This window comes from Miniopterus schreibersii (assembly GCF_964146895.1).
Source record: "Miniopterus schreibersii genome assembly, chromosome: 4".
Lineage (NCBI taxonomy): Eukaryota > Metazoa > Chordata > Mammalia > Chiroptera > Miniopteridae > Miniopterus > Miniopterus schreibersii.
The window spans coordinates 36,818,278-36,890,366 of record NC_138105.1 but is presented as its reverse complement, the minus strand read 5'-3'; the positions used below and the strand labels follow the sequence as shown (position 1 = coordinate 36,890,366).

Sequence of the window (72,089 nt, the reverse complement as noted above, 5' to 3'; positions counted from 1 at the left end):
TTCCTGTCTCTGAAATCAATAAAGATATATTTAAAAATATATACATATATGCGTTTCCATAACTAAACAGCATACAGACCTGCTTTTTCCTACCGTATCCTAATTCATAGGGAATCCTTTTCCAGGACAGGCTTCGGTCTTCAGTTAAACCTCTCCAAATTCTACCTATATTTCAAGGCCCAAATCAAAACTATTACTAACTTCAATATTTATTTAGACTGAGCTTCCACTTGGTAATTAGGATGAAGATTTTTCTATGTTAGTTTATTTTTTTTAGAAATTGTATTTATAGTTTGGTATGTTTGTAATTTTTTTTTGTATTTTTTGAAGCCACGGACTAAATCTTTGCATTGCATTTTCTTTATAGCTCCCAATACCCAGAAAGAGATAACTGGCTAAGTATCAGTTCTTTACTTAATAATTCTTAACCAACTAGGGCATTGTTTTAATTTGTATGTGTGAGGAACTCATGAAATGCATGTGGACAGTTTTTGCTAGTATGAAGAAAATGAGGACAGATATAAGATATTTCAGTTAAAAATAACACAATTATATGATGACTTGGATGAAGAAATGCAGGGGAGTTACCAGTTAGGGGAGTGTTTCTGGGTTAGAAGCCTGGAATAATAGTGATATTGCCAATTGAAATGATTTGTAGGTGACGTTTTTCTTTATTTTTGTCTTTTGAGTTTTTGATGTGTCCTAGGGATTGGAATTGATTTTAAGTTTAGTAATCATCAGCAAGAAGGATGTGCTAAAGTTCGTATTAGCTTACAGAAGAATGTGGGGGGAAATGAGGAACTAAGGCGATGGGCATGGTGGACATTCTTAGAGTATGAGGCCGGGTTCCAAACTCCTTGTCTGAGATCTCAGTCTTCTCATTAAAAAAAAAAAGATGTAAAATCTTCTACTGAGAATCAATAAGGACACTGGGAATAGGAAAGAGAGACTGTGGCAATCGTTCATGTTCTGCATACCGGACTTAAAGACCAGATATAAGACACCATCACCATCAAGAAAATGTTATTAAAATTAACCTTTATTGCCTGACATTTAGCTAAGATTTTATTTTATTTCATCCTCACAATAGAATCAGGTAGGAATTGTTGTTTTTCCCAATTTGTAGACGAGAAGACTAGGAATCAGACTACTTAGGGGAGTCGCCAAAGGTCTCACAAAAAGCAGAGAATACATTTTTTATACGAACTTTGGCTAAACCCATGCTTTTACATTTAACTCCCATAAAATACTGATGTACCGCAGTTTACAAATTTTATCAGTTTTGCCCTATTTTAACTGATTTTGCTCTTTACCCTAAATTATGAATGCTGAATATTTCCTACCACCAAGAACTAGATCAATTAAACAAATACAGCTGCTCTCGCTCTCTCACTTTCTCACACACACAGTCTCTCTCTCTCTAAATCCCTCTCTCATCTTCCATAAGAGGAAAGAAAGTTAGATGAAAGTGTTATAACTTTAAAGCTCAATGCACATGTCTCTTTGGGAAGACCTACAGGACAAAATGATTCCATTCGATTATTTACCTCGGCCATTCCTTTGGGTAAAAAATACTTTATGTGTATTTCATCTATTTCTGTGACATGTCTTCTGGACTAAAAAGTAAATATGTTGGAAGTAAAGGAATACTACTTTAATATTTATCTTCAAGGAGAGAGAAGTTTATATTTAATTGTTAAATGTAATATAGCCATTCTGTCAGAGAAACTAATGATGTAGAAAGGTTCTTCACCCCCCCCTTTCGGGTTACGTAAACTTGGAAAGGTGCTTCCTCTAGATGAAACAGCTGGTCAGTTCCATCTCTTCTCTCTTGTAATCTTCATTAGGGCATAGCTACTTGAGAAGTTGTACTTTGTAAAGGTTGAGTCCAGATTCTGAAGACAGCCTGTATGATTTGAATTCCAGCTACATCATTTTTTTACACAGCCTTAAGAAAATTTCTTAACCTTCCCTCCCTCAGTTTCCTTGCCTTTGAAGTGGACTTTTTAATAATACTACTTATACAATGGGTTGTTATAAGGATTGAATGAATTAGTATATGTTCTATTTGTAGTGTCTGGAACATACTAAACTTTAACTCTTACAAGCAAAGGGACATTTGGTCATAAATATTGAGTGTGATAAAAAAAAAAACAACACACAGAAATGAACTCTATAGTAAAGGTCTTGAATAGCATTTCCCATAAGATAGGCCTTTGCCACAGCCCTGCTAGTTCTTCCATGGACTGAGGTTCTTTTTATTACCACATCAAAATGTGCTGCTTGCTTCCTGCTGGCCTGCATGCCTAAGTGATAGATAGGCTCTGCTTTCAAGTCACACAAAGTGGTGCAATTGTCCCCATAAACCAGGTTTCCAGGGAGGAGGGGTGTCCATCCTCATATATGATAAACAGACTAAGCAAAGTGAAACTTAGGCCTGGAAGGTGAGTCTCTACTTTCTGTCCTCAGGATTTGAGCCACATTGGCAAATGCTAATTTATACTCAAGCCTTATAAGCTAATACTATAATGCCAGTTTTATTTTAGTAAGTTATGTGAAGATTGGTGAAAGACCTGATCATCTTCATGTTGCATTCTGGGCATTTTCTGTAGAACTATGGCATTTGTTTGCCTTTGCCATCCGAAAGCACTCAGTAGAACCAAACAATATCATTTGTTGACTTGAACTGGGCCTGTATACTGTATCTAATATTAAAAGAAACCATCAAATGCTATATGTGCTTTTGGAAATATTTACTGCAGCTTAAATGATTTCAGACTAGGGGCACTGACAGAATTACAGAAAGGAAAGATCTTCCTTGTGTAGATTAAAAAAAATAGGCAGAAATCAATTCTTCTTGAATATTTTTGCCTCTTCTTACATTCTTGTAATTTATTTCATACTATAAGATACGAGGATGAGGCAAGACACCTGAGTGAAGAATTTTTCTTGGTTCATTGGAGGCTCCTTTTAGGAAGGTTTTGTTCCCAGGATGGCAGTGAGTGAAAAAGTGATGTGCAGAGACCTCTAGAGACTGCACAGCTTAACTACACCTACACGCAGTGCTCTGCAGATACGGTTCAGTGCTGTACTGTAAATGAATTATTCTGGGAGCTGTAACAACGCAGCTATAAAGAGAAACAGGTACTATTCTATTCCCAGTGATGCTGTGAAAATCAGCGTTCTCAAAAGCCTTATGATTCTGGCTATTTTCCCCTTAATCAGTTAATTAAGGTAAAATATGCTTTACATTTGCTCTACTGCAAAAACAATGATTATACCAGATGTTCATACCCCAAAAATATATAAATTATCAATGTGTGCAGAAAATTTATTTTTAGAAAAAAATATAGTAAGCATTTACCTGCTGCCATGACATAAGGGTATTCTACTTTTCTCACCTTTTATTTGTTGGGGATGGGGGGAAGCTAATGTTTTTTACATTGATTTTCCTTTTCTGATATATGGGACTCTTTTTGATACCTTGAACTGTCACTGGAAAATTTCTTTAAATGCCCATTACTAGTCCTATAAAATTTATTAGAATGAAAATGATAGTTTACAATATTATAAACATATTTGATAATCACTTATGTCCTCACATTAGCTATTTTTTCCTCTCTATATTATGAATGTTGATTATTTCCTGCTACCAAGAAACAATTAAACAAGTATAGCTGCTCCATCTCTCTCCTTCTCTCCCTCTCTCTCTCTCTCTCTCTCTCTCTCTCTGAGACTGTATTAGTCATTGGTATATTAGGGTTCGCCAAAAAACAGAACCAATAGGAAATGTATCTGTGTGTGTATAACACAATAGTAAACAAAAATGTATGTATTATATGAACATTATTATCACACACACATTCACACAGAGAGAGACAGACTCACACATATTGTGTGTTTGTGTGTGTGTGAAAGAGATTTATTTTAAGGGATTGGCTCATGCAGTTATAGGGGTTGGCCCGTCCAAAACCTGCAGGGCTGGCTAACAGACTGAAGTCCCAGGGAAGAGCTCGTGATGTAATCTCTTCAAAAACATTCTGGAGGCAGAATTCATTTTCTTTAAAGAACCTGTCTTTTTTCTCTTAAGGCTTTCAGCTAATTAGATGAGGCTCACCCACATTATGGAATGTAACCTGCTTAACTCAAAGTCTAATGATTAGTTACATCTAAAAATATCTTTACAGCAACATAGAGACTGGTATTTTATCAAAACTAGGTATTACAACCTTGCCAAATTGACACATAAAATTGACCAACACACTGAGTAATTCTATAACTTTTTTCAGTTCAACTACCCTAGGTAAACCAAAACAAACCAAAGCTGTCAAAACATGAACACAGACACATACAGTTACATGGTGATTGGGGATTTTTTAGTTTACTTATAGTATAAATTCTATTTAACCACAGTAAAATGTTTTCCATCATGAAGTGAGAAATTAAGTACCTTTCAGTTAAAGTTTGCTACTCCATGATGCTGTCTACCATAGTGAAGATATTCCCTTACCATTGATTTCATGTTAAAAAAATTAGAATTTAGAATTCCGTTATTTTTGTAATTCACACCCAAGAGCTGGTTATTGAATCAAGACAGAAATTTCTTACTGATCAAAGTATTTTCTTATAGAAATGTTGATTGAGATATATTTCCTTTATATTTTAAATAAATATGGAAAGATACAGAATGTCAAAAATATCATTTATTATTGAGCAGGTAAAAGGAGGATAATACTGTTTTATTTTAAACTCTAAGGAATGTAATTAGTATTTTGTCCTATATTAATACTAAAGATTGTGTCCCCTTATTTAGAAATTAGGTTTTAATTAATATCACCTATGTAAAAATACTTGAAATACAGGGTGGGGCAAAAGTAGGTTTGCAGTTGTTGGTATGGAAAATAATATGATATTTAATAAATAATGATACAAGGAGACACTGTGTTTCACGTACTCACAACTCTAAACCTACTTTGCCCTGCCCACAATTTTAATCCTACTTTTGCCCTACCCTGTATATTGATAGAGTTGTCTCCAGCCACCAATATATATTTAAACATGGGTTTAGTAGAATATATTCATTGACTTTGACTTTTAAAATCTGTTTCTACTGTTCTGGACAGCTTGGCTCAGTGGTTAGAGTGTTGGCCCTAGGACTGAAGGGTCCTGGGTTCAGTTGCAGCCAAGGGCACGTACCTTGGTTGCAGGCTCTCTGGCCGGGGCTCATGCAGGAGGTAACCAATCAATGTGTCTCTCTCAAACTGATGTTTCTCCCCCCCCCCCAATAAGGATTAAAGGATAAATAAATAAATAATAATAAAATCTGTTTATATTATTAGTAAATATAAGTAGAGCATATTTCTGGAGTGCTTTCACTATCATTTTCTTTTGGAGGGACATTTGTATTTTCTTAATATGAAATGAATAGAATATGACTGTGAACTCAATGGACTAATTATAAAAAAATTGTTGACACACCTGAAGTAGCTTGTACAGGCCATGTGGCAATTTAGTGGCAGAGCTAGAGGTAAAATCTACTTTTAACTAGTTTCAAATATGAATATTATATAATCACTTGAGATGTATAAAATAGGGATAATGTAACTGGAAAAGAGTTTATGTACTTAATTCATTAAAGACTAAGGAAATGGTAATATAATTTCTTATCTATGTATTATCAATGGTACTATATTAGAATCTATAGAGATATATAGCTAATTTAATATAGCTAGTAAATTATATTGCTAATTAAGTATATATAGCTGATTTAATATATAGCTAATATAGCTAATTTAATATACATAGCTGATGTAATTTAATATATCTAGTAAAACCAATAGTAAGGTGAATGTCTGAACAACAGTTTTGTGTTTTATTTTGTTTAAAGCTAAAGTTAACAATTTAGTTTAAGGGTGGATTATATTCATGATATAAGGGTAATAGACTTTCTTTTCTTTCTGAAATTAACTGTAATAAAAATTGAATGAGAAATATTTAAATACAAAACAAGTAGAAGTAGAGCATTAGATGGACAGATGAAATTTGAATATATAGAAATATTGGATTTGAAATTACAACAATAACAACAACCACACCAAAACCAAGACAAAACAGAAAAACATAGGCATGAGCACAGTGATGATAAAAATACTAACAAGTATTAAGATACAGCAATTTGCCAAAGTGAAAAAAGGTCAAGAAATAGATCAGTTGTAAAGGATCAGGATCAAAAGTAATAATTACAGAGACAGTTTTCCCTTTCATCCACAATTAGGATGTATTTAAATTTGCCTATGCAGCGTATGTCTGGAGTAACTGATAACTGGAATAAAAAGTCATTAGGATAAACAGTTTGCAACAGTCCTATACTTAATGATAACTGAAGTCTCATTGGCTTTGCCCATGCAAAGAATACTGAATAGGAGAGAATTCATCTTGATGTAAATTTAGGCTAAAGTGTAACTAACTGATAGACTCATTTCTGAAATCTAATATGTGACAGAATGCAAGGAGGCCAGTAGAAATGGCCTTCTAAGGAGTGAAAGAAGTAGGTGGTTACTGAGTTTGAAGCTGGTGGAAAGAAGATATAACCTTCCCTTCCCACCATATTGCTTAAGCTTCCCCTTACTCAAAGTGACATGCCGTCCCCTTTCAGGGAAGGGCCTCAAACATCTTATTTGAATTAATAGCATTTATTTGATTTTTGTGTCTGGTTGAGATGAAAAAATGAAGAAGCAGGAAGAAATTTATTCTGAGAGACAGTAGTCAAATTCTGAGTACACACAGTCACCACTTTGGAGAAATGTATATCTATGGGTCTCGTAGGCTCACATCTTTGAGAAACATCATGCTGCTTGAGATATATAGAATAATTCTGCCACTCCAAACATTATTTTTACATGTTATCATTGATTAGTTTTGAATGTTCTTTAATTTCATATAAATTAATTTACATAATACGTGCACTTTTCTGTCTGGTCTCTCAGCATGTTTTTGACATTCTACAATGTTTATAGTTATCAGAAGTGTGTTCTTTTCATTGCTATACAGAATTCCATTGTTTCTTAAAAAAAAAAAAAAAAAAAATTAAAAAACCCAAAAACCTGTTTTTCCATTCACTTGAGGACGGAAATTTGATTTGTTTTTGTTTTGGAGTTATGAAAAGCTGTTATGAAGATTCTTGTATGTTTCATTGAACTCCTCTTGGATATACACCAAAGAGTGGAATACTTGGATGATGGGGTAGGCATGAATTCAACTTTATCAGAAACTGCAAGAGTGTAGGCTAGGCCAAGTGGTAGCCTTGGAAGTCGACTTCCCTGGCCCCAGTTGAGAGAATAATTTACAAACAACACCACATCTCATAGTAGGTGTCTGGTAGAAATTAAGGCCATCTTAAAGACATAAAGAATGCAAGGGCGATAAGCATTAGAGAATTATATACCTTTTGAAGTCAGCTGCTGTTTGTTTTTTGTTGTTTTCTGAGCCCCTTGAAATTCAGAGCACTTGATCATGAAATATAGATTTGCTCTGGTTCTGCAATTATCTATCATGAGATGTGTTCTGTCAGCCCACCAAGTCATAAGTGAATGAGGATCTGGGTCACACCATCAGCTGAACCAGCAGACATCCTAGCAAAGGGTGAGGAGATAGTAGAGAAGAAAAAAGGAGTTCCCTCTTGGCCCTGAAATGAACTGTTGACATGTGGACTGTAGTGGTGCCCCTAACGTTCCTTGTCTGTTTCATTCAAGAAGACAAGCTCAACCCAGTCTTAAAGAACTGCTTCCTGACTGTATATGTAAAATTGGATCTGAGTGTGGTGGGCCGAGAAGGACACACAGATAAGCACTACGCAAGATCCCCCATCAAGGAAGGGCTGGTTCCGTCTGCTGCAGGGAGTGCTGGGCCCAGAAAGCCTCAGCTCACTCCTTCAGGAGTTGCCGCAGTTGTAGAGAACCACTCTGCCCAAGTCATGATCTAGATGGTGGCCCACATCCAATGGCCAGTCAAGGTGGGAGTATAAAGTGTAGGTCAGCATGAACAATTCTGAGTGCCATTTTGGCTCTGCAGCCCCCTGTGGTATAGACTGATGTTGAAAGGCCTGAATCTAACTTGCCTTCTCTGTCCAATCCTGCTCTTTCTCCCTCCCTCCAAGGGCCTTTCTTTATAAATAGTCTGAACACTAAATTCTTTCAGAATCTGCTTCTCATTGAACATAACTTGCAGCAAATCTCATCATTTATATACACTTTTGCTTCTTCATCTGTTTTGAGGTTACATGATTTTACTAGTGCAGTTTTATGAAGAGCATGCACTTATTAGGTATTGTAAATTTTATTATCATCAAATAAACATCATAAAATCATCCATGGTAATTTTATCTTAAATTGTACTCTGCATGGGATTAATTTTATTACCGCTGCATTATTTTTGTTTATGCCTATTTATTTTTTAATATATATCTATTTTTATTTATTTTTATTGATTTTAGAGAAGGAGGAAGAGGGGGGGAGAGAGAGAGAGAGCAAGAGAAAGAGAGAGATTGAAACATCGATGTGAGAGAGATTCATTGATCACTTGCCTTTCCTATGCGCCTCAATCAGGGATTGAACTTGCAACCTAGGTATGTGCCCTGACCACAGCCTTCCAGTGCATGGGGTGAAGCTCCAACCAACTGAGTCACCCAGCCAGGGCTCTCCATTCTTTTAAGTGTGTATTTTCTAGGCAGCCTGGACCTCTTAAAAATCTAATTTAATACTTCCCTTTTAATAGAGGAGCTGAAATCCTTTATGTGTCTAGCTATAAATCCATGCTTGGCATTTTCGCCTTTGTGCTTGTTTCTCTTATTCCTTTTTTTCTATCTCTTGCTATGTGGTTTATGTTTAGTTTTTATTCATATTCTGCAGTGATTTGAAAGGCATATGCCACTATTATATTTAGCACTGGTTAACAAAGTTGAAAGTAGGGGCCTCTGCTTTTCAAAGCCTGGCAGACAGTATGTGGGGAAAATAACTTCATAATCAAAAGAGCATAAGCAGCATATCTCTGGTGTATTTTAATTTACACTTGATCCTAAGAAGCTCATTAAAGGATGTGAGTGTTTCAACAGTTCTTTCTTAGTAACATAAGGCAATGAGCAATTTAGATACACAAGAACATTTTACATTTTTTTGGATCCAAATTTAGTCATTTTAGAATTTTTTGTTTACATTTTAAAAATGACTAACACTAAATTAGCTCAAATGTAGTTTGATGTTGAAAGGAATTTAGCTCAGTGTGTGAGTATTTATACAGAATCCCTCTTGAAACCAAAATAATTTTACTGAAATCAACCATAGTTTACTTACCAACACATTTATAAAATACTGTGTATGTTTTCCCAGCAAACAAACCATTCAGAACCCACAAATTTGATGTTTCTGCTAACCTTTTCATCAGAAGCTGTTTCAAAGAAGATGTGAGAAGATTAGCAAATGATTAGTTTAAACTTTCTATTTTAGCGTAATCAAATAGTTCACATTTCTAGCTTGCATTTTTTTAATCGACCAGTATTATTTTCTTACTCAGCCCAGCTGTTTTTGACAGACAGAACAGTGCAATTTGGGGAGTAGTGGCAAGGGAAGTTTATAATTTAACTACAGAGATGGAAAATTACGTCTGGCTCCAAATCCGAGGGGAATCAACAAAGAATAAAATGAAATGCCGCATTTCCCAGCCATGGCATGAAAGAACTGGACGTGGGGAGCCCTTGAGTATTTCCTTTGTCTGTATCCAACTCATTGTTATATTAAGAAATCTGAAGTTCTCGGGAATATTCCAGAGTATAAAATGCATTTCTGACATTATCAGCAAACAACCTCTGTTTACCTATTTAATAATTAATTAGAAATATTATTTCAGTTTTTATTTCTTACTCTGAACATTGTGAAAATTATTTGATATGCTCGAATCTAAGTCATCAATAACAAAAAAGATTAGACATGAAAATAATTGATGTAAAACTATCATCACTGCCATCAGTTCTTATTTCTTTAAATTTTATAGTGTTTTACTAACATGTAGTTTGTTATATAGTTCTTCAGTTTAATTATTTTGAAGTGCAAGTCATGTATAAGTCATACATAAAATTATAATTATATTAAAATACTTTTTGCCATTCCATTAATAAGTAGAAATTTAAATGGTTGCTAGTAATAATGCTTACTTTTGAGTTGTCATTGACAATTCTGCACCCAAACCTTATCTCCTGCCAAAAAGTATTTCTTTTCAAAAGTTAGATATGGATTTTCATATTTATATATAGATCACTGTGTATTTCTTCAGTTGCTTTATTGTGACAAAATGTATATAACATAAAATTTATAATCTTAACAGTTTTTAACTGTATGGTTCAGTGGGATGAGATACATTCATATTGCTCTGCAACTATCATCACCATCTATCTCTGCAACCATTCTGTCTTACAAAACTGAAACTATATCCATTCGGCAATAACTTCCCATTGTCCCAGCCCATGGAACCACCATTCTACTTCCAGTCTATGATTTAACTACTCTAAGTTTTTGTCTTTCTGTGGCTGGCTTACTTAACCTAATGTTGTCAAGGTTCATCCATGTCAGAATTTTCTTCCTTTCCAAGGCTGAATAATATTCCACTATATGTATGAACCACATTTGCTTATCCATTCGTCCGTCTATAATACTTGGATTGCTTCCATGTTTTAGCTTTTGTAAATAATATTGCTATGAACATGAGTGTACAGATATCTCTTTTGAGACCCAGCTTTCAATTCTTTTGGGTGTATATCCAGAAGTAGAATTGCTGGATCATACAGTAATTCTATTTTTAATATTTTTTGAGGAAACACCATATTGTTATATTCCCATGAACAGAGCACAAAGAATCCAATTTCCCCACCTCATAATCAATGCATTATTTTTAGATTTTGATGAAAAGACTGTCTTTTGCCCAATGCTTGATCTTGGCACCCTTGTCAAAAATCATTTAACTGCGTAAGCAAGGGTATATTTCTGGGCTTTCTATTCTAGTCCATTGATCTACATGTCTTTCTTTATGTCAGTATTACGTTGTTTTGATTATTGTAGCTTTGTGCCTATTAGCCATTTGCATATCATCTTTAGAAAAATGTCTATTCAAGTCCTTTGCCTGTTTTTGAATCAGGTTATTTTGTTGTTGTGGAGTTTTAGGAGTTCTCTATATATTGTAGATACTAATCCCTTACCAGATATATGATGGCAAACATTCCCCCATTCTCTAGATTTCCTTTTCATGATGTTGGTAGTGTCTGTTGATGCAAAACATTTTTAATTATCATGAAACTCATTTTGTCTATTTTTTTTCTCTTGTTTTCCATGACTTTGATGTCATACCAAAGAAATCATTACCAAATCTAATGCTGTAAAAATTTGTCTTATGTTTTCTTGTAAGAATATTATTATGTCTAGAGGAAGGACCTTTTTGCCTTTGGCACAGAATGGAGGGAACTAGAATTATGCTAAGTGAAATAAGCCAGTCAGAGAAGGACAAGTACCACATGATCTCACTTATATGCGGAATATAATAAACAAAATAAACTGATGAACAAAGTGGATCCAGTAACATGGAAGCTTGGAACAGACTGAGGGATCTCAGAGGGAAGGAGGGGAGGGGGGTGTGGGTGGGGAGAGATTAATCAGGGAACTTGTATGTTTATGAGCATGGCCCATGGACGTGGACATTGGTGTGGGGAGGGACTGGGGGTGGGATGGATGTGGGGTGGAGGGGATCAGTGGGGTTAAAAGGAGGACATCTGTAATGGTCTCAACAATAAGGATAAAGAAACATTTTTTAAAAAAGAATGTTGTTATGTCTTATATTTAGGTCATAGACTAATTTTTAGTTAATTTTTGTGTATAGTGTTAGGTGAGAGTTCAACTTCATTCTCTTCCATGTGGATATTCTGTTCTCCCATTATCATTTGTTGAAAAGACTGCCTATCCCCAATGAATATTCTTGAAACCCTTGTAAAAATCATTTGACCATATATGCAAGGGTTTATTTCTGGGCTTTCTGTTCCATCCCATTGGTCTCTGTGTCTATATTTATGACAGTACTGCATTGTTTTGATTATTGTAGCTTTGTAGCAAGTTTGGAAATCAGAAAATCTGAGTCTTCCAGTTTTGTTATTCTTTTTCAGAATTGTCTTAGCTGTTCAGGTCTCTTGAGGTTCTATATGAATTATAGGATGGATTTTTCTATCTCTGCAAAAGAAGTCATTGAAATTTTGGTAGGACTTCCCTGAATTTGTAGATAGTTTTGGGTAATATTGATATCTTATATTAAATCTTACAATGCAAAGAAATGGATGTCTTTCCATTTATTATGTCTTTATTTTCTTTCAGTAATGTATTATGTTTTTAATTTTATATTTTTCACCTCCTTGGTTAATTCCTATTTTATTCTTTCTGATTTTTTGTAAATTAAGTTTTTAAAAAATTTTGTATTGCTCATTGTTTTGAATGACAATTTTCACATTGCTCATTGATACTGAATAGCAATGCAACATATTTTTGTGTTTTGACCTGTAGTATTGTACTTTACTGAATTTATTAGTTCTAAATTACATGTGTGTGTATGTGTAATCTTTAGGATTTTATACATGTAAGATCATATCACCTATGAGCAGAGATAAGCTTGCTACTTCCTTTCTAATTTGTATAACTTTATTTCTTATTTTAGACTAATTGCACTGGCTAGAACGTCAGTGCTATGTTGAATTGAAGCCGTGACCTAGCACCCTTTCCCTTTTCCTGATCTTAGAGGAAAAGTTCCCAGTCTTTTTAGTATTATCATGTTCACGGTGGGTTTTTTATATTTGGCTTTTATTATGTAGAGGTAATTTTCTTCTTTCTCTAGTTTCTTGAGTGTTTTTATCATGAATGGGTGTTGAGTTTTATCAAATGCTAGTGGTGTACATAGTTGCATTTCCTCATCAGGTCTATAATGTTACAGCAGCAGTGTCATTCAGAAGTGAGTATCCTTACTACCAATGTTTACTTTCTGCATTCTTCTTAACTCTAAAAACCATGTGGACTTGGTGTTTCCATCTTTCTTGTACTAAGACTATGTTTTGCAATATGATAACAACCCACATTTCTGATTGAATTTGTTTTTGCTTGCTGATAGAACTATCTGTTCTAATATTTTTTAGATGTTGGAGGGGTCATTTTCTAAAAGTCAATTTCCCATATAGTTTTAATTGACAGGATTGTCCCCATAGCAGTATTTTTTTTAAAGTTAACTCACCACTGCCAAAGCTCTCTACTGCAGCTTCAGGAGACTAAGGTATGAAAGCAGCTATAAAGACCCTAAGAAAATATATTCATAATTCTTGGATTTTACTTTTATTTTCTGGAGTCAATATGCACATAATGTCCTTGAGGAGGGCATTTCCATGCAAGTAAATATTCAGTGATTTTGTATTAATGAACATGTCTTTTCAACTGAAAATTGCATAATTTGGTGGGATATAGAATTTTAAATTTTATCCCATTTTTCTTCTCCTGCTTTGAGACCTTGCTCCAATGTTTCTTAACATCTCTTCTCACTGCTGAAAAGTATGATGCTATTCTCATGTTTGCTTATTGGAAGTCTATTTGTCTGCTGTTGTTTTAGTGTACTCTCTCTGAAACAGTTAAGACATTCTTTTTGTCTTTAATGTGTAATATTCTACAATAATTTGTCTAAGTGTAAATGGAAAAAATCATATTGCCTGTAACTCAGTGCTCAGTGAGCCTCTTGTCCTCTTACAGACTTATTTCCCTTTTGGACAGACATTTTTTGTGTGTCAACAGTGGTATTTTCGTTTCCAAAGCACTATTTTATATTCTCTTCCTCTTTTCTAATCCTCTGTCCTTGTGTTAAGTAGTTAGAACTTCTTGCATATCTTGAACATCTTGAAATTTTCTGAAAATACTTAAACACAAACATACACATACACATCTCCTTATGGTAACATTATTTGCCTTTGAAGATAGGTCTTTTGTTTGTTTGTTTATTCTGGTCTTTCCTTCTGAAATTGCATACTTTTTAAAACCTAAGTATGAAGAAATAAGTTTTACTGGAAGCTATATGTTAATAGGCAGAACTTAGCAACTGACAACTTCTTTAGTGTCAAGCGTTATTATGTTATAATAAAGAGGACTCGACTAGTAGGTGGTTCTACACACATAAGCTGCTCTATTTGTATCCTGAGAATGTAATTAAGTTTTAAAGGAATATTTTGTGTTAGAAAGGAAGACTTTATTTCTATTCTCCCGGTGGTATTTGTACATGTGTGTATGGGTATGGGTAAGTACACAAGGGTTTGTGAGAGATCTAAATTAACCTTAAGTTTTAGAACCATATTTACCTCTGTTGTCCTTTACAGGTTCATAATGAATAGTTTAAATTGTAGATCTGTGTTCTCACCTCTTTGTCTATACATCTCTAGAAGAAAGAGATTGTGTGTGTGTGTGTGTGTGTATGTGTGTGTGTGTGTGTGTGTGTGTGTGTGTGTGTGTGAAAGACCTGAGGAGAAGGGGAAAATGATATCTGTGTGTTCTTAATGCCTCCCTTCAACAGCACCATTAGGCTTCTTTTTCTGGAACTATTAAAATGAATTGGGAATATTATATAGTAAAATTAAACACAGTGGTTTCTCACTAGATGGTACCATAAATCTACAGTGGCAGGAGGTAGATTTTTTAAAATGTATTTTTCAAACAGCTCACATAACTCTATTTAATGCAAAGAAGACATTACCTGTCATTTTCCTCATACAATTCTGTTACATTGCCAAGAGTGCCTAATTAAACAAAGATCGTGGAAACAGCAACACCTCAGTCCATTATTTATGCAAACATTTGTAGAGCAGAAAATTGTAAATTAATGTTATATCAAGTTTTACAAATATTGTCTCACTCATGTTTACACATCAGCATTAGATTTTGTGAGAATATTGTTAGCACATATAATTAAAGATCAGGAGGTTTCCTTCTTGGCGTGGAAGTAAAAAATTAACAGTCAAGAGTAGTTATTCTTTATAATTATCATTTTTAATTTTTTTATTAGAAGAAATAGTTCAAGTAAGTACAATTCAAGTTTTAGGCTGTGTTAATTTAGTTTTAATGACTTCTGATAAGAGTTATTTAAACCTATTAGCTATATTTCTTTTTGAAATGCATGTTTCAGTTTAAATTCCGAATAATGAAATGTCAAAAATTGTTTATATATTAATCAGAAGTATATTTAGAATATTTTTCTTGGGAAATACTTAAGGAGCTAGCCCTAAAAATTGTAATAGCAAAAATATGTATTTTTGACAGCTGAAACATTTTACTGTTAATTGAAAAAGTATTTGCAGTTGGGAGTCCATGGATGTGGAGGGTGGACTATATGTATTGATCTATGCCATTTTATATAAGGGACTAGAGCATTGGTGGGTTTTGTTATCTGTGGGGTTTCCTAGATACATCCTGCATGGATATCTAGGGGCAATTTAAGTTTTGTGGGAATCAAAAGTTTTAAATAGATTTTCACTGAGAGGGGGCTGTTCAAGGGCCAACTATATATATATATATATATATATATATATATATATATATATATATATATATATATATATATTTTTTTTTTTTTTCTTCCAATGGGAAAAATGAATATACTAATAAAACACTATTGAATAATTGATTAAATATGTGAATACATCTATCTTTAAGTAGATAAATGAGATGACAGACATATGAGCATTGTGATCCAGTTGTTCTTCAAATGTATGCTCTGAATGAATGTATGTTTATTTTCATTTAAGGAGACAATAAATACAACCTGAATTATAATTGCACAATATTTCTTGTTTTATTAATATCACAATTGTAAAACAATGTAAGAAGACTTGTATAAGGGAAAATATTTTATTTCTTATACTGTGATTTCAAAATTGCAGTTGTTTGCAGAGAAACAGGATTAAAAATACAATTCATGTAATAAAGTAGAAGTAGGCAACAGAAATGAAAGAGATTTTGGTGCTCCGAGGTCTGTTTCCTTTTTCTCTTTCCACCAGAGCCTTCGTAGTCATTTCCCTGGGCTGATAAAGTACTGTACGTTCCCTTCAGTTTACTCATTTCTTTTTCTTGGGATCTTGAATTACCTGGTTTCTGGTCACTTTACCCAATGGAGCCTGCAGAAATACTCTGTAAGATATTATTTTTAGAATGTTGATTATATACAACTTAATAAATTGCAAATTTAGTTTACCATTTTTGATTCTTATGACTGATATTTCCCCTAATGCCATTTTAATTTCAGTATGTTTGTTTTATTTTGACTGTCTTTATTGCTTGTTTTATATCCTATGTTAATTACTTTCTGTTCTAAACTAATTTTCTCCTTCGCTACTCAAGGAAATTTTTTTTCTGACATAGTACAGAGAAAACCAACAACTTCTCCAAAATATACTTTGGCTTCAAGGAGAAATAATTCAATTCATTATGAAAATATTTGTTTGCTAATAATTATATATGTACGAAGCAACATGCAAGGCACTGCACACAGTTTTAAAAAACAAGTAAGAAACAATATCGACCTTCTAGAGTTTAAAATCGAGTCAAGATCATAAGAAGTATACATTTAATGATATTACAGGCAAAGTAAAATGAAGGAGTTAAGAAAGTCACTAGGACATGACGTTCAGAAGGCCCAGGGTAGAGAGAGTAGGGAAGGCAGAGAAAGGGGAAAAAAAAAAAATGCTACTATTTAAATAGGGCTTTAAAAAAATGAAGATTCTAACATAATTGAGTTTTCAGAGTGTGCCTCTGCCATCAAAATGTTTTAGTCCTTAAGAAAGTTATTCAGTCTTTTAAACTTCAGCCACTTAGCTGAAAAATGAGTATTAAAAAACTGCCTACCTTAGAGAGCTACCATAAAGTATAAATGAGATCGATGTAAGACATCTTTAAAATGTTACAGCTATGTGTTCCATAATTTTTCCTTTTTTCTTTTTTTGGGGGCCAAAAATCTGATATAGTCGTTTTAGGATTAATGCCAGTATGAGCAAGGTAAACATCCTACAAATATTAACAAAATAAACCCAGTGATATATTGTGACCAAATAGGATCCATTCCAGGCCTGCAAGGATAGATTAGACTTATTAGAGAATCTATTTATATAATTTTTCTTATTTAAAATTAAAGGAGAGATAAGCATATTATTAGGTACATAGTTCTGTGGGAAAATCTTTACTGAAAGTCAGTATCCATTTATCATAAAAACATTTAGCAAACTAAGGATAGCAGGACACTTCCTAAAGCTAATGAACAACGTAGTATGTAGTAGTGAAATGTTAGAAGCATATTCTTTAAAAGTAAAGAATGAGAACAAATGTTTTTTCTAATCACTAAAATTTAACATTATATCCAGGCCTTAACCAATTCAGGAAGACAAAGATAAGAAATATTATAGGGTCCGGCTGGATGTGGCTCGGCGGTTGAGCGTCGACATAGGATCCAGGCGATCGGGGTTCGGTTTCCGGTCAGGGCACATGCCTGGGTTGCGGGCTCCATCCCCAGTTGGGGGCGTGCAGGAGGCAGCCGATCAATGACTCTCATCATTGATGTTTCTATCTCTCTCTCTCCCTCTCCTTTCCTCTCTCTGAAATCAATAAAGATATATTTTAAAAAAGAAAAAAAGAAATATTGTAGGGACTGGAGAGAAAGACCAGTGATAACACAGGGTGGGGCAAAAGTAGATTAAGAGTTGTGTTATGGGAAAATAATACAGTAATTAATAAATAATAATACAAGAATAAACTCTGTTTTGTGTACTCACAACTGTAAACCTACTTCTGCCCCACCCTGTACAGTGACTAATTAAGAGAGTGGATATGATTTTCAGCAGGTTTCTTGACTACAAAATAATTTTTAAATTAATTGCATCTCTAGTAACTGGATAAAAAGAATAAGAGAATATGATTTTAAAAGGATGAAGGTTACAATATGATGCACAGAGGAATGCACTTGACAAGAGATGTCCAGTCTTTCATGGAAAGAATTTTTAAACTTTACTAATGGCATAAAGATGATATAAACAACTGAATATCCTGTGGTCCTGCACAAAATATTTTATCATCAGAAAGATGTCAATTCATTCCAAATGAATAAATACATTGTGATGCTAATTAAAATCTCTCTTATTTCTGGTGGAACTTGACGCGCTGATTTGAAAATATATGTATAAACCTGCAAAGACTCAGTGACAGACAAGGGAATTGGAAGGGAAAAAAGGAGCGAGTCAATGCAGTGACACAGCGAAGACGTACCGTAAAGCAGTGGTAATTGAGACACTGGGAGTTTGCTGTGGTGGAGACAAATAATCAATGCCCCGGGAGAAAGAGCTTAGATGTGAACCCATGTATCTTTGGACGTTTGATATATGACACAGGTGGAATTACAGATCAATGGGGAAAGAAGAACAAGTTAACCAGGGATGCTAAAGATGATTTTTTTATTTAAAAAAATAAATCTTTGCATCACATACAATTTTCCTGGATATTAAATATTTCTGTGTAAGAAAGTTTCAAAATTTTAATATAAAATAAAAAATTCTTCATGACTGGAAGATACAGGATATTAATTACGATATCTGAAAACACATAACAGAAAAAATTGTGATAACTTGATTATATTTAAATGTATTGCTTTGCCTGAAAAGATAGCATTACAAAGAATAAAAGCCAAGTTTTATGCTGGAAGAATAGATTTTGAATGCATATAACTGGCAGCAAATTAGTATACAGACTGCAGAATAGCCTCCTATAAATAAAAAATAAGATGCAAAAATGCTGAATTATAAAAATGGCAAATATATAAAGTCACTTTCTTGGGGGAAGGGGCTGGATAATCCATAAATATATGAAAATCCAACTTCTTCAGAAATTATGGAAATGTAAAATTATTACTACAATTAATACCTCTGATACCCCTTAACTAGACAATAATTTAATACACTGTTGGTAAGGATGTAAAGAAATAGGAAATCCCATATTTTGCTGCTGGTGGAAGTGTAAATTGTTACAGCCACTTTAGGGAGCAATTTGGCAATACCTAGTAGAACTAGCTATGTGCGTTCTCCGTGACTCTCATACCCCAGGGCCCAGAGTATAACAAGGGTACGAGACAAGAACTATTGAAGAATGTTTGTATCATCTTTTGTACAACATTTAACAATAATGAAATCCTGAAATGACAAATAACCAAACCAATAGATTTGGTGCACTCATTGAGTAGAAATCAAGCTAGTAGTAAAAATGGTGAACTAGATTTGCATCTATCAAGTTGGATAAAACTAAAATATACAAAAGTGAACTAAAGGAATTTTCAGGATGCTATAGAGAGTACATCTTATAGGAGCTTTCCTTCATTGAACACTTACCTTCTTTTCTTTTAACCTTAACAACAACATCAAAAAAAAAAAAAGTGTTTACCCTCTTTCTCTTTCCTCTCTTCTCTCCTTTTTCTACCTTCCTTCAAGAATCAGAATTATCTACTTTTTCTGTCTGTTAATTGGGAACTTGTTGACAACTTTTTCTAATTCTTTCTCACTCTTTGCAGTCGCCTTCCCTTTTCCTATGTAATAAGTCATGCTGCTTAAACTTAGTGTAGGGAAAAAATGTATCTAATATTTTGTGGATATCCCTCATATTAGTGGTCTTAGGCCTTAAAGATTGCCTTACATAGATATTAATTCATTCTCAAACTCACTGTTCTCTCAAGTCTCAGAAGAAGAAATAATGAGTCCAGTTTCCTCAGATCCTCACTGCGTCTTATAATTTTTGCTGACTTGGGCGTCCACAAAATGCGGGTCCATTTCCTCCAGGCTGGTTTAGTTTCAGGTGCAGAAGTGGAAGTGAACTTTGGTTTTAATGTCTACTACTTTGTCAAGGGAATAAAACTGGGTGAACTTTTGAACAATGGATTGTAGGCACACTGGTCTGAAATGGAACTGGTTCTTTCATACAACATCTGAAGAGAAATCTCCCACGCTATTACAGATAATGTGAATCTTTCAGTCTATTTCCTATCTGTTAATGATAATTTCCTGTTCCTCTAAAAGAAAATTCTTTCACCATCTCCTGAATTTCAGTTCAACCATTCTTTATATTGACTGACAGTGAATGATGACTCGTTCAAAGTGCTTCTCTAATTATTTTTTAGTTTTGGTCTCAGTCATCAAAAGATTATGTCAGGGTGTAAGATTATACATATGTGTTTGTATGTATCATTCTCTTATTAGCTTTTTGGCTTAAAATCTTAATAATTAATATTAATTAAATAGTAGTTAATACTTATAAGCATTTGTAATGAGAAGGCACTGTTCTTTGTGCTTCATCTGTATTTATCCTTTGTAATCCTACAACAGTTCTAGTAATATTCTTATCTTACAGCGTAGAAGACTGAGGAACAGAGAAGTTAAGCAACTTGTTTAAGGTCTCATGGCTAGAAGATGGTAGAAACAGGATTCAACCCAAGCTGCTTGGCCTAGAATCTGTGCTTTAAACAATATACTATATTGCCATTCTCAGGTTGATTTTTAAATCTAATCAATTATATTTCCTAATCAAATAAAACTTCTGAACCTAAAACTTTTGATGAGACCCCGTTGCCCTGAATGGTGTAATTCAGATGGTCCTTGAAGGCTGAATTTATCAAATAAGTTCTATTCTGGTTAGGAAAATCCATTTTGGAGATCAGCCATTTTACTCCAAGTACATGCCTCTGTATTTCATGCACTATTGGGTTTTCCTTCAAAAGTGTATGCCATGGATAGGTACAGATGGCTTAAATCAATTAAAGATTGGATTATTATTCTTAAAAATAATACAATGATTGTTGACCTGAGAGCAGATTCCAGGAAGTGATTTAGTCAAAACCTGCTTGAGTTGTAAATGGTAGGCGAGTAGGTACCAACAGAAGGAAAAGGCTATATCAGTGATTAGAGAGACAAGAATATTAAAGAAACAATTTCAAGGAGAAATAATGGAGGCTTTTTTTTATATAGAAAGAGAGGAATGAATGCCACTAAGGAAAACTAGATTAGATATAGAACAACAGGGGTATAAGTGATGGGGGCAAATCTTCAAAGAGAGAGCTGTTGGTGTTCTGAGCTACAGCAAAATTTCAGTGTCTACCCATGAGCAGTTCTTTCAAGATAACTAAAAGAAGGGAGATTAGAGTTCTCTTAATGGCGTGGTGGGAGATGGTCCAAGTGTGAAGCAATCTTGGAGTGTTTTGTGGAAGATTCAAAGTAGTCAGGGCACTGAAAGCAGGGAGCATTAGGCTATTTAATTTTCTGAGTGGTAGGATAGGAAAGAATTTAAATGAGAAACAAGTTGAGCATATGGAGTGGGAAGACAAAGTCAAAAGGGTTCTGAGATCGAAGCATCTAGTCTTTTCTTAGGAAAAAGAGAAGATGAGAAGCAGCCCGGCTACACAGATGAATTTCACCTAATACGAAATTTTTGTAATGATCAGTCCAGTTTGAAGAGTTTATGGCAATTTTAGTGTTCAAGGGACAATGTGAGACAAATACGTGTCAAATTGAAAGTAATATAACTAATGTGAAAGGATGTGATTTTTCATTGCTATGCAAAACTCCTCAGTAACTGGTCTGCTGCTGTTCACTCTCTCTAAATATAATGGAAAAATTACCATGACAATTTATCTTCTTGGGCTTTGGTATCATAAATTTCGCTTCCTTGCCTGCGCTTGCTTTTGTGTGATGAGACTTCTTTTTACCACCATGTATCTTCATCTAAAAACCACAATTAGACTCTTTTGTTGAATTCCTAAATAAGTAAATGGCTTTGATATATTGGGAAATTCTTTTAAAGAATGTTTTAAGGAAGACATGCCTTCTCAGAATAAATCATCTTGGGCTTTGTATAATTAAAAAAAATTCTTTATTTAAATAAAGGGAAGGGGCATGGAACAAACAATCTTCTCATCTTCTCCAATTTCATGAAAAAAATTCCTCAGAGATTTCTCTGAATGATATAATAAGAAATAACTTGAATGAGAAACATTAATATTCTTGCAGCTGACACTTTGCTGGCTTGGTACAGGTTAGCAAGACAGCTACTCTTTTCCTCTTTTGTTTCTGGGGCACTGAATTCCGCACGAATGCTCTCCCGAGCAGTGGGAAAACCCACTGGAAACTACTGTGAATGCCTATCTAATGCAAATTCTATTTGATAAGCAGACTGGTTGGTGACCTCTGTAGCTATTATTGTTTAGCAAAATTCTGTTCTGTTTTATGAATGTACTTCAATCCTTCCTTCCTTCCTTCCTTCCTTCCTTCCTTCCTTCCTTCCTTCCTTCCTTCCTTCCTTCCTTCCTTCCTTCCTTCCTTCCTTCCTTCCTTCCTTCCTCCCTCCCTCCCTCCCTCCCTCCCTCCCTCCCTCCCTCCCTCCCTCCCTCCCTCCTTCCCCCCTCCCTCCTTTCTTGGGATACATGTTTATGTGTTTTAGTAATCACTGACAAATTTTTATTCAGTAGAGAACTAGGGCTACAATAGTCAACACTGACCACAGAGAGGCCTAATATTTAAACCAAATTATAGAGAATGTGGCTAAAAGCTTACTTACTCTGTAGGTTAAAAAAGGTTTAGCATGTTCTTATGATGTCAGCAGTCACCAAGGTCTTAACAAACTCCTAAGGGTAAGTAAACCAGAATAGTCTTACAATTTTTGTTACTTTCCAGATCCCCAAAGAACACAGCTGACAACCAGGGAGAAAATTAGGATTCACAATAGAGAACGCTAGCATTTTATTTAGCACTTATGGTCTTCCAGATGTTATAGTTGAAGTATTCTTATTTCTTTCTATAGATAAAGAAAGTAAGCATTATTATTGCCAATATTATCCTATTTGACAAACACCTAGAAATTATATAAGTGATGTGAACTGAGAAATGTCCTGATTTTAGCCCTAGTGCTGATACTTCTCAAAGGGACTATTGTAACTAACCCATGCTGCCTTAATTCCATGTTATCGCTCAGTGTGCAGAATGTTATCACTCATTCCTACACCAATTTTATCATCCAAATGCTCTATGATTTTTTGTTCTTTAGTCAGCTCCACTACCAAAATCTTTTCACTGTGTTATCCTGAACTGACCATTTTAAACAAGCAAACTATTATATCCATAATCATTGAGTATTTCCATCATCCCCTTGATATAATCAAAATTCTACTCAGTGACATCACCCACTCTCCTCTAGCCCTTACAAGCGGTGACAGTGTTGGTGAAGGTGTAGAGCAACTGGAAACCTCATGCATCGCTGGAGGGAATGTAAATTGGTACAACAAATTTCTCAAACTAGCAGTATGTAAAGTCTATAACCCATTTTATGATCTTAGGTATAAAATCAACATAATGTTTATATCTATACCAAAATACAGGCACTCAAATTTTAGAGTAACACCATTTATAATAGCTCCAGATGTCTACATGTGATTTAGAATGTCCTTATGTCTAGAGTATCCAGATGTCTATACTGTAATAGAATAAGTAAAATGTGGAATGATCATAAATGAATTCTATGAAAAAAAAAACCCAATGAACATTAGACAGTTGCAACATTAGACAGTGAACATTAGACAGTTGCAACAATGTGAATGCATCTTACAAAAATATGTTGCATGAAATAAACCAGATATCACATACAGGGTGGTTTACAGTTATTCATGTGGAAAATAATACAATAATTAATAAATAATAATACAAGAATACACTCTGTGTTTCACATACTCACAACTGTAAACATTTTGCCCCACCCTGTATATATTCTACTGTTCCACTTATATGAAGGAAATGAGAATAACTTACAATGTTAGAAGTCAGGGTAGTATTACCTTTGAGGGGAAAGGGGTTTGATAATGAGTAGTGCTTCTTGGTGTGCTAGTAATGCTCTCTTTCTTGATCTTGTTTATATGTATGGATATACATATCTGTATATATAAATACACACACACACACACACACATATATATAACAATTACTGCTTTATTGAGGTACCTTGACTCTTTCATAAAATTACTCTGATAAACAGAAGTTTCAATTTTATCAGATTTACCAAAATTTTTATTTATGGTAAACATCTTTGTGTTCTGTTTAAAAACGTTTTGCTTCTTCCAAGGTCAGAAAGATGTTCTCATGTACATTCCTCTAAAGCGTTCTTTTTATACCTTTCACAATGCAGCCTGTAATCCTTCTGAGCTGCATCTGTCCATGTAAGCATTTGTATGTACAGTGTGTGACAGAGGTCAAAATACATTTTTTAATAAGTGTCGCCTTTGTCATAAGTCAGGGATTGATCAGTTTCTATATTCATATTTTGTTTTAATTTGTGCCATTATCATACTGTCTTAATAACTAAAGTTTTAATATAAGTCCTTCAGCTCTACTCTTCTCCAAGTCTGACTTGCTGTTTTTTTGGCCCTTTTAATTTTAAAAGCATTTTAAAAATCTAGCTATAAACGCTCATTTTAATAACCTGAATGCATTTTTATTGCTAATAAGTAACTCTATACATTAATTTTGGAAAGACATTATCTGTAAAATATCAAGACTTCCAGTCTGTGTATTGGGTTCTTCTTTAAGAACCCATTTTCCTCTTAGTAATGTTTTATAGTTGTCAGTATAAAGATCTTCTACAACTTTAGATTTATTCTTAAATATTTATTATGTTTAATGATATTTTAAATAATAATTAGATGTTTATTTTCATAGTATGTATTCCTGGTTTACAGAAATTCTATTGATTTTGTATAATGAATTTTTATCCAATATTTATGTGTTTTATTTATATTTCTTACCTGAGTACCTTGTTGAGGATCTCTGGTACAATGCTGACAAATTTCATTTTTTTGTTTCATTCTCAAATTCAAAGAAATATATTTAATATTTCATCATTGCATATGTCTTCCATGCATTGGTATAAAATAGTTAACAGATTAATATGTTTTTATTTTATTTTTGGCTCACTAAATAATATTTTTAACTCATGAATAGGGGTTGAATTTTGACAAAGTTTGCTTTGTGGCTATGAAGAAAATCATGGGATATTTCTCTTTCCTCAATAACATGGTAAGGTGTATCGGTTCAGTTTTGAATAATAAACTGCCCTTGCATTTCTGTAGTAACCCTTATTTGACAGTGATGTATTATCCTTTATATGTATCCCTTAGTTTTACTTATATTTCCTGATGGTTTGTTTGTTCCTGTGTGCCCACATGTGTATGTGTGCTTGTGTGTGGTTTTGTGTATTTTGAGCCTTTATTTGTTTGGAGGAGTTTTATTCTTCCCAGCAAAATTGAGCAGAAAGTACAGAGAGCTCCCATATCCTTCCTGCTCCGCCTGCACAGCCTGTCCTACTCAGCATCCCCCGCCACAGTGGTGCAGTTGTTAAAATCAGTAAACCTACATTTTCATATCATTATCACCCAAGTCCATAGTTAGCATTAGGGTTCACATTGGTGGTATGCTTCCTACAGATTTAGGTAAATGCATAAGTATGTAGCCACCATTTCAGTATTATACAGAATAGTTTCACTGCCCTAAAAATCTTCAGTGCTCTGCCTACTCCTATATTCCCCGCACTAACCATGGGCAACCAATGGTCTTTTTTTTTAATTGTCTCCTTCCATGGCCTTTTCCAGAACCACACATCTTCAGAAACAGGCAGTAGTCAGCCTTTTCAGATGAGCTACTTACAAGCAGTAACATATATTTAAGGTTCCTCCATGTATTTTCATGCCTTTAGAGCTTATTTTATGTAGTGCTAAGTAGTATTCCATTGTCTGGATTACCACAGTTTTAACATTCACCCACCGAAGGACATCTTGGCTGCTTCCGAGTTTTGGCCGTTATGAATAATGGTGCTATAAACATCTGGGTACAGGTTTTGATGTAAACTTAACTTTTCAACTCCTTTGGGAGACATACCAAGGCTCGGGTTTTCTATTTCTTCTTGTATGAGTTTTGGCAGATTGTCTTTTTAGGAATTGGTCAATTTCATCTAAGTTATTGAATATATGGGCAAAGTTTGTAAAGTTCTTCCTTTATCTTTTTGATATCCTTATAATCTATAGTGATGTTCCTTCTTTCATTTATTTGTTTATTTTTTTCCTTAGTTAGCTTGGCTAGAGACTTGTCAATTTTATTGATCTTCTCAATAAACCAACTTTTGTTTTCAGTGATTTTCTCTAATTGATTTCCTGCTTTCAATTGCATTGGCTTCTGCTCTAATTCTTATTATTTCATTTCTTCTGCTTACTTGGAATTTAATTTGCTCCTCTCTTTCTCATTTTTTAATATGGGAACTAGATTATGGATTTTAGATATTTTCTCCTATTTAATTACTTGTAAAATGAAGTAAAGATATTATATTTAATTCTACAGGTTATAAATAGATGGATAAGGTTCATTTCCTTTTCTGATAAAGAGTCTAAACTCTTATGTTGATTACTAAGATTGTTAATTTTTTTACATATGCTTTAATTTATTTACACACATTCTATTGCTGATATGGGAGTAGATTTTTTTAAAACTTAACGTTTTTCAATATACATTAATGTTTGCTCACCTTAAAGAAATAAAACCCGATTTGTATGTAAATGAAACATTATTTAAAATTTTTAAATTTTCCTTCAAATATCCAACTTAAATAAAGAATATATTTTTAAAAAATTGTCAAACCACCAAAATAGTTCTTAGGAAACACTAAAATAAGTTCAAGTGAGGAAAATTCTTTTGCCCCTGTTGTGCTAGTTTCTTGACATTTACGTGAATTTCTTAGTTGGGAGTTTGACTTCTAGCATGCCCACTGGAATGCTGTGGAACTATAAACCAAAGAACTGTTAGTGCTTCCAAGATGAAAATGTGTAGACTCAACCATCTTATTTAAGTCAGCGTAACTCACAATACTCAAGCATTCTGTGAATCAGTGTACTACGAAATCCATATTCTTTAAAGCAGTGTTTCAGTAGTAAACATATTTGTTTCTAAGAGTTAAGACTGGACAGAAACCTTAGATGTAAAATCATTTACTTCCAAGAGGCTGCTTATGCAAATAATCAAGGGAGTCCATTTCATGGATAGTCCATTAATATTGTGTAAAATGATAGGAAAGTGGAAACCTCACCAGTGCATGTTTTGCATGTCTTTGTGGTCAGAGTATCTTACAGAAGATAAAAACACTAAAATATATTCTTTGGGATTAAAATTACTCTTATTAGTCACCTTTGGATTAGTTATTTAAAAAAAACATTTCATTTCTATATTTAGCTATCAAAGGAGAGTACAGATGTCAAAACATTCAAAAAAATTCTGAGGTACCAGAGAGATATGTAATTATCACATTTTACTAGACTCAGCAGACAGCCCATCAGAGAAACAATGTGTGTTCTCCAATTATTTAAATGCTTCACAGAAGCAAAAATAGTGAATTGATTAGAGAAGTTACATTTTGGAATGATAGCAATACAATTTATTCTGTCAGTAAATGTTAGACTATCTTTTCTAAAAGAACATATTCTGCTTCTGTTTTTCCTGTCGAAATAATATAAATTTAAAAAATGTATTATTATAATTTGTTTTAAGCTAGACATTTTTATAGTGCAGTGATTAAAATGTAATGCTCTTAGCCATTACTGAGTTGTTTTAATATATTTGAGGGCTTCAAGAGGCATTTCCATATTAATTTATGTATATTCCATGATTTATTAATTTATATATTAATTATTTAAAAAACACATTTTAATTCATTCGTTTACATATATACTCATCATTTATTCAATAGATTTATTTGATAATCTAGTATTAATTAGGCATGAGTTTAGACTACAAGATAAATATGTTTGGAGTTTTGGCCAAAGGAGAAAATATCATTAGCATATAAACTAGAAAAATAATAAAGCAACTTTACCCTTTTTTCAGTTAGAGCAAATGATTTATTTTAGTTCTACATAAGTATTATTGAGAAATATATATTTGAATTGAGTTACTTTAAATTTTTAAGCAGGTATGAAGTCAACAATCTAAGGCAGTAATTAGACATTTCTCTAGTTTTATTTCAGACGCAATGTCCTTAGCATATATATTTCAAACATTTGAGAACAACCAAAATTGATGATAAATTCTGAAATACAGAACTTCTAGAAAAGATTAATTTTATTATGTTATAAATTAATAATTATGGGTATATTTAAACAATTTTCTATTTTTATTTTCATCATCTGTGCCAAAAACATTTTAACAATCTGTTTTGTTTTTTTAAATTTATCTTTATTGTTGAAAGTATTACAAATGACCCCTTTTTCCCCCATTGATTCCCTGCACCCTGTACCCCTCCCCCTAGGCCTTCACCCCAGTATTGTCTGGGTCCATGGGTTATGCACATATGCATATAAATTCTTATGTTAATCTCTCTCCACCCACTCCCCCCTTCCCTCTGAGATTCATCAGTCTGTTCCATGTTTCTATGTCTCTGGATCTGTTTTGTTCACTGGTTTATTTTGTTTATTGGATTCCACATATGAGTAAGATCATGTGACACTTACCTTTCTCTGACTGGCTTACTTCAGTTATCATAATACTCTCCAGGTCCCACCATGCTGTCTCAAAGGGTAAGGGATCCTTCGTTTTTACAGCTGCATAGCATTCCATTGTGTAACTGTCCCAGAAGATGCTTGATATGATTCCAATCTTCTTAAACTTGTAGAGACTTGTTTGGTGTCCTAACATGTGGTCTTTCTATCTTTGAGAATGTCCCATGTGCACTTGAGGAGACGGGCCTATTCTACAGCTTTGGAGTGGAATGTTCTATAAATGTCAATTAAATCCATCTGATCTAGTGTGTCATTTAGAATCACTGTTCCCTTGTTGACTTTTTGTCTAGACAATCTATCCAGGAAAGTCAGTGGGGTGTTAAAGTCCCCTACTATGACTATTGCTATCCATCTCTCCTTTAAAGTCCTCTAGAAGTTGTTTTGGTGGGGTTTTTCCCCAGCCTGTGATGATGGGCGTCTCTTGTAGACAGCATATATTTGGGTCATGTTTTCTTGTCCTTTCAGCTACCCTATGTCTTTTGATTGGGACATTTAATCCATTTATAGTTAAGGTTATTAATTGATAGGTGCTTATCTATTGCCATTTTACTTCTTTATGCCTATGTTTCTCATTCTATTTCAACTTCTTATTACAGCAGTCCCTTTAACAAATTTCTTGCAATTCTGGTTTGGTGGTGATAAATTCCTTTAGCTGTTTTTTGTCCGGGAAGCTCTTTATTTTACCATCTATTTTGAATGATAGCCTTGCTGGATGGAGTGGTCTTGGTTTCAGATCCATGTTTTGCATTACCTTGAATACTTTCATACCATTCCCTCCTGGCCTGTAGAGCTTCTGATGAGAAATCAGCTGACAGCCTATAGGAGCTCCTTTGTAGGTAACAGCTTGCTTTTCTCTTGCTGCCTTTAAGATTCTCTCTTTGTCTTGAATTTTTGCCATTTTAATTATAATGTGTCTGGGTGTGGGCCTCTTTGGGTTCTTCTTGGTTGGGACTCTCTGTACCTCCTGAACTTGTGTGACTTTTTCCTTGACCAGGTTAGAGAAGTTTCCCGCCATTATTTCTTCAAATAGGTTCTCTAACCTCTGCTTACTTTCTGCATCTTCTGGCACTCACTCCTATAATGCAAATATTGTTATGTTTCATGTTGTCCCACAGCTCCCTTAAACTGTCCTCCTGTTTTTTAATTGTTTTTTCTTTTTGGTTCCCTGATTGAGTGATTTTTTTCTTCCCTGTCTTCTAATTCTCTGATTCATTCCTCATTTTCCACTAATCTGTTTATTCCTTTCAATGTATTTTTTATTTCTACTATATCCTTCTTAATTTCCTTCATACTTTCCATATCTTTTCTCATGCTGTTGAGTATCCTTATGATCAATATTCTGAACTCTATATCTGATTGATTGCTTATTTCCATTTCACTTCACTCTTCTTCTGGAGAATTCTTTTGTTCGTTCATTTAGGGCTTGTTTTTTTTTTTTTGTCTCCCCATTTTAGCTGCTTGTTTGGATGTGTTTCTGTGTATTAGGTAGATCTGCTAGGACTCCCAGTCTTTTGGATGGTGTCTGTGCAGGCCAATGCCAGACACCGTTTGTGAGTGGCCTTAAGTACCCTGTTTGAAGTTTTTCACACTCCATAGCTTCTGGTTTCCTCTGCTTGGACTGGGTGTGTTTGGACAGGACCAAGATATGCACTAAGGTCTGCTTTTCCCAGCCCTGGGTCCAGAAGCAAATCAGGCAAAAACTCAAAGCACCCAGAGACTGTTATGTAGTCTCTTAATGAGCCTCAGGCTGTGGAAACTCACAGGGTGGGGTAGCTGATTGTTATCAGTCTCTTAAGGAGCCTCTGGCTGTAGAAACTTCATGGGGTGGGGCCAGAGGTTTGCCAGCATAGTGGGGCAGTTGCTTCCCCCTCAGGAAAAGCTGCTTAGAAGGTAAATGTCTGCCTGAGAAAAATGTCCTCTGCCCTGTGGGGGAATGACTCAGTGCCGGGGTGCCCTCTGAAATCCATTACCCTGAATTCTCCTCACACTGCTCTAGTCCTGTCTGCCTCCACTGGAGCCCAAGGTGAGTGGATGCACGTGAAACTTTGTGCATTGGCCCTTTACGAGGGCGCCTGTATTTCCATCTGTCTCTCCCTGGCAGATAGAAACCTGGCTGCTTTTCACAGCCAGATGTTATGTGGGCACCTTTCTCAGGTCTGGTGCGCCTAGCTGGGAAGCCCAGCTTGCGGTTTAGACCCCAGAGTCCTCAGTGGGAAGCCCCCACAGCTGAGATATCCTTCTGGCCCTTCAACTGCCGCCTGTGGGAACCCGGCCAGCCCTCTTGGGCTTCGCACTTCGTACTAGTCTCTGTGCGGTCTCCTCTTTAGGTGCTTGGTTATGAGGGTGCTCTCTAGCTAGTCTTCAGTTGCAATTGATTATTCAGGGTGGTTTTTCTGTATTTTAGTTGTAATTCCAGTTTGGTTCTGGAAGAGTGTCAGTGTAGTTTCCACTCAATCCACTGCCACCTTGGATCTCCTTTTTTTTTTTTTTAATTGCAAAAACTGAAGTGAGCACAGCTTGGACCAGTGCAGGAAGGAAAGTCACGCGGAAGGAGGCCTGACCTTTGCTGCAGGCCCTCACAGCAGGGTCTGGGGCCTGAATGAAGCTTCTTCAGAAGTGGCTTAATTTAATGTGCTGTGACCTAAAGTTACAGCTGGTTTCTAGAAAGGGAACAAAAAAACCACTGAATTTAAAAACTGCAGCCAAGCCCTCCCTTAACCTTTACTGATCTCTGGGGAGTTGGTTCTCTTAACAATCTGTTTTAAGTCAGTCATTCTCTCTAGATAGTTGGATATATTGATAAACAGATGGGTATCACTCTGGCCAAAAGAATAATAATAAAAATAGGAAGCAATGCAAAGTTTAGTGGCAAAGAGTATGGAGTACTAAGTAAGGAACAGTAATCCTATCTATTACATTCTTCAGTCATTATTTTACATTTCAGAGATAAACATTTTTGGGGTAACATAGATTTATTTCTCTGAATAAAAACATGACTCTGTATCACAAAAAATGATTGGTCAAAATCTCCATCAGAATTTTAATTGAGTATGATCCTATCAGCTTCATTGCATGTTGGAAAAGTCCCAGGTGGACTAGAAAATGAGTGTGTTCAGCCAGCTTGTTGATGCCTCTGTAGTCAAGGCACTTCATGAACTGAGCCATAATTAAAATTTGAACTATATTGTTCCCCTTAATTCTGAGGATATATACTACTTACTTTTATTACAGGAAACTATATTTTAATAAGTATCCTTCAGCAATAGAAATAAGTACCAATTTATGCACACCTGAGACTAATGTATTAGTGTATGTCAACTTTAATTGAAAAATAAAAAATTATTTTAAAAACTGAATATTAAAAATATACAAAACCCTTTGCATTATTGTGACAGTTAATCAGTAAAGATCCCAATGCTGTTATTCTTGGTGTTCCATTTTTCATATAAGGAAAATAGAAACAGAGCTGAGATGAATGACCTGCCTGAGGTCAGAGTTCTAGTGATGTGTTGATATAAATGCCTAGATAGAAAAATACTCTTAAAACTTTAGTAAAGCTTTACATCTATGTAGTTAAAAAAAATTATATATCATCAGTGAAATTTTGACAATAGTAAAATATGGGGAAATAGGCACTACCATATTGGTAACTTGACATTATTTATTAAGTAGAACATACACATTTTTTATGCAACAATTTATATTAGAGAAATTATTTTATATATTTATCAGTTGCACTAAATATGTTCATTAATCAATATTCTTTAGAGAATTATTTGTAATAACAAACACAAAACAGAAATAATAGAAATATCTTTTAATAAAGGGCTAATTTAATTATTGACGGCCAATATGTATCTTAAATGGCCACTCTCTGCTATTGTAGTTTGAATCTTTAAGATATTTTGTCAGCTAAATTAAAAAAACAACAACAACACAGTCCTGGCTGGCATGGCTCAGCAGTTGATCCAGGATATCACAGTTTGATTCCCTGTCAGGGCACCTGCCTGGGTTTTGGGCTCGAACCTCCCCAGTAGGGGGTGTGCAGGAGGCAGCCGATCAATGACTCTCTCATCATTGATGCTTCTATCTCTCTCTGTCCCTCTCCCTTCCTCCCTCTCAAATCAATAAAGACATATTTTAAAACAAATAAAAAAGCACAGGATATTAAAAATATGGATAGTACACTCCCACCTATATAAAAATGAAGCCTAGGATTAATTATAGGCAAATGTTATGTACTACTACATATGACCTTTCTGATGGTGATTATGTCTTGAGAATGGAATAATGGGTGTAGGCTGGAAAATGGCTTACTTTTTTATATACATTTTAATGTTATAGTTATTGATATATACAAGATGTATTTCATAATAAAAAGTAAAAAATAGTAATAATCTTAATAAAAGGGATTTTTAGTGTTACTGTAGGCTAAACACTGTACTAGTACTTTATATTCAATGCAATTTAATCCTCTCACAACTCTGAGGAAGGCACCATTCTTGCCCTTGTACAAATGAGAAGAAATAGTAGGGCTGAGAAGTTCTATAACTAACCACTATTTTCATAGCCAGAAACTCTGGGTTTAGAAGTTTAGGTAGCCCGGCCAGGTGTGGCTCAGCAGTTGCGCATCGACCTGGGATCCAAGCGATCGCGGTTTGATTCCTGGGATCCAAGCGATCACGGTCAGGGCACATGCCTGGGTTGTGGGTTCGATCCCCAGTCGGGGACGTGCAGGAGGCAGCTGATCAATGACTCTCTCATCGATGTTTCTCTCTCTCTCTCTCTTCCTCTCTCTCTCTGAAATCAATAAAGATATATTTTTAAAATAAAAAAATAAAAAAAGTTTAGGTATGTTTCATCCTTAAATTTATGCTTTGAAGTCCTTTGCTTAGATTTTACAAATCAAACTAATACCTAATGGGGAAAAATAGAGCTCACGTGAGAAGATCAAGACCTACTTTTCCTTTGACCTTACTTGCCAAGGAGCAAATGATTTTGTATACATTAGAAACAAATTAGCATCAGGGAAAATTGAGTAAATCTTTTATTGTTGGTAGATATAATCTGAGAATTTGTTTTTTTTAAGAGAGAGACAGAGAAGAACCAACATTGATTTGCAGACCTCTCATAATGTTCTCTCATTTCTGAAATGACTTCCTGTGAATTGTGTTGATTTATATCCTTATGGCTTTCCAATCTTAGTGCAAAGAGCTCAATACATGTTGGTCCTAAAACAAGTAATCATTTTAAATATAATTTTTAAAATTTTCTCTCTAAAAGACATACACTTTGACATGTTCATCTGTTCTTAAAAGCTCATCTTAGTAGTGGAAGCATCTGTAAAAAAAACCAAACAGCTGTGAATCTAAATATAGAAACAGATTCAGTCTTTACAACATAAAGGCTGAAATGTGCTTCTTCTCAACACGTTAAACTGTAAGTGACGGTGCTACATGCTCTAGAAATTGCAATTTTAGAAATTGAACTTAATGCTAATTTATCTCACAGGGAGATGCTTATTATTCATAGTATTTTTCTAGTGTGAATATAGCTACATGTGATTTATGCTGCAAAAGAAAAGTCAGTAAAAGATATACTTTTTGTTTGTTTGTTTTTTCAGTAGATATGACATCTCAAGGCACAAAAGTACTGCTCTTTAAATGGTAATAGAAGAACAAAGTTTAAGGCTATTCCAGCTAAAACAATCAAATTAATGTGAACCCAAATTAAGCATTGTATTTTTTTTAGCATTTTTTTTCTTGAATCCTCACCCCAGGAAATGATGTTTAAAGATTTTTAGAGAGAGTGAGAGAAAGGGGGGGGGGGGGCACCAGGTGTGGGTCCTGACCTGAATCCAACCCACAGCCCCCTGGTGCACAAGATGATGCTCCAACCAACTGAGCCCCCTTGCCAAGGGTTAAGCATTGTATTTTAAAGAAATATAAGATAATAAAATAATTTTCTTAAAGATATTTTTTAAGCATCTGATATTTATAGCAATGTCTATATATTTTTAAGGATTTTTACATTGATATCTTTAAGTAGTTTTCTTTTTTATTTTGGGTTCCCACTTTTTTGGTATTTTTCAAATTGTGTTCAAAAATATCAGGCTGAAAGTTAGTATCAGAAACCAAACCATGTGTCATATGGCCAGTCCAATTGAATCCAGACTCATCTTTTGATTTACCTGTTTTATGTCTTTTTTTCCTAAGGGCAAAATTTAGCAGAAATAATAAAATAATAAAATCCTCCCCTTTTCCCTGCACAGTAATTGACCTCTTTCCAGGGCCTATTCTTAAACTTTTAGTCACTGCTACATTTACAAGTTGTGACAATACTTAGGGACCAATGGGACTTTTAAGAATGAAGTCTGCTTCAACATTAACCTCTGTGTTAGATTTTGTTCAAAATCCAAACCCAAACCTTTAAACATTTTTCTGCAGAAGCTTTTTAGGTATACACTTTGGAAAGCATCTGAAGACTTCATGAGGAAGCTATAGCCAGTGTGTTGGCCGGCCCTGTACTGTGACATGTAGTGCCACTGCTCTGTGCGTGTGAGAGGGGGCAGGCCACTGCGCTCCTGATGTTGCGGCCTCTCCCACCCGAGAGCAGAAAGCACATCCACAGGTGCAGCTTCATATAAATAGTACTGCTTTAGTGTTCTTCCAGAAGATAACACAAATTCACCATGACAGACCTCATATTTGGTAGTGAAAATAAGTATGTGGCACGGCATGTGTAATGAAATGTAAAGTGTATAAAAATATAAAGAATATAAAATGGCTCCACTGTCCATATCTTCTTCATTAAATAGCAGGGAAAGACCTATAACTACTGTAATTAAAGCAACATTCTCTCTTATTCAATTTTATTTGATTTATTTGAGTGCCTGAATTTTCCATATCACCTCATCCCATGCTGTGCGAGTTCTATTTTTTCTTACTTTTTGATCTTATTACTTATTAAAGATTAAGTTCTTAATCTTTGCTTGTGTTCTTGCTCAAATCCAAGTCTTTCTATAAAAAGTCAACCATCAATTGATTTCTAGAAAACCTTCGCTTCTATGCAATGATCGTAAAAATTTAGGTATACACTTTGGAAAGCATCTGAATAAAAATTTGAATATCAGGAAAATAACATAATCTAAAATTAAACAGTAATTGCCTTCTTTAATGCCAGATTGCTTCAGATTTTCTAACTTGAACACTTTATGAGTTTTCTGAAGTGCCTTTCTGATTCCCTTCAAATGCAGCAGGTTGTGGAAATGAAAGGGTCCCATATTAAACCCAACATTCCCTCACCCACTAAGCTGGATTATTTTAAAGTAAATACACAGGCATCATAAAGTTACCTGTAAATAAACACACACCTCTAAGAAACACTTTTCAAGTTTACATAACCTGAGCCCTATTATTTTACCTAAAAAGAAAAAGGCTTCTTTAATATCATGTTCACGTGTCTCTATTTGTTTCATAAATGTCTTTTTTAAATAACTGGTTCTTTCTTATCAAGATTTCCCCCAAAACCCCAACATAATATCATTTATATTATGTATCTCTTAGTCTCTTTTAATCTATAAAATCCCTTCATTTTTTTGTCTTGCCATTTATTTTTTGTTTCATTTGTCTTATTTAATTTTTCACATTTGGGGTTTAGGTAATTATGTCCTTGTGATATCATTTTACATATTTCTCTATTCCCTATATTTTATGTAGACTGATTTGATCAAAGAGTTTGATCAGACTCCATTTGCTTTTTTTTTTTTTTTTATATAATATATCTTTGTTGATTTCAGAGAGAGGAAAGGAGAGGGAGAGAGAGAGATAGAAACATCAATGATGAGAGTCATTGATCGAGCCCGCAACCCGGGCATGTGCCCTGACTGGGAATCGAACCCTGATCGCCTGGATCCTAGGTCGACGCTCAACCGCTGAGCCATGCTCGGCTGGGCTCCATTTGCTTTTTTTGGTGAAGAATATCTTATGAGGCTCAGGATATCTGGTCAACTATCATTTTGTGATCTTTCTGCTATAAAATTCTTCATCAAATTTCACTTAATGTTTTAGCAGCTATTAAGGAATGCAAAATTGTGTTGTTTCAACATTCTTATTTTTATTGGATATACTAGCTATGATTTTTTCCATAATAAAAGGTTTGCTCTACAACCATTTGGATATCCTCAAATATACTTGTACACTAAAGGAAGGGTAAATGCTTCACCCTTCTCTGTTATGTATTAATTTCCAGGATAATAAATTGTCCAGAGGTGATCATTGAGATTTTTTAAAATTATTATGAACTCATGGATTTATAAGACATTTGAAGTGTTCATAGCCATTATAATTCTTGCTGCATAAATCATAGTCTTCAACCAGAGCAAGCTCCTTTGCTTTGACTCTCATGACCTTCCAACAGGACTCTAGTAATCTTTATAATTTTTTATGTTGTTTTTTGATATGGAAATAAGTTCCAGGCTTATATTGTACAGTTCTTAACATAGAGGAGAATCTACTATTTCTCCAAGCCTTGATTTAGTTTACTAAGACATGTTATTTAGAATCCACAATCTGCATTGTTTATATCTGGTTAGGCCATTACTTCTAGGCCTTCTCTGTTTAACAGCAAGAAAATAAATATATATTATAGTCGAAGAGAAAATAAGTATACCAAGAGTTCATATTCTAATTGTAATTAAAATTTAACAGTGCAGCTTTTATCAAAATTATTTGCCCCTTTTTATTTTTCTCTCTTTGTTCTCAAATATATATCTCAAAATTGTTTATATTAAAGACAATGATATAATTACCTTTTTCAGTTTATCATCTATGTATCTAAATATGCATATCAAACTACAGATAAATCTTCAAAGTAATAATAACAATATTATTACTGTGAATGTGGTCACCAAAAGTGTTTGAGATTTCTTTTTAGTTCTTTTAACCTTGATATATCCTTATAAGGACTTACAGTCAGACATCTGTGTTTTAATGCCATTAAAAACAATTATTGTATGGTGAAACCATTAAATTGATAATTTAGTTTAGTTTTATGTTGTGTTTCACTTGTAGGAATTTTTTAAATTTAGATTTAATTTGTATTACAATTTTGTAAAATAATTAGAAGGCTCTAAAATCTAATCTGTAAAACAAGATACATTCAGAAAACTGTACCTTCAGTTTCTTTTCAAGTCTCTGCTTCCGCTCTTTAGATAGTATTTTATTAGTTTTTTGTTTCAACCTCTACTTATAAAATACAAGCATCTGTTGTTGTATAGATGTATAGATAAATATATATTTACCTTGTTTTATATATACACTTTCCCCTTTCATAAATAAAAGGTAATATATAATTATATTGTTTTTCATCTTTAAAATATTTTTAGAGAGTAATCTATAGTCATGTATAAACAGTTTTCATTTTTTAGAGATATATAGTACTCCATTTCATGGATGTACTATAATTTATTCAACAAGTCTCCTGTAGGCGGACATTTTGGTTATTTCTAGTTTTGTTTTGACAAGTAGGACAATAATAAATAGCCTTTTGCATATGCCATTTTAGTTTTTCTAGGATATCTTTGGAAAAGATTCCTAAAAGAGGGATTGCTTAGTAAAGGAACAAATCAATAGGAATATTATCTAGATATTACCAACTTTATTTTTATACATGTTCAACTATTTATTTCTACCAGCAATATATGTATGTGTGTTCCTTCCCCTACACTATTTTCATGATATCTAGAGTTAAAATGAATCCTCTGACTGGAAAAAATATACACTGGACAAAATATCAGACCAATTTTCCTGATCAAGAAAATAAGTCTGTTGTCATTAGAAGTTCAGAAGGTAGGATTTTTGACAATGATAGTCACTTTCGAAAGGAACTTATAAAGCCCTTAGGCATCTTTCTGCCAGTAAATTGTCTTTGGGGTAAGCAGCAGCTCTTCAAGAGAAATGGCTGGCAAATCAGTTTACTTGCTTTCAGAGGTCTACAAATTTAAGGAAACTTTTTGGAATGGAAACATCGTACATGGTAACACTGAGCCAGCATAAAGTCTATAACAGGGCTGTTTGAAGTTCCTAGAATGGAATATTTTAGGTTAACTCCTAGTTACATTTTACTTAAGTGGACAATCAGGGAATGGCCTTCTCCTACAACTGAGCATCTAAAAGAGGCCTGCAACATTACCATCCTGTTATTTCTAAATTTTTTTAGAATATTGTCTTTGGGCCCTAATGGTGCCTTCATCACTGTAAGGCACACATGTTATGCTTTACTCATCGCTGCCATGACCCGTTCCCCTAGGAAGCGTCTGAGAACAACAAAGTCACTGGAGAGTTAAAGAGTGTAGATGAGGGCCGTTAGCCACCGCAGTGCACCTGTCAGAAGTCCAGCTGGCTCACATAGAACTGAACATAAGGCTGATTGGCTCTCTGCCCAAAGAAACCAGTGTATCCTGAAGGGTGCCATATTGACAATTATGGATATGCAAAATTGTTCACACATTCAAGGTTAAGAGCAACTTATTTTGAGCTCATATCTTTATGCAATTCGTCTGGTGGCATATGGGGTCATATCAGAGCCTAGTCTCCAGAGGCAAGACTTGCTGTTGCAACTCACTTGTTCTAAATTATGGTTTCTGTGCAAATAGCTTAAAAATTAATTATCCCTCTAGGTTTTGACCAGAGTTTTAAATGATTACCAAGGGAAAATTGGGAAATAATGTAAATGAACAACTAGGCAATAAAGAATAAATGTATTGATCAGAGCTGGGTGTGACAATGATGGATGATTTCTGCTGAAAACAACAGTGCTTATTTGATAATGATGTGCCATCAAATAATACATCAAATAACAAATAGCATGAGAGTAAATAATTAAAATTGTCCTCCTGTAAATCTTGTAAGGGGATTCCCAACAAAATAATTAACTAGTTTCTGGATTTCACATTAAAGATAAACTACCATAATATCCTTGGTGTTTTGTAGTTTTTTACAAGCACCCTGGACAGGGTCATTATTCTGTGTATGTATGGTAAAGGCATGTCTTATTCATTTCAGTATCTCAGCATCAGGTCTTTTTTTTTTCTTTCTTTCTTGGTATCATAACATAATTATCCTTTGTGTCAGAAACTTCTTGCACTTTTAGACATTGTCCGAGTAGATTTATTGAGTGGATAAATCTTTTCTGAGAGAAAGAACAGTTAGTATTAGAAATATTTAGTTCCTACTTATATCAGCAAAAGCCATATTTTTCTGTATCTGTAAGGCAAATGCATTTTCATCCTTTTCCTGCATAAGATATGGGGAAATATTTGTGGAATTAATTGTTCAGTTTATACCTAACTTTTCCACATCAGTTTTTCTAGATTTACCAGATCAGCATGGATAATATTACATTGATAATAACATGATGGCAAAAGAAGTTTTAATGAAACTTTAAAATGCCTTTTAATTTTCTTTTTAATATCTCATTATTATTAAAAGAGGTTTTGTTCTTTCCTATGAGCAACAATAAATTCATAATATCTAAGATGACTAACATAGTTTTGTTTTGATTTATAAGTCAATTCTTATAATAAGATCATTGCCTAAAAGATACCTTCAGTTCAGAGTTTTATGATTCTTTATTAGTTAATGTTCTGTTCCCAGTTGATAAACTTCCTTGCATTTCTGGAATCTCCTGGCTTTTATGTGATTTTTCTGTGTCCCTGCGTATGCTACACTTAAGTAAGCAGTTTTAATTTTAAGACTAGGCTATCCAACTTTGCCCTACTTACCGCAATTAATCCTTTCATTTCTTACCAAATTTTGAATTGACATATTGAGAACAATTGCTTTTTATAATGAATTTGTCATACATATACATGCATGTGTATGTGTGTTTCTATATTACAGATATTTAAATAAGATTACCAATGTGTATTATTGTAGGTGAGAAATTGAATGATACATCTACTGTCTCTGAATGTAGTCATGCAAATTTATGCAAAAATGAAACTATCTTCAGATTTATTGCTGTTTAGCAGATGTACTTTAGGTCATATTAGTTATGTTCTTTAAAATAAAATAAATTGAATTATTTGTATTCTTAGTCTTAATTTACCTTCTATTTAAACTCAACATTATAATATTAGTTTTGTCCATTATAGAAATAAATCACTGTCCAAGTATAGCATCAAATAAACTTTAAATTTTATATGAGGATAACAAGTATCTGCCATACTTCAATTTACAGTCTACTGCTATGTATCACTTCAGTTATTCCCAGAGTTATGTAACTACCATAGCAATAGCCTTATTTAACATAACCACTCTTCACCCACACTCGTGCTTTAGAAATGTATGTTCTATTCACTAGTCTACATCTTTTTACATTCACATTCAAACACATGCACCTACACACACACACACACACACACACAGAGTATTAAAAAAAATTTCTTGGAATCTGCATATAACCACCTTATGGTTCTTATCATATTTTATTCAATAGTATGTACTTAGAGTACCTTTTTTTTCTTCCCCAATTCCTATATCTATACCTACCTCTCTATATCCATTATCTTTTTATATGTCAATCTTCCCAAACAGAACTTAAGAAACTATGGAGAAAGCCAGAAAAAACAACATACATTGATTATTTCATATGTGTTAATGTTTTACACACATTATTAAGAAAAATCTCCTAACTTTCCTATGACTTAAAAGGTTTTTGCACAGTTTTACTATCGATAAAGCTTAGGTTCAGGAAGATTGCTTTTCAAAATGAAATATGGAATATCTCTGTAGATTTTCTAACTATGAAGTTGAGAAGCACACAGATTAGCAAAGCATGCCTGGTTAATAATTTCCAAATTTACCAATCAAATAAATTACTCCATCTCCTGTGGGCAGAGTAAAAAAGACATAGAGAGAGGCTAGGAATTAAAGTAATTCAGAACCCTTATTATAGAATTAAACATCACACAGAGCAGACTCTCTAACAACACTTTACGAGGTTAGTTAGTATTTATGATCACTGGCTGAAAGAAAAACATATGGAAACAAGTTTATACTGAATTCAAGAATAATGATCATTAACCATATTTTACTGAAGCAAAAATGGTATTTCGAAAGACAATCAACAGGGATCCATATATAAAAGATGGAATTTTAGAGGATAGAACTATTTTGATATCCTGAAATTTTCTTCCACATTAATGTTGAGGAGTCAGGCTACTTGAAAGATAGGGAAACTGCTCTTGGTGCATCTGCCAAGCAATTTCAGACAATTTGACTGATTTTTTAGGTAGTAAGTTCTGAAAACAGAAACTGTTGAAAGCGATCTGACCTGAATTTATTCCACAAAATTTTATTCCCATCTGAAAGTGTGCCTGTGATTTATTCTCTGTCACTGCTGCATCTACACTAATGCACCATTATGCGTGGCCGATGTTTCAGATGAATAACCATCGCTCTTCCTGAAGCCAGGACTTTATGATTACGTCAGGCATTGTCTGGCAGCATCTATTTAGCTCGTCGATTTTGCCTCCGTACTTTCTTATGTTTCTGGAATAATTACTTAAATATTTACTCTTCTGTGTTTAAAATTTGCTAGAACAGAGAGATTATGCATGCAGAAAGTGTGCAGGAGGCTTGAAGATAACAAATGATACATCGAGCAGAGCCTAGCGTGGCTTTACTGGAGTAGAAACAGTGGTAATAAATCACCTGCCAATGTTGATAATAAAATACTGCATTGGCCTCCATCAGCCACAAGAGAAAGGTTAAATGTTATTTCTCACAATAACCATGTGGTCTTCATAGCTGACACCTCCAATATTAAATCCCATCGTTATTTTCTGTAGAAAACATTTGGTCTTATTCCTAATAGAACATTTTTATAAAGAACTACTTTGCAAATATCTGTTATTGTTGAAATACCTTCATTCATTTTATGGTTATTTTACTCTATCAATGTATCTCTTCTCTTTAGTGTAAAACTACTTTTATGTAATGGGTAGCTTTGGGCGGTTAAAATTTATTCTGGTCAACTGTAAGTGGCCTTTTAATGATCAGGTTCACATGAACTCAGTGTTGGTGTAGGTTGCAAATTGAAATATTATCGCTGAATAAGCTCAGTGATCTATTTTCTAGTTTATTTATTAAATCAAATATCAATCTTGTCTGTATTGCATTCCAAATTACTTATTTTAAACACCAACCTTATCTCTATACAACAAATATATCCCTAATATGCTCTTTGTAGAGAATTAATTGTTATTGAGTGGGTTTGAAATGCATGTTGGACTCAAAGGGAAGGCATGAAATGTATTTAAGATATACACATAGGGCTTATATTTATGAAGGTATTAATATATGTACACAAAACTTATATTTGCAAAGATATTAAAATATGTATACATAAGCTTATACTTATGAAATAAATTATATCATGATAGCAGATACTTCCAGCTATGGTTACAAATGAAATCACACTAACTACTCATGTCCCCACATACAACTGCGTCATTCTGCCAAATATACCAATATTGCCCACTCTTATTTCTGAAAGATGTCAAATTGAAAACACGGTTGTACTTACAAAGTAGTGTCTTAGCTGTAATGGCCATATGGCATCTGTCCTGTGCTTCCTCTGTTCAAGAGACTGTTTTAAAGGAAAACTCCTGCCGGTGCTCATCCAGAGAACACCAAGGTTCACTGAAATAGTTTTATCTCTTGACACTCACTAAACACCAATCATAGAGGTGTCGGAGCAGTCCTGAAATAGAATGCCTTCCTGCACAACCCATTGCAGAAATTTATTTGACATCTAAAAGCAGCACTGCATGTGACCACTCACAGTTACTCATACCACCACACCAAAACCAACAATGATTTTTTTTTTTATAACTCAGCCCAAGGCCTTCCTTTGCAAAGGTACATTTCTTCAGTAAGACCATCTTCTATTCATACATGCCTTTAAATATTTACACACAGTGTTTCTAAACTTGGCGCTGCAGAGATACTCAGACAACCTAACTTGAGAGTACAGACTTTGCTTTCTACTCCAAGACTGTGAATGACTTAAGAGCAAATGCTCTTATCTTTCTCACAGCTGTATCCCCAGAACTGTTCTTGGCACAGAATAGGTTATATCCCCAGGGTTGTTCCTGGCAAAGGTCTTCACTTCTGTTTGTTTACTGGACTGAAAATAGGAAAGATCAAATCCATCTTAATCCTTGCTGTATCCCCAGCACAGCCCTGGCCTTAAATATTTTTAAAAATGAATACATAAATAAATAAAGGACAATAGGATGGTTTTTCTAAGGTGGCTCAGTCTATATAAAAAGATAATTCAATATGCTACAGCATATAAAACTAAAAATGATGTATATATTTGAAATGATAACTTTTCAAGTTTCTCCTTTCTCCATCAGGTTTTGAAGTATGCATGATCAATTAATTACCTTTTCTTTTAAGGGCAAAAGTGCCTCTTAGCGCCATAAAAATAATGAAAAACAGAACAGTTATCCAGAATACAGAAACTATAACTCATTTGTGTAAAGAGATTATCACTCTCTTTTTTTCTAAACAACTTCTAAAAAAAATTGTCACCCTATTTTTTTTGTCTTTGCAGCAATCCCTATTAGAACAAAATATTGACAGATGGAAAAGATACTTCTCTAATTCTTCTGTTGTCTTTCATTCAGTTCTCCTACAGTTGAACTTGTAACTGATTGTTAATCAAGAAATATATAACCTTCTCTTAATATTTCTGTTTTATAACCCAATCTTCTTATTCTATTAATCATGTATTTGGGTAACTTGGTGAGGAACACAGATGCCTCAGATATACTTTATGCAAAGGAAACATACCTGACATAAATTTTATTTTAAAGTTTGCATCACATTTTTAAAAAACTGGACAGCTTCAAGTGGAAAAGATAGTATAGCCAATTATTTGATAAAATGCAAATTTATTTTTAGATTTCTATGCACATTCTTCCTTTAGTTTTATATAACTATATTATATCTAGTAACAGCATATGTAGATGCATATTTCTAAATCATGATGTCATAGTTAATTTTATGTGGCAACTTGACTGGGCCATGGAATTTGCAGATATTTGTTCAGACATTATTCTGGGTGTTTCTGTGAGGGAGTTTTGGGATGAGATTAACATTTAGACTGGTAGACTAAGTGAAGCAGATTATCCTCCTTAACGTGGGTGGGCCTTATCTAATAATTTGAAGCCCTGCAAGTCCTCTCACTTTGTTCTTTTTCCAAATCGTTTAAGATATTTTAGGTCATTTCAATTTCTTTTTTTAAATTTATCTTTATTGTTGAAAATATTACAAATGTCCCCTTTTCCCCCCATTAACCCCTTCCACCTCCCACCCACTTCCTTCTCAGGCCTTCACCCCACTATTGTCTGTGTCCATGGGCTTTGCGTAAATGCATATAAATTCTTTGGTTAATCTCTCCCCACCCACCCCCACCTTCCCTCAGAGATTTGTCAGTCTGTTCCATGCTTCTATGTGACTGAATCTATTTTGTTCGTCGGTTTATTATGTTCTTTAGAGTCCACATATAAGTGAGATCATGTGATATTTGTCTTTCTTTGCCTGGCTTATTTCACTTAGCATAATATTCTCCAGGTCCATCTGTACTGTCCCAAAGGATAAGAGATCCTTCTTCTTTACAGCTGCATAGTACTCCATGGTATAAATATCCCACAGCTTTTTTATCCACTCATCTACTGATGGGCATTTGGACTGAGGGATCACTTTACCAGATATCAAATTATACTACAAAGCCACTGTAATCAAAACAGCCTAGTATTGGTACAACAAGAGACATATAGATCAATGGAGCAGAACAGAGACCCAAGAAATCGACCCAAGCCATTCTGGTCAATGAGTATTTGACAGAGGAGGCAAGAGCATACAATGGAGTAAAGACCGTCTCTTCAATAAATGTTGTTGGGAAAATTGGACAGGTACATGCAAAAAAATGAAACTAGATCACCAACTTACTCTATACACAAGAATAAATTCAAAAAGATCATTTCCATTTCTATATAAATTTTAGGAACTTTTTGAAAGGATGTATACAACTACACACTGAAAGTATACCACCAGTTGCTTTCACTTGCTCTCATGAAATTGTGTACTGGTTTTGTTTCTGTTTTCTTTCCAAACTAGTTGTAATCGAACTTTCTTTCTTTCCTTTTGATCAATCTGCTCTTTTAAGACAATTTAATTTATACTCAATGAAATTAATGGTGTTGTATAATTTTATATTCTTTGATTCCTAAACAAGATTTGTACGTACAGTTCTCTATTCTTTTGAGGAATTCAGTATCTTCTTAAATATATGCAAACTACATTGATATGAATCTCCTTAATCCTCAGAAAGGTGTTTTCTTCTTCTAAGTCTCTCCCAGCTCAGTCTTTCCCAGTGAAAAAAGTGCATGCTCTATAGCTAAGCTCCTTAACTGCTCCTTTAGGTTTCACTAGAGAGTTATGCTGAATGTGCATTTTAGCCAAATGCCAACAACTAAAGGTAAGAGCAGTAATAAGCTGAAGTCAAGGTTAATTCAGTCATAACTATGGACTTCTGCAATTATATAAAAAATAATCACTAAATGCAATCACACTAAAACATTTTTTATTGAGCTAGTTAAAAATTTTGACATTATAGTGAAAAAAAACACACCCAAAGAAGTTAATTGATTAGGATTTTCAGCTGTTAGATAATTCCTATCATCATTATATTAAATATTTTCAATGCAAAATAAGGCTGACTTTAAATCGAGATTGGTGAAGAGGTAACATTTGGAGGCTAGTTCTGTCAGAGTAGGGTACTGCCTGTGAGTGGCTAACAAATTAGGAACATTTTTCCCCCTTTAATGCTATGGACTAGGGTGTAAAACTCATGTGCACCAAGACTTGTTTGATAATGATGTTAAAATATTCCCTGAAACAATGCAATTATCTAAAATTTTGTACCTTTCCTGAATTAGATGTTTTCTAAATATTTTAAGAAGCGGACTTAAGATAGATTGTTAGTATATAATATTGTATTATATTACAAACATTGTATAATATGGTAACAAAAAATATAAAAGTTTAACAAAATTTTACATGTATTGGCTACCTTACTCAACTGCTTTAAAAGTCTTCAAAACATGGGTCAAGAAATGTGCTAATTAAATAATATAATTGGCTTTAAAAATAACAATATGGAATTTCCAGCTAGATCTTAAATATTATTTCTTAGATGTCAATTTCAGCATATTTTCAATAACTTTTTAAAGAAACTGATTTTTCACTGGAATCTCCAGAAAGAACACAGCCCTGACAACACTTTAGCCTAGTAACATACATGTCAGATTTTTGATGTACAGAAATGGAAGACAATAAATTTGAGTTGGTTGAAACCACTAAGTTTATGCCCATTTGTTACTGCATCAGTGGGAAACTAAAACAGATTTTTGTACCTAGAACTTGGGTGCTATTGTAACAGACATAAAAATGTGGAGGTGACTTTGGAACTAGAAGGTGCTGGAAGAAAAGTGAGTAACATGATAGAATAAACCTAGATTGCCTTGAACAAAGTATTAGTAAAAATATGAATGTTAACTCTGCTAGTGAAGATATAGTAAGAAGTGAGTGCATGTTAGAGGAAACATATATCTTCAGGAACAACCTGCTGGCAGAATTAGGAACTTTAAAGGCACGGCCAGAGAGAGCTTAGGTGGAAAGGAGGAATGAGGTAGATGTCAGTGGAAACCAGAGGAAAGCTAAACTGAATGGTGGCCTGTAGTATTTGAAAAGCAATTTGTAAACAGCAAATTTGTATATTTAGCTGAGGGGTTTTCTAAGCAACTTATTTGAGGTTTGCCTTGGTTTCTTGCTGTTTACAGAAGAATGTGAGAAGAAATAGAGGAAGGCAAGAATTGTTAAGAAAAAGAGACCAGTTCTCAATTATTTGGGAAATTCTCAGTCCACCCAGATTGCAAAAATTGCTAAAATTAGGAGATTTACTATTAGAAAAGGGAGCTCTCTAGAGAAGGCCAAAGGTGTGGACAGCCTTTAGCTAGTTCCTCAGAAGGGTCAGAAACTTAAAATCAGTCTCTCAGAGGACTCGGAAGAGATTAGTCATGTGGCTCCCAGATCCTCTCAGGGACCTCAGCAGAAGCCAGGAACAGATAAAGCATTATTCCAGAAAGATGTGTGGGGAGGCTCTTGTCCAATGGAGTGAATCTCTGTGACATACATGAAAGAATCACAAAGTTCCTGAGATTTTTATACCAGCTTGGAATGACAGGGACAGAGAGAAGATAAAGGTTTGCAGACTCTCGAAATTCTACAGGCCAGAAATTGGCTGATAAAACTACTCAGCTTGAAACACTTGCCGCCCTTATAGAAAATAGAAGGATGACTGAGGGTGGAGCCACACAGCTTGGAGGGAGAAGGCATGAACCCACAGGGCAGAGCCTTCAACCACAGACGATTATTTATGGGACGTGAAACCTAATGGAGTCTGACAGACTGGACTTCAAAATTTCTCAGGACTAGTGATCCCCCTTTCCTTCCATTCTCTCCCTTTCTCAGTGGAAATATCCATAACTGCTTTCCTGTGCCTGGCCTATCATTGTATTTTAGGAGCAAATAACTTGTTTCTTGTCTTCCCCAGGTCCACAGATGTCACAGTATTGTGTCTCAGGGTGGATCACACCTAGAGCCTGCAGATTTTGGACTTGACATTCTCCATAACTGTGTAAGTCAATTTCTTAAAATAAATCTATTTCTGTGTATTTGCACAATCTGGTTCTGTTTCTCTGGAGAACCCTGGCTAATACACATCTTAACAAATTCTACTTCAGAACTTTAACTTAAAAGGAGTCAAATATAGAAATTTTACTATTATATGACCCATCCCTCACCCCTTTAGGTGTATTGTGATTGGTAAACGTCTATATATGTTGTGAGCCATTTTTATAATTATTACTTTATAAAATTTTATGTTTTTAAAGAAGCTGAGAGAAGAAAGGAAGGTAAGTTTGTATTTATAGAGTTAGTTATATTCACCTTATATTTACCCTCTCTGGTTCTCATCATTTCTGCGTATGGATGTGAGTTACCATCTGGTGTCATTTCTTTACTGCCACACAGCTTTGGTTCCACCTTCATCCTTTGTGCTATTATTGTCCAACATTTTACATTTCTATAGCCCAACAATACAATTATACACTTATTATTTTATGCAATTGTATGATAAAACTGTCAGGAAGAAAAAGGAAAAGAAATACGGAATTTTATGGTCTTTCATTATTACCTACATAATTTCCTTTACTGACACCCTTTTTTGTGTAAATTTGTATTATCTGGTGTCACTTGGTTTGAACCTAAAGATTTTTCTTTACTAATTCTTATAAGGCAAGAGGGTGAGCAACAAATTCTCTTCATTTTAGTTTATAACAATTATTCATAGTAAGATTTATTGTTATTCTCAATAATTTTAATAAATGAAAGTTTTAAATGCCCGTTTTAATATTAATATGGTAAATAATGATAGCTATAACCCATATAAATGAAGGTTTTGTGGGTCCTCAATAAGTTTTGCTGTAAAGGCGTCCTGAGACCAAAATAGTTGAGAGCTGTTCCATTACATGGGTAACAGAAAGTCAAATTTCTGCTCTCTAATACATCCCATATTTTATTAAATTCACACATATCATGTTTAAATGTTTTTTATTTTCACCAAGGATATGTTTTTATTGATTTTAGAGAGAGAAGAAAGGAGAGAGAAAGGAAGAGACACAGAAACATCGATGTGAGAGAGAAACACCTGTTGGTTGTCTCCTGTACGTGCCCTGCCTGGGGATTGAGACTGAAACCTTCTGGTGTGCAGAGCCATGCTCCAGCCAACTGAGCCACCCAGCCGGGGCATCATGTTTAAATTAAATTTCAGAAGCCATTACAAATTTTTCCTGTTTTTAGGTAACATCATTTTTCTGCTCCTTTAAATTGTTTTAAAAACTAGATCTATTTTAGTTGAAGTTTAGTCAACATTTCAATTTTATTATTATTGCTCTATTTTACAGAGCTAATAATTGGTTTATGGTGTCTAAGAAAGAAAATGTTTTCAATAGCGTTAATTTAGTCTCCTTAAACTTAGGCAGTACTATGGCAGTGTACCATTTGCGCTGCTAACATGGCAAATGGGGAAGGGAAGCTTTATCTCTTAGGTGTTTGCTCACAACAATGAGGTAATGATAGAGGACAACAGAGAGCATAAAATATTTATGTAGTGCCACTTGTTTTGCCCATTTGGGAAATCAATATTTTAACAGTCATATTTTATAATACCCTGGATCATGAATCTACTGTGTTAAGAAAAAATAGAGTTTATAGCAGTGGAGACTGAAAACACCAAGTGTATAAAATTTCTTAAAAGTACACATCCTGGAGCTATAAAGAGAGAGCAAAACAGACTCTAGCAGAAACTAAACCAGCAGTGATCTCCCTGCTTTTCACCTCGTGTGCATTATATTTTCCTTAGGGTATCTGATACTCTTCCAACAACATTCTTTAAAGTAATAATATTATGCTGTGTTATTTAGGTTGGTTTTTAAAGACTTGATTGAAAAATAAATACCAAAAATTGTACAAAAGGTACTAATTTTTTCCCGAATCATTTTTTGGGGGGGTGGTAGGACACTTTCCTTTTTTTTTAAATATAATTTTTATTTTTATTTTTATTTTAGAGAGTGAGAGGAAGGGAGAGGGAGAGAGAGAAGCATCGATGAGATAAACATCAATTGGCCGCCTCTTGCAATGAGCCTGCAACCTGGGCATGTGCCCTGACCAGGAATTGAACCCACAACATCTAGGTGCCTGGGACCATGCTCAACCAACTGAGCCACACCTGCTAGGGCCTAGGGGTTTTCATATGCAGGGTCTTCCATTCAGTCTGAGATGCTTGTTGATACCTAGTGTGGAGGGTTTAGTTAAAGGTTCAGGTATAAGTTGTGCCATATACTACATTCAAAGAAACCAATTTCTTTACTGTTGATATCTGCAAATATCGTGGTTTCTTATTAGGCATAAAAATCTCACACCCAAGTTGCACAACCACGTTTATTTGTTTCCCCCTCGCCCCCTCTTTTGTAGAGGCAGCACTTGGAAAGCATGGAATGCAGTGCTGGAGGAAGAAGCCAATATAAACATTTAACAAATATAATGAAATATTTGGACACCAACTAGTAGGTCATAATGTGTAAAGATTTGTGCAATCCACTGATGATACACTTTAAGAGAATTAAAATATTTCTGTGGAAGGCTCTCAAACGTGCTTGCCCTTCTTGGGGGAAGCATATGAATAGTTGTCTTCGGATGAGTATTGAAAAGAAGGCATTAGCCATGTCAGAGGCTGCATCCAAACACCAGTAAAAGCAGCAAGTGTTCATTTTCTATAGGTTCAAACATGGTGATGTTTTTATAAAAGCTTTGGTGGTTTACATTGCTGTGCCAAACAGAGATGACTTCCAGAACCTGATGCATAATACCCAATGTCTATGTTCTTGTGAGAAAGAATAATGTTTATCTCCCTGCAGACATTAGTTCATTGTCTTTGCTGGCTATAGGGAGTGCAGATATTCTTGGCCCTGTATTTCAGTGACCATTCTGGACACTAACAGTAGGGCCATAGAGGGGATTTTTGATCAGTATATTCACACCCCTGCATCTGCACAAGATCTGCTTAAAATGTACAGGCTCTCTAAAAGAGAGAAGGCATAGTCCATGCCAATGATGATGAAGATGATGCTGAAGATGATGATGTTAACAATAATCATAACCATGATTATAACCTTTTAGTTTCAGTACATAGTAAGCTCGCAAATGTATTTTGCCTCCTCCTGGAAAGGGAATGGGAAATTGGTGCACAGCCCTAGTCTTGGTCTCTTTTTGTCTCTTGCCTCTGAGCAAATCAGTTCTATATTTTCACGTTAGCCTCTCAGCTTACATGTGTTTCTGCTTAGTAGAAGCAGCCAAATCCATTCCTGACTTAATCTTGGGTTATCTGCGCTTTTGCTTTTTGCCATCATTTTAGCTATTATGACTTCTACCTGAGCTCATACAAATAATATATATAAGTCCTTATTAGGGTTCAAAATATTCTGGACCGGGGCACATAGATGAACCCCTACTCCGTGTGGTGTTAATGTAAAGTAAGCTCTTGGAGAAACTCAGAGGTGCACCAAAACACACATGATTCTGAAGCGCTAAGTATCCTACAGAAAGATTAGTTGGGGCTGGACATAGCCAAAAAATCATGGAAAGAATGTCACAAAGGAGATTCCACCCTTTGATAATTTACATGCTTACAGGAGACTTGGAAGGGGGGTGAGGAACATGTATTCAACTGTGTAACAATTAAAGCTTCCTGGTGAAGGAGGGGCTTTGTGGGGACTCGGCTGCTGGTACCATCCAAAAGGTGTATGTTCTGTTTAGCTAGATATGTGTTTAGCTGGCAAACATAATTCCATACTCATTCATATTTCCCTCTTTACACTAAAAATTTTATTAATTAATTTATGAAATTATGTAATCATTATAGTGATGCTTATATAATAACAGGATGAATACAAATTAAAGGCTCATGGTTTAATTTCATTTAAAAAATTAAAAAAAAAAAATTTAACGTCTATCTGAACAATGGTCCGTCTTTCCCCACCTATTAATGATTACCATTTCTAAATGAAATGATGTGAAAAGGAACAAGACTCAATATTGTGTACCATCCATCTTTTCATTTAAATAACTTCAAGTGAAAGATAGGAAAATGATTAGAGAGATAGACTCATAGTTGTCTAGAAAATATCTGAACTGTAGAGGACATTTGAGAACAGGAAAGAAATGTTAATGTAGGAGAAATATTTCCTTTCTGATATAGATTTTTAACTAGTTTAATGTACTGTTTTATCATTAAAATAAGAAAAGTGTAAAGATCAGTTTCTAATACCATTCTCAAAAAAAACACACCAACAACAAAGGGTTCCATGGAGAAATAACAGATTCTAGGGCAGGGCTTGGAAAACAAGGATTAACATGGAACATTTTACAGTGCCAGGGAGTAAGGAAATATAAAATGATGGGGGTATTTTAAAGGAACTAGGAGCGACTTTAGACAGCCCCCAATGGCCAAAGCAATAAAATAACTAATATCATATTGGATCATAACCCATGGCATACAATAAATATCCATGAGTTCATACTGATGCAAATGAATGAAAGAAAAAGAAAGAAGAAAGAAGAAAAAGGAAGGAAGGAAGGAAGGAAGGAAGGAAGGAAGGAAGGAAGGAAGGAAGGAAGGAAGGAAGGAAGGAAGGAAGGAAGGAGAAAGAAAGAGAAAGAAGAAAGAAAGAAAGAAAGAAAGAAAGAAAGAAAGAAAGAAAGAAAGAAAGAAAGAAAGAAAGAAAGAAAGAAAGAAAGAAAGAAAGAAAGAAAGAAAGAAATGGGGTGGGGGTAGGCAAATCTGTGCAGAAGAGTTTCAAATAATTTATGTAGATACTCTACTCAAGGAGGTAGGTAACCCTTTCTTCTTTAAGTGTGGGCTACACAAGTGACTTTCCTCTAAAAAGTAAAGGTTTCAAATGAATAAAAAACTACTAACTTTACAGTGGAAAACATGACAATCACTATGTCACCTAGATAATGAAGATTAATATCAACAGTGATAAGTGACATTGGTAGCATTTACCTTTGATGTGGTATGATGAGAATGGCACTTTACCTTTATGGTTTTCCTGCCCCAAAGCACATAAACCTTGTCTAACATTGAGAGGAAAAAAAAAACCAGGCAAACCCAGTTGAAGGACAGTCTATAAAATACCTTATCAGTACTTCTTAAAGCTGTCAAGGTCATCAAAAAGTCTAAAAAATAATGTCACACTCTAGAAAGGTCTACAGAGACATGATGACTAAATATAATGTTTTATCTTGGATGGGATCCTGGAACAAAAAGGGCATTATCTAAAACCTAAGGAAGTCCATATGAAGTATCGACTTAATGAATAATAATGTATCAATATTGGTTCATTAGTGTGACAAATATACTATACTAATGTAAGATGTTACTAATAGGAAAAGCTGTGTGTGGGATATACGGGAACTCAGTACTAACTTTGTAACTTGTCTGTAAATCTAAAACTACTTTAATACAAAATTTTATTTAAAAAATACAATGTAGGCATAATAGGTATAATATTACAACCCTTCTCTAATTTCAAAGTGGATAAAAATAATTGTGTCCCCCAATTAATTAATTTGTATTTTGTAATTATAAAAGTATATTATACATTTTCCTCAAATAATTTCAACAAATAATTAGTACATTTTAAGAATAAATGCTGTCAATAATAAACTAAGCAAAAGTTATATGGACATATGGTTTCTTTCTCTGTTTATGTTTTTAATAAAATCTGCAAGATGATTTATAAAATAAAGAAAACTGAATATTATTGAGATAAGTTTTGAAGTTGTTAAAATAGGTTGGCTTCTTTTTAGATTGGCTTGATCAAAATATGTCATTTTAGTTTTCAGCAGAAAATATTGTATTTAATTGAAAATACTTTTTTTTTGCTATTATGACTTACACAACTCATACTTGATGCTGATTTTCTTGTATAACAGCCATATTGTAGGAAGAATACTACTTCTCTTGCAATATAGATGCTTTATAGCTGAGAGATTTAGAATAAACTAAGTAATTAAAAGTTTCAAACACACCAAAGTAAAAACAGTACAGAAATTTTGGGCATACTTTTATTCTATTTTGAATACTTTTAAAGTGTTCTTATATTTCTGCCTACATTAAAAACCCTTCACTATTAAAATTCAAACATTGATTTGTTGCTATTTTCAGCAAAGGCATAAAGAGACTTGGGGTACAATGACAAAGAATTTGAAAAGCAAGTTCAATGATACATTTGTAAAATGATTGTATGCTTTCCAGTGGGATAACTGAGTGAAAGTTGTCACACACTTCTACAGGCAAGCATACCAACATATACAATTTTGTACATACATTTTGCCTTGCTCTGAGTAATTGCCGAATGCTGGCTACAGGGTTTATGTTCAGAGTTCAGAAATCCCTGGAATTTTTACTTTTATTTTTTTGTTCTCTTGGGTCCCAAGGAATCCCATGGACCATAGTTGCAGCAGTAGATACAGGAACCCACAGAAGCCAGATCTCTCAGGGCAGGGAAACTCTTCACTGCTCAATGAAGCTATAATATTAAGAGGGTGGGGCAAACCCTCCCTCTTTGTTCTCTCACCTCTTTGCCCAGAGGCACAGTTGTTGAAGCCTGGGGCAGGGCAGGGTATTTAAAACCCAACTTTCTGACTCAAGGACAGATTACTGGATTCTCAGGAAACAAGAAGGTAATGGGAGATCTTGGAAGAGGGAAGAATTTGGGAGAGCAACCCTATAAAGTTGATTAGGAATTCCTAAGCTCATGTGTTGATCATTGCTGAATAGCGTACTAAAGAAACAAAATATAAAAATTCATTTCAAATGTTTTTTTGTCATCTATTTACCTTAATAATGTGAAATTTTTATGGTATTTACTTAGCTTAAGTTTTTTTTCTTAAAATTTTATACAAATGTATAACGTTTATGTAAAATATACATAAATTAAATGTACAAATTGATGGACTTACGCAGCTATAGTCCCTGTAGCATCATCACTCAGTTTAAGACTGGATCGATGTGCCATGTTATGTGCTGTTGAGTCGGCCCCTCCTCCTGGCATCTCAGTGAATGAGGGGCGTCCACAATGTCTTGTCCTCAGCAGCCCTGCTCAGCTCCTGTGCACTCAATCCTATGGCTTCTTTTATGCAGTCAATCCATCTCATATTTGGTTTTCCTCTTTTCCCCCTGCCTTCTCTTCTTCTCAGCTTTATTGTCTTTTTCACAGAACCCGGCCTTCTTATGATGTGCCTGAAGTCAGATACCTTTAGTTTTGTCATTTTTGCCTCTAGCAATATTTCAGGCTTAATTTGCTCTATCCAGGACCCACTTGTTTGTCTTTATTGCGATCCAGGCTATTTGTAAAACTCTCCTCCCACACCATATTTCAAATGAATAGTTTTTTGGTTTTGTTTTTTGTTGTTTTTTTTACTATCAGCCTTCTTCACTGCCCAGCTTTCACATCTGTACTTAGGAATTGGAACTAGAATGGTGTGAATGACCTTAGTCTTGGTCTCTACTGACGCATCTTTGCTCTTGGTGATCTTTCCTAATTCTTCCATTGCTGCTCTCTGAGTCTGGCTTCTCTTGATTTCTTGGCTGCAGGCTCCATTTGAATTGATCACTGAGACAAGGGGAGCAGAATCTATAATAGTCCCTTAAGCCTCAAGTCAGTCCCAGTAAAGGTAGCTACTCTAGGAACTTTTATAACTGTAGATTCATTTGCTTCCTTTTGAACATCAAATAAATGTAGTCATAGAGCGTATACTTTTTTGTTTTGTGTTCTCTGGCTCAGCATAACGTCTGAGATTCACACAGGGTGGAGCGTCACACAATCTGTCCTTGTCTGTACTATACACTGCAAGTGATTTTACTATTATACTCTTCACGGGCAGTTGGGTGATTACAAATTTCACACTACTAAGAATAAGAGTTGTTTATACATGTGTATATTTTTTGGTGGACATAAATATCTGTTTACGTAGGGTGCATCCCTACAAGCTAAACTACTATTTCAAAAATGGTTGAACACCAGAATTGCTTATTTCGATTTAATACTTTTTTGTATTTTTTAAATAGTATCTTTTGATACCCATCTGTTACCCCTTATTACCTATACATCAATGAGTTAATTCTATTTTTACCTTTCTTAACTCTTGTGTATTTTAGGTCAGTAATTTCTAGTTTGTTAGCCATCTATACCTTATTCTTAGCCCATTATCTCCAACTTTTAGTCATAAATCTAAAATTGCACCTATTCCATGCCTACTTTCAGTTATTTTTGCTGAAATTTCCCATCATGTCTGTGTTGGAGTATGTTCATCCTTTAGCAGACTGCTCAAATAGAGGTTATATTTATGTGAAATGTACTCTATTTCCTAGATTTTATGGATCATAGTTATAATTATTGCTTCCTCTTTTTATCAAATCTGAAGATTTTCTTCAGAATCTGCTCTTACATATACACTCCATCTTTGCTTCTCTTCAACTTGAATTATTTTTTACTTGCACTTTTAACTCTACCTCCCACTTTCATTATCTTGGTTTCCTGAGTGTATTTTTCAATATTTCTCATTAATTTTTGGGCTGAATTTATTTCTCCTTATGAATCTTATGATTTGATCTTTATTTCTGATAGAATTTTGCCTTTTTCTTCATTTCTGATATTAAATACAATCACTATTTTATATCTTCCTGGATTTGGTCCATTTATGTGTTTAGTTTTTGAAGTTCTTATTTATGGTGTTTTCTCCCTTAATATTTCCAAATGCTTGCTTAACTACATTAAATTGAGCTTAAAGTTTTTCCTCTGCTTTTTTAAAAGAAGAATTTATCTGTCGAAATATATTGATTCTCAATTTCTATTGTCTTTTAATAGTTATTTGCCCAACTTTAGATTTTTTTGTTTTGTTTTGGGGGACAAATGTTAGGGGTTAGAAGTATATTACAAGGCTATCAGTTCAAGACTACTCTTTTTCCTTTATTTTTTAATTTTAATTTAAATTATTAAAAAATTTTCAATTACATTTTATTTTCAATATTATTTTGTATTGGTTGCAGGTGTACGGCATAGTGGTTAGACAATCATATACTTTACAAAGTGTCCCCCATAACTTTTTCCTTTGGTGGTGCTAAGGGAAGTATTTGGTCTGTCTTTCAACCTTGTAGTTTGCTTCTGTTCCTTCAGGATTCCTTAATTTACCCATTTTGTTCGTTTTTTCTCGTCAATTCTTGTCCACATGTTATTGCCCCTTACTTCCTAGTCTCCCAGAAGCAACTGACACTTATGACTTCCACTCAGTCATTATATGTGTTCAAGGATTTTCCCTTTATCTCTTGCTAAGATCTATCAGGTCTCAGACTTATTTTCAGGGTGTTTTTTTGGTTTTTGTCTTTTATTTTCTTCTATTTATATCCTCTATCTATTTCTTTTCTTCTATCTTTCATGTAGCAAAAGGAATTTTTCTTCTTGGGATGATTTTGTCTATGTCCCTGAGCCCTCTGCTCCCCTCCTCTCTTTTGCATGCAGTCTCTTCGATACCATGCCCTCTCAATTCAGGCCTCCAGTGTGAGCCATCTACTGGAATATTGTGTTTATTTCTCTAATTATGCATAATTGAGGTTTGTAGCAATCTGTATCTCCTGATATGCTGAGGTATTTATGTTTAGTTTTACTTGCTTTCCTTGTTGATACAAATTTTTTTTTGAAGATATGCAGAGAAACTCAGATTCAGCAAATAAAAATTACTTTAGAAGGACCTAGAATTCAAAGACATACATTTTTATTGGAGTAGAATTCTTGTTCATTTAAGAAGTTTAGAAAATATAAAACTCAATGAGAAGTAAAACTACCTATAGAGATGACCATTGTGGATATTCTGATGCTTATATAGTATTTTATGAAAAAGGCACAAATGTACATATGCAGATATATTATTCATAACTTAGATTATGTCCTATAACTTTTTTGAATTTTTTTCTCTCAGTGACATATTTTAGCAATATTTCTATGTTATAGTATTTTTTCAGCATGGTTTTCCATAGTACTTTATACAGTGTACCTTAGAAATATTTCTTATAGATTGCTACACATCAACATATCTATGCACACTATCTAAAAGTAATCTTGATGTTATAAAACAAACACAAAATACTACAGTATGTAAAGATTTATTTTAAAATTCTAACTGTAGTTAATTATGCTTTTATTAGTAGCCAAAGTAGTTATATTTATTTTTAAAATATGGTTACCTTTTGATTGTTAATAAATTATGAATAATTAATTAAAATTATAATTAAGTGAATTATTTTGCAAAAGATATTTTCAAATACATATGAAAAATCTAGGCAAAAAGCCCATAAGACTGCAACCATTAGCACTGCTGTAAAATTTTAAGAACGATAAACACTGCTGAGTTGTTGGGTTTATTATACCATCTGTTCAATCTATTTTTCAAACAATCTGTTTTAGTAAATTACTAAATATGTCTCCAGTGCTCAAACCCTACCCACAACAAAGACATAGGAGATTTCTTAGTGTAAAAACAATTTTTACAACCTTATTTATTTAAAATCCAGAATATGGCAGTTAGCTCAGGCCTGGTAAAATTAGTCTTCTTCTTATTTTCAAGTAGGTGGCCAGTAGTGTTTACTTATTACTCCCTTTCTGTTCACTGCTTAGAGAATGACCTTCTTACTTTTATATCCTGCCTGCTGTTAATCTTCTATTTTCTGCATTGAAAAACAATATCCAAGTCACATCTCTGCTTTCCAAATTTCACTGGAGATGGTCTTTTGAGACGAGCTCTGATACTGGTACGTTGGAACATGGTACATAGATTTAAATGGCACATAAAGTTCAATCATATTCCTTTTCCTACTTGAATCCGTGTCTAACAGAGATCCTGGGTAGGGGATATCTTATATGACTAGGGTAGATTCTCAGTAATCTTCAGCACATTATGAATATTTGTAAAGGAGTCAAGGCATTTGGATTCAAAATATTGGGCTAGTTCATTAGGCCCTGTAGAACAAAGATTTAGAAATATGTTTTGGTGGGAATATTTTGAAATTATATAATTTAAATGAGGCAAAGTATTAGCATTTATTAATTTTCTTCCCTTTTCCCTGTCTCTCTTTTCTAATCTTCACTTTCCCAGCTCCTTTTACTTGTGCTCCCTCACCGGAGACACATTCACTCCATTTCCTAAGGTATTCACGGCAGACTACTTGTGTTTAAATTCCCTTAGACCCTCCATTCAGTGGGGGTTAGATATTAGTCACCCTTCTAGAGACTTAGTTTCTTTGTCACCTGTCAGACTTCTTTTCCTATGAAATAATAAAATATGTTCTGCTATTTTAATATCAACTCAAATATCACTCTAAGCAGCACTTTCAAGAGCTCAAATACTTCTAATAGCCTAGTCTAGGACTACCTTTATGAGCTCAACAAAAGGGAAAAATAAAGAAGTCTTATATTTGTACACCAACAGTGCACATGTATAGGGGATTATGGTTTCTTTGCTTGCATATGTGATTTAACCAAAAATCAAGGCACCTACCAGTATTCATGAGTCCCAATAGGCCAGGATAATGTCGGCATTACAGGGACAGTGGACTCACTGCTGCAATTTAAATATATCACAATACCTTCCATTTTAAACACTCTTTGGTATTTTGTAAATATGAAGTATTTTTTGTTCTTTTTAAAAATAATAATAATTTATTATTAATTATAATAATTTATTATTATTATTTTGGGGGGATTTCTCCTTTCCTCCTCCTTCCCAAATTGGTATCTTGTTAAGAGGAAAACTTACCTGCCTCCATTGAAAAGAGAAGGTGGCTGTTGATCCAGGTTTCTGTTCGTTTTCTGTCCTGTTTGGTCTTTGGTAGTTCCCGTTACCATACATTATATTAAATATAAGGTTTCCTGCCAACTTTTGCTGGCCAGCTCTTGCTGGCACTGCAGATTTTCTGTGAGACAGTCACAGCCTCTATTGTATTTATGGCTTATGTCATCCTACCCTACAGGCTTCATTTAGAGTCCGGCCCCCTCTTACTGCAGTGAAGGACTTTCACAATACCTGGTCCATAGACTCTGTGTCTCCCACAGGGAGCACACAGGAAAAGCTGTTACCTAAATTGCAGGAGTTTAGGGGAATTGTGGGGATAATCCCCAGTGGCACATTTCTCTGTTGGGCCTGCTCCATATTGACATAGGGACACTCGAGAAGGCAGTCTCCTCCTCACAGAATCCAAAATAGGGACAGGAAACACATCTATTGTTTTATTTTATTCCGGCTGCCATAGAAAAATACCACAGATTGGTGGCTTAAAGAATACAAATACATTTTCTCTTAATTCTGGAGGCTGGAAGTCCAAGATCGAAGTGTTAGTAGGGTTGATTTCTCCTGAGGCCTCTCTCCTTGGCTTGTAGGGGGCCTCCCTCTTGCTGCCTCTAGATGGTGGTAGGTGGTTATCCATCTGTGTAAGTGCACTCCTGATATCTCCTTGTAGGTCCCAATTTCCTCTTATAAGGTCATCAATGAGATTGGATTGAGGCTGACCCTAATGGCATAATTTTAACTTAATTATGTCCTTAAAGGCTCCATCTTCAAGTACAGTCACTTTCTGAGGTACTGGTTAGGATTTCACCCTATATGAATTTGGGGGGAATGCAATTCAGCCCATAGCATCCATCTATCTGACATTTATCTGTCTGTCTGCCTGCCTATGTATTCTATGCATCATCTATTCATCATCTATCATCTATCTATCATCTATCTATCTATCTATCTATCTATCTATCTATCTATCTATCTATCTATCATCTATCATCTATCTATCATCTATCATCATCTATCTATCTATCTATCTATCTATCTATCTATCTATCTATCTATCATCTATCATCTATCTATCATCTATCATCATCTATCTACCTATCCATCATCTATCTATCTATCTATCTATCTATCTATCTATCTATCTATCTATCCATCATCTATCTATCATCTATCATCTATCTATCATCATCTATCTGTCTATCTATCTATCTATCTATCTATCTATCTATCTATCTATCTATCTATCATCTATCTATCATCTATCCATCTATCATCTATCTATCCATTGTCAATCAATCATTTCTTTCTATCCAATGGCAGGCATTTTGATCTAAAAAGGACCTATGTTTTCCTTTCACCTCCCTTCATTCTTTTCCCTCTCTTACTGTAAGAACCACTAGATTTTTAAAATTCACTCTTTCTGCCTCTTGATTTTAAAGTTACACCCTCCTCTTTCCAGTACCTGGGAACACGGGGTAAGGGAATTTAATATATACACTGACAACATTGTAAGTATATCATCTCCTGTTCTTGATGATAAAACATCAGATATATATTAAACAATGCTTATGTTTATAAAATATTTATAATAAGTAGAAACTTTATGATATATACATAAATATTGGAAAACAAATATATTAGCAATTTACAAAACATAGTAACTGCAGATCTAAACTGCAAATAAGCAAAAAAAGAGGGATATTTTTAAAACTTTTGGATAATTTTAACATTTTTAATGCCCCAACAATTACTGGCTTTATAATATGAAAACACACTATAAATTATATCAAATAATAATTACACATTTTCCCCTTGAGTAGATAAAAAAGTTCACTTTAGTCTCCTGGGTATAATTTCCTACGGTAGTTTATATCCCCCACCCCCATCTCAGTTGTATCTTTAAACACAATTTAAAGTTTCTTATAAACTGTGAATTTCAGTAATTGAGTTTTTTCCAAACACTGAATTGCATTGTGTGTTAATATGTACAAGGAGGATTAAAAATAACAAAGAGGATTTTTAAATGCATAAAGCTATCAGATCTAACTCTACAGCAGAATTTTTCATCTTTGTTGCTAAGTATTGTGCAAATGCCTTAAACTGAGTTTAGCTTAATAAGAAAAAAATTCTCATCCTGTTAAGAATAAAATGAATTCACCTGAAATGATAGCAGAATAATTTTGGCTATAAACTTAGAGAAAGTAGAGTTTCAAAACAGGTAAATTTTTGAATCCAGACTAATATTAAAACAAACCAAAAGATTTTACCCAACAAGACAGATTGAAGATACACAATGATAGTTATATTGCAGTGACAATTTCTGCATAAAATGATTTTAATATATTACCAAACATTCATGAGTTTTACGTGACACCTTACGTGCACCTAAATAAGAAAAAATTCAAAATCATATTACTAATGTAGAAAGTTGTCCTAATTGTCCATGAGAATCAAATAAGTTAATCACTGACAAAAGATCAAAGAGGTTTCAGCATCTTATAAATGATCAACCAAAAATGTACATGAAAGTGTGCCATATGCAACTCTTTTTGAGAAGTGATATATATTGATAGATAATGGTAGGTAAGTAGGCAGTAGAAATGTAAGTAGGTAAACAGACAGATTCATAATTGTTCTACAAATAATTATTGTTCTACAATAATGTGAGGGATATTTATTTATAAAGAACCATTTCCCGCTGAGTGTGTCATTTATTTTTTTCATTGGACACCCAACAGTTTCTTCAATTATATAGCATTTCCTTGTTAGTGAAATGGAAAATTTACATTTCTATATAAATGGTCTATAGGTCTTCCAAATAATCTTATTAAAACATGGATTTTGGCAATCAATTGACCTCTTCAGAACCATATTGTGGGAAATTCCCTGGTTGCTGGTTCTTCTCATTTCAAGCTAAGTCCAACAACTGCACTCCTGTTTATCACTTTCCTGATCCTGCCTTTACCTAATATAATTCTGCATGCCCAACATGAGGTTCTTTTTTTCCTCTACATCTTAAACAAACCTACTTTCCTTTTCTCTTTAATATATGATTTAAAAAATAATTTTTGTTGTTTTACTAAGACTTTTATGTTCACAACAAATTGAGGGAAAGGTACGGAAATTTCCCACATACACCTGCCCCCAAAATACGCACAGCCTCCCCTATGATCAACATCCCCCAGGAGTGGTACAAGGTCCACAGTTAACATTATGGTTCACTTAGTGTTGTACACCCTGTGGGTTTGGACACATGTAGAAAGGCGTGTATCCATCATTGTGGTATGAAACAGAATATTTGCACTGCCCTAAAAGTCTCTCTGCTCCACCTAGTCATCCTTTCCCCCCATGCCACCCTCCCCAACAACCTGCAAACCCTGATCTTTCTAACATCTCTATTGTTTTGCCTTTTCCAGGATATCAGAGATTTGGAATCATACAATATGTAGCCTTTTCAGATTGCCTTCTTTCACTTAGTAATATGCATTTAAGGTTCCTCCATGTCTTTTCAGGATTTGGTAACTCATTCCTTTTCATTGCTGAATAATATTCCATGGTCTGGATTTGCCACTGTTTATCCATTCACCTACTTCTTGCTTGCTTCCGAGTTTCGGCAATTATGAATAAAGCTGCTATACACATACATCCTTGGCTTTTCTACCCATGTCGTTTTGTGCAAACCAATCAGAATCCATAGCTTTAAAATGAGCCAGAATGCTACCTGAGAAGCCTTCATAAAATGCAAAAGCATAATTCCATTCATTGTTAAATCCTGAGCTCTCTAGAATTTTTGGAGTCCTAGGAAGATTTTTAAAAGTGTAAGTTAAGATGGAAGCCACCTGCAAGGTTCCACCTTGGTGACAGGATGGGGAGGGACCGAGGGGCTGGCCAGCCTGGAAAGGACCCCTCACACCTGCTGCGGGATCCCTGCGCCGGGGGCCTCAGGGCTGCCCGCCAGCCGCCTGACTGAAAAACCGTCCTCATGCGCCTCCTGCGTTCCCACGGGGTAGGGATCCTTTCCACGCCGTTAGTGGGCCGGGAAGGGCAGGGGTAAGGGGCCTGTGGAAACTGCGTGTGCCCCGGGGTTTTAGTCAGGCGGTATGTCAGCGGCCTGGCGGGGCTGCGGGACCCCAAGCGTCGTGCTCCCCCGCGCTGGCCGGAAGCGCTGCCCCCTCTGCTTCCCGCCTCCCTCCTGTGGGCTGCGGGCGCCGGCCTCCGGGGCGGTTGCAGCCTCAGCCGCCTCCTCCAGGGTGGCCGCCGCTCAGGTGAGGCCTGGCTGGGGCGCCCAGGCCCGGGCACAACTGCGGAGGACCCTGGGGCGGCCTCCAGGCCTTGCCTCCCTCCCTAAGGAACTTTTGGAAACCGTTTCTTGGAAGACTGGTCCGGCGTTGTTTGTCCCAGCAAGTCTCTCTTGCTCCTTCTGTTTGCAAGGATAATTTGTTCGCGGACGGATTTTCAGGTTTGTGTGCTTTCACGCCAGCATTTTAAGTATTTTATTCTACCCCCTTCTTGCGCCGTTTCTGAGAAGTCGGGTGCAGTTTTTATCTTTGTTCCTCTGTAGGTGAGGTTCCCCCCCCCCCCCCCCAGCCCCTCCTCAGGCTTCTTGCGGGATTTTCCGTTTACCTTTGATTTTCTGTGGTTTGCAAATGGTACGTACGCCCAGGTGTTGTTTTTTGTTGGCATTTATTGTGCTTGGTTTTCTTGGAGTTTCCTGAATCTGTGGTTTGGTGACTGGCATTAATTTGGGGAAATTCTCAGCCTTTTTTTATTATTACAGCTGACATTCAGTATTATGTGAGTTTCAGGTGTATGGTATGTATAGTGGTTAGACATTTATATATTTACTAAGTGAACCCTGTTAGGTCAGATACCCACCTGGCACCATGCATAGTCATTGCAATATTATTGACTAGATTTCCTGTGCTGCACTTTACATACCTGTTACTGTTTTGTAACTGCCAATCTGTATTCCTTAATTCCTTTGCCTTTATTTCTTCTGTTTCTCTATTTTTAAAAAAAAATATGTATTTATTGATTTCAGAGAGAGGAAGGGAGAGAGAGAGAAACATCAATGATGAGAGAGTCATTGATCGGCTGCCTCCTGCAGGCCCCCGACTGGGGATCGATTCCACAACCCGGGCATGTGTCCTGACCGGGAATTGAACCTCAGTCTCCTGGATCCTGGGTTGATGCTCAACCGCTGAGCGATGCCGGCTGGGCTTCTTTCTCTATTAATTGGGCTTTAGTTAACTCCCTTCCCCAAAGAACAGGTCTTGTGAAGAATAGAGTGCCTTGGAGTATTTCAGGATGGTTCCTTTTTTCCTCTCACTGCATTTTTCTGTAATATTTATTGTCAGAACCAGGTTAAATTTCCTCCAAATAAATCTTACAGTGTTGTGGAGGCCCCTCTATGACTGGAGGCCCCTGGAGTTTTTAACCTCGGGCTTGTCCGCACTGGGCCGCCAACATCGCCTCAGCTGCAGTTAAGGTTTCCTAACTCTTCTTCCCTCTCTTGTGCTCATGGCGGTTTCATCTTGGGATCTCGGCTCAAGTCAGTAGAGATTCCGATTCTGTCTCTCTCTCCGATCTTTGGGGCTATGGTTTGTTCTGTGTTCTTCTCTCTCTTAAGGACCTGAAAAGAGTTTTTGATTTTCAATCTGTTCAGCTTTTGCTTGTCAGGACACCATGATGACTTTCAAGATCCTTACATGAAGAACTGGAAAATGGACCCTAAATAAGTCATTTTAAAATAAATTGCTTGGCCGTTGTTTAATGCCTGTCTAACAAGATCTCAATCCCTACCTTGCTAGACATATTGTGGCCCTGCACCAATATTTCTGAAGCCAGGAGTCTAAAATCACTCTGGACACTCAGTCCTCCTCACCCATCTCACAAGGGAATAGAAAGCACTAGAAGAAATTGGTATTTAGGAACCTTCATTCTCTGCACCCAATTGTGAAACAATGATCTTTACCCTTTTCTCCATATTTATTGTCTGCCTAGAAAGTGAGTGTATGGATATCTCGTTTCTAGAAGCTCTCTGGTAAATAGCTTAACGTGTGTGTGTGTGTGTATAGAGTCACAGAGTAGGCAGGATATTACTGTATTGTAATCCTCAACTGATCCCATTTGATCCCAACTGATCAATCCCCAATTGATCCCCAACTCTCAGCCTGTAGCTACTTGTAAAATTATAGATCAAATTAATAACAACCTTTTTCACCCCTTCTTTCATTCTCTCTCCTAGCAGCCTAGACATAGTCTTTTAAAATATTAACTGATTGAACTGCTTCTCTACTGGTGGCAAGACAGAGGAGAGAAGAGAGACATTGTGAACATAATTGTGAAGGCAAACATAATGATTCTTTGATTTCACAAAGGTTAAAACCTACATTCTCCATATAACAGTACCTCAGAATATTGTCAACAGGCCCCCTCTGTCCTGGTGCAATACCCACCTGTCTCAAAGTGTACTAAAAACTAGTTAGTATCAGGTACCAATTACTGAAAAAAAACTTTTTTTGTTGTTAAAGAATAATTTAAAAATGTTCAATTGGTGGTAAGTAGATATAATGTCACTATATTATTAGCATAATCAATTTAATTTCAGTGTTGTAGAATATATTTCTTTGTGAAAGTTTCATTTTTAACAGAATTTTATTTGCATATTTTTGTCTCTTTCTCTCCTAGAGTAGACATTATTGTCTGCCTTATTGATTTGCAAAATGTAGTGCTAGCACACAGCTCTGCACAATCACCAGTATCCTGCCTCCAATATTTTACTGGACTTTTGGGACCATTTTATGCATTTATCACCCCGTGCTACTATTTATCGGAATGCCATGGCAACATTTGTAAAGCATACAAGACTTAAAGAACCCTATGTGGTGGTTTTCTCTCTGATTGATTTTGAGTATATAACTGCTCTCCAATGGATAGAAAGCAAGAAAGTAATTTGGCTTTACCAAATAGCTCTCATGAAAGTGATCACTATAGTTCTTTGTAGGAAAAGAAAGGAGGTCCAAGGGATTTTTTCAGTGATGTATATTTACTTAATTCCTTACCAAATAACCTTGTAAAAAAAATCAAAGAACTGATTCTTCCCACTCCCAGCACAAACATTTTATTTAAACATATCAATAAACCACTCATTTAGAAAAAAATGTGAACTTAAGTATAAAAACATATATAAATATTCATGATCTTTGTCCATATACATATGATCATATTTTAGAAAATAGAAATAAGACTGCATACTTAAGTTTATACATTCTAATTTTCACTCAACTAAATATGAACTCTTTTTTATTTCATATTAACATCCCTGCTACAGTGTAGCTTTTATTCTGGAGTTGTATTAAAATTTATTAAGCTAATCTATTGTTGAACATTTATGCTATTTCTAAATTCTCATAATTACAACAATGTTTCAGTGAATGTCCTTTCATATAAATGTATTACTAATTCTTAATAAAGTTATAGAAGAAAGATTTCTGCAAATGAATCATTTTATGTTTTTTGGCACAGTCACAAATCTTGGTATTACTATGTTTGATAAGTATCTTTTCAAGGGAGAAATATAACATTATTGATGTTTAAATTTGAGTTATTTCAATGCAAAGTAAAATAAGTTTAGCTGGTTAATTATCATAAATGTCCTATTTTTTTTATCTATTTAAGTTTTGTATACTCATTACTCCCCCTCCAATTTCAACTGGAGCATTTATTGTTTTTATATAACTTTAATTTTTTTAAAAATATGTTTTTATTGATTTTTAGAGAGAGAAGAAGGGAGAGGGAGAAGGGAGAGAGAGACAGAAATATCAACAAGAGAGAAGCATCAATTGGCTGCCTTCTGCGCGACCCTACTGAGGATGGAGCCCACAGCCACAAAATGTGCCCTGATGGGGAATTGAACCTCTTGGTTCATGGGTTGAGGCTCAACCACTGAGTCACACCAGCCAGGCTACATAACTTTAATGTTTTTTATGGTCTTCCAGATATGGGGCAAATAGTCTATCTTATATTGCTTTTTCTTTTTATGTTTATGTTTAATTTTACTTCACATTGAAAACTTCACATAATGATTTCTGTCAATAATTTTTTGATAGTATATTTTTATTTATATCCCATTTGAAAGCCCCTTTCTGTACCAAGACCAGGCACATACATATTATAATTTATATTTCCTGTTGCTTAATTTAGTATTTTTTTCTTTTTTTTTTTTTTTAATTTGGAAAGGGGATTGGGGGAGTAGTGAAGGGTAGAGAGGGTTGAGTGTATGGTGACAATAGGAAATTTGACTTTGGGTATTGGGCACACAATGCCATATACACATGATGTACCATAGAAATGTACACTTGAAACCTATATAATGTTATTAACCAGTGTCACCCCAATAAATTAAATAAAAATAACTTTTGAAAAGATACATGATGGGATTTAATTTAATATTAAGAGTTCTGCCTCAATATTCATACATTTTTTTTCTTAGGTTGTAGATTTTATATTATGTTTTATTTTCCAGATTTGGTAGTAATTGTGAACATCATATGGAAAGTTTTTCATCTTTTCTAAGTTATGCTTATGTAACAGCAGTCAAATATTCAAATTTTGAAGCAGTATGCTTTGAAAATTGGCTGATAATTATCACCTTTACTTACAGTAATATTTTTGAAAACTTCTTTTAATTTTATTCCTTCTTATTCTATTTATATTTGGATTTCTCCTGGGACAATATAAATTGTTAATTTATATTTTATATAAAACAGTCTACTCCTTTCAGCATTTATTAGTGTAGAATTACACATGAAATTTATTTATAATTGAAAACACTTATGGTTTTGTATAGTTCCTGGCAGACCCCTTTGGGTTCTGAAAGCAATACACCGACACCTAGTCGTATCGCTCCGGTCCACAGGGCAGGTGATGGGGAAGGCAGCCAGCTTTGAGTGGAGCCTGGAGCAGGAAAGGGTTATAGTCTTTATTATGCTGCCTAGAGACTTATATATTTTACTGGCCATTTAAAACAGATCTTCATTTTTAAATGAATTCTATAGTTTCTCTTATTTTTTATTACCGCTGCTCTCATTTTTTATGACTTTCCTTTGTCCACTTTCATTAAGTTCATTAATTAGTTTTCCAGCTTGTTGAATTTAATGCTCAGTTTATGTCATTTTTATATAGTAATACAAAATTTGAGGTTAGCATTCCTCTGCTTGCAGCTTGTGTTTATTATATGCCATATACTGTATTTTGAAACATGGTGTTCATAGTAATATTTTCAAAATAGTCCTTTTCTTCTTTGACCTGAGTATTTCAAGAAAGTGTTTTTGTATTTTGCTGATTTAAATGTTCAAACAAAATTCTTCCTAAATTGATCTATAATGTGACCTCAAATAAAAGTAAGAGCTGCTTTTATTTTAGTATAAGTAAGTTAATTTTACAGTGCTTAGTTCTCCAAGGGAAGCTTCTTCTAAGATGCTAATAGTTCAGATCCTCTAAGAGTAGCAGACACAAACACAGGTTTAGATGTGCTAGAGATGTATTGGAGTGGTTTGCCTTTAAATGTTAAAGGAGAACAAGGTAGTGAGGCTGGAGAGAACCTTCAGTTTGTGATGCAGTCTGATATTTGTGAAGGATAGAGAGGTGAGAAAAATTGGGTAAAAGAAACTCAAATTGTAACATAGTTCTATGAACATTTTGGCTGAAATAAGGAAATGTCTTCAAGCAAAAGTGACCCACTGGAAGAATTCCACACCTCGCAGGTTTGGGTCTGTATCGGTCTCATTGCCATGCTCAGTCACCATTCACTGGAAAGTAGGCCAAAAGGAAGTGTGGCTGTGGTGAAAATGTCATTATGACTCTTCAGAGGAGGCTGCTGGGACCTTTTCATGGTCATAAAGGCTGATGACAAAGACTGGCTCTCAGCCACTGTCTTAAGTAATTTTGCCTCCTTAGTTGTTAGTGCCCCTTTCTGGTGATGTGCAGTGGTGAGCATTCATCTGTAACACAAAATCTTCATTCTTTGTGCCTACTCCACATTACTCTTGTCAACTTCCCCATATATGTTCTTATACCAGGTCACTTCTCTTTTCACATAAAGTCGATATACAGAGGCATTGCTTGCAGCTCTGAAATACTGAATACCTTCCTTCCTTACCCTCATTCAAGGTCATGCTGAAATGGGACTGAAATACAGCTGACACCAGTTTTCATCTTGTACCCATAATCTGAGATGGAAAACCCATAAACAAAGTTGACAGCTCCTTAAGCTGATCGAGTGGGGTCTCTTGCTGTCCAGTACAGCCAGAAGTGCACCCTTGGAGAGGGGTACTGATGCAGCTGTGGTTGATGACAAGAGGGTCTGGGATATCTTGTCATATAGCATTGCGTGCCCTCCTGTCATACAGAAGCTCAATCCAATGCACCTGCTATTCCATGTATCTCACTGAATGATGGATCTTGTCCTTGCCCAAATCCTTCTAAATGCAAATGAATGAGGTCTTTGTACTGAGAAGGTGACTTATTTTAGGTAAGGTATATGCTTGGAAATAAGTAAAGTGGTTGCATCGATACATGAACAAATGCAGTTGAAGTGAATGCTGTTTTCAGAAAGATAAGAGCATAGATTCAACTAAATCTAGTAGAGAGGTATCCTTCCATGTTTTTCATGATTAAATATTTCTGAAAGATCACTTGTGCATATGTGGAATAATTGATTAAATTTTGAGTTAGCTTGTCTTTTTAGACAGTTAATATGATCAAATTAAATTCTCAGAGTATTAATTCATCTTTCAAGAAGTGCCTTGCACATCCCTACATGAAAAAGACCCAAAATAATAATAATAATAAGCCATTTTATCCTGAAGTCATTGGAATTGAAATAGTCACAAGTTTGAAAGTTTTAAAAATGCTCATTCATATATTATAATGATACTTTTATGAACTGATATTAGCTTAAAGCATGCTAATGTACAGTCACTGGCAAATGTTTTTAAGTAGAACCAAGGTCTTTTATTGAAAATGGATCTATAAATTGGTGTTCTCATATTTATTATCCAGTGCGGTGTCAGTGATTGTAAGGTTTTCTGTGTTTTTTGTTTGTTTGTTTGTTTTTTATTAAACAAGGTGAGAAAGAGAAGATATAAACAAAAGATGTTTTGAATCAACTTGTAATTAACTTTGAATACAGATTTATAAAAATTTTATTTCCTATAATTTTTTAGAGTTGTATAATCACAACTAGTTTAACAGCATTTTAAAATTAATTTCCTTTTGCTGAGTCTTTCTAAAGCAATAGACATAGTTTTCATATAAATACACACACACACACACATACACAGAGTTTCTTTGGCACATAAATAGTGGCAAATTATGTAATACTTAATTAAATCACCTTGTACCTTTCACAGTTTTAAATTGCATGATTGAGTTGAAAACAACCTCAGTGGACTCTTGGTAGGCATTCAACTCAATTTATGGTAACTACAAGTGCCAAGATTTCTTTGTAAGTAACCTGATAGTTGTCAGTGTTTCAAAGGCATACTTATTAGTAAATATATTACAGAGAGAATGGAGGAAATAGTTGGAACACAAGTGGCCTAATTAGAAGGTGATTAAGGAAGCTTCTGCTGTACATATATGCAGTTTCCACATTTTCGGCATTTTGTGGCTTCTTTGTGAACAATATGACAATGTGCTACATCAACATATTCTGTAAGGAAAAATGTATAGTAGTGTCTAGAATCATTTAAAAATATAAGCTATTCATTTCAGAATTCTTGA

The 72,089-nt window shown here is 34.7% G+C and overlaps 1 long non-coding RNA gene across 1 annotated transcript; it reads right to left on the bottom strand.

Moving 5' to 3' along the window:
• Positions 1-15,874: 15,874 nt before the first annotated feature.
• On the bottom strand, positions 15,875-43,522 carry LOC308556121. Its single transcript, XR_013998676.1, has 3 exons — positions 43,294-43,522; positions 22,680-22,746; positions 15,875-16,232 (listed from the first exon to the last, which is right to left on the bottom strand). It is a non-coding gene; the product is annotated as an uncharacterized lncRNA (long non-coding RNA).
• Between the last annotated feature and the right edge of the window lie 28,567 nt (positions 43,523-72,089).